General features: G+C 39.3%; 1 protein-coding gene across 1 annotated transcript; it reads right to left on the reverse strand.

Moving 5' to 3' along the window:
- Positions 1–29,405: 29,405 nt before the first annotated feature.
- MTPAP (mitochondrial poly(A) polymerase) lies at positions 29,406–57,452 on the reverse strand. The gene is made up of 9 exons (XM_052650970.1): positions 57,299–57,452; positions 52,629–52,801; positions 51,875–52,108; positions 50,017–50,241; positions 42,543–42,754; positions 39,719–39,945; positions 33,146–33,238; positions 32,992–33,065; positions 29,406–30,449 (listed from the first exon to the last, which is right to left on the reverse strand). The coding sequence occupies exons 1-9, from the start codon at positions 57,450–57,452 to the stop codon at positions 30,090–30,092; spliced, it is 1,752 nt and encodes a 583-aa protein (XP_052506930.1). The 3' UTR covers positions 29,406–30,089.
- Positions 57,453–72,089: the final 14,637 nt, after the last annotated feature.

Below are 72,089 nucleotides of genomic sequence, written 5' to 3' on the forward strand. Positions count from 1 at the left end.
GAGAGTTGGACTGTGAAGAAAGCTGAGCACCGAAGAATTGATGCTTTTGAACTGTGGTATTGGAGAAGACTCTTGAGAGTCCCTTGGACTGTAAGAGATCCAACCAGTCCATCCTAAAGGAGATCAGTCCTGGGTGTTCATTGGAAGGACTGATGTTGAAGTGGAAACTCCAATATTTTGGCCACCTGATACGGAGAGCTGACTCATTTGAAAAGACCCTGATGCTGGGAAAGATTGAGGGCAGGAGGAGAAGGGGACAACAGAGGATGAGACGGCTAGACGGCATCACCGACTCAACGGACATGGGTTTGGGGGGACTCCGGGAGTTGGTGATGGACACGGAGGCCTGGTGTGCTGAGGTTCATGAGGTTGCAAAGAGTCAGACATGACTGAGCGACTGAACTGAACATAATAAAAGTAGGATTTAAAATCCATGAGAGGGGCTTCCTTGGCAGCTCAGTGGTAAGGAATCTGCCTACCAATGCATATTAAACACAGGTTCAATTCCTGGTCTGGGAAGATCCCACAAGCTGTGGAGCAACTAAGTCCACGGCACGAACCACAACTATGGAAGCCCATGTGCCCCAGAGTCCGTGCTCCACAACGAGAAGCCACTGAAATGAGAAGCCTGTGCACCACAACTAAAGAGCAGCTCCCACTCACCTCAACTAGAGAAAGCCCGCGTGCAGTGACAAAGACCCAGTGCAGTCATAAATAAATAAATAAAATTATAAAAAAACAACATTCAGGAGAGAAAGATGTATGATTTGATAAATTGCGTTGGGAATATTAGGTAACCATCAAAAAATAATGGACACCTATTTCACATATCCAGATATCCAATATTTTTGTTGGCAACCTAATTATCCCAACACAATTCATCGAATAATATATCTTTCTCTCAGGGATTTTATTCTTTTTATAGAATTTTATATTTCACATACTGGGGCTTCCCTGGTGGCTCAGTGGTAAAGAATCCACCTGCCAAAGCAGGAGATGCAGGTTTAATTTCTGGGTTGGGAAGATCCCCTGGAGAACGAAATGGCAACCCACTCTAGTATTCTTGCCTGTGAAATCTTATGGACAGAGAAGCCTGGTGGGCTACAGTCCATGGGGTCTCAAAAAGAGTCTGACATGACTTAGCAAATAAAGAACAACAATTTCACATATCATGGTAGGATGAATTCTAGTTACATCTAATACTTACAAGCATTGTTAACTGCAAAAATTATGAGATAATTTTTTAAATAAACCTAAAAAAAGCCTCTTGATGAAAGTGAAAGAGGAGAGTGAAAAAGTTGGCTTAAAGCTCAACATTCAGGAAACTAAGATCATGGCATCTGGTCCTATCACTTCATGGGAAATAGATGGGGAAACAGCGGAAACAGTGTCAGACTTTATTTTTTGGGGCTCCAAAATCACTGCAGGTGGTGACTGCAGCCATGAAATTAAAAGATGCTTACTCCTTGGAAGAAAAGTTATGACCAACCTAGATAGCATATTCAAAAGCAGAGACATTACTTTGCCGACTAAGGTCCGCCTAGTCAAGGCTATGGTTTTTCCTGTGGTCATGTATGGATGTGAGAGTTGGACTGTGAAGAAGGCTGAGTGCCGAAGAATTGATGCGTTTGAACTATGGTGTTGGAGAAGATTCTTGAGAGTCCCTTGGACTGCAAGGAGATCCAACCAGTCCATTCTGAAGGAGATCAACCCTGGGGTTTCTTTGGAAGGAATGATGCTAAAGCTGAAGGTCCAGTACTTTGGAAACGTCACGCAAAGAGTTGACTCATTGGAAAAGACTCTGATGCTGGGAGGGATTGGGGGCAGGAGGAGAAGGGGACGACCAAGGATGAGATGGCTGGATGGCATCACGGACTTGATGGACGTGAGTCTGAGTGAACTCCGGGAGATGGTGATGGACAGGGAGGCCTGGCGTGCTGCGATTCATGGGGTCGCAAAGAGTCAGACACAACTGAGCGACTGAACTGAACTGAAAAAGGAAAAGGCTTCCTTAACTCTAAACAAAAAATTGATATACTTTTAGCATGTAAACAAAACATTTTCTACATGGCAAAAATCACAGTAGCAAAGTCAAGAGACAAATGGCAAGTTAGAGAAAAACACAACCACTTCATGGTTGAGGAGCCAATCTCTCTAATAAATAAAATGTACTTACAAAACAATAAAAAGACAATAAAATTTTTTATGAAGTAAATAGTTTGCAGAATAGGAAATTCAAAAAACTTTAAAAGCTACTCAACCTTATTCATTAATAAAACTTTAAAAGCTGCTCAGTCTTATTCATAATAAAGTAAATGCAAAGTAAAACCATGATGCCATTTAGTGGGCAAGCAGGATGTTAGTTCCCTGACAAGGGATCAATCCATGCCCCCTGTAAACTTGGCAGTCTTAACCACTGGACAACCAGGGAAGTCCTGAAATGACCCTATTTTTGAACTGATATGAGTAAAGATTACAAAAATTTGAAAAATGATACACTCTTGGTGAGGGTATAAAGTAACAGGTGCTCTCATATATTGGGGGAGAGGGTAGTTTGGAAGTTTTCTTAAAGTACAAATGTGTGAAACCTTTGACCCAGAAACACCACTTCTAGGAATTTATCTTACAGATACATTAATAAACAAATTATATTATTAGCAACATTGTTTGTAGTTGCAAAAGACTGGGGGAAAAATCCTGAAAAATTTTAGAATATAGATTAGAATTTACAAATTCTAATAAAATTCTGAAAGATTTTAGAATATAGATTGGTTAAACAAATTCTAATTTATCCATTTGATGGAAATTTATGCAGCATAAAAATGGATGAGAAAACACTTGCTATCTGATATAGAATAATAAGATATAATAACAAATGGAAGCAGGGGGGCAAAAAGTGAAAAAGAAAATATATGCAAATACTTTTGTATAAGTATAAAAGATGTTTGGGAAGATATGGAAGAAATGTGTAAAGTTGGGTGCCAATGACAAGAAAACCTGGGTGGCACGGGGCAGGGTAAGAGGAAGACTTTTCATTGTGTTTCATGGTATATCCTTTCATAGACTTTGAATTTTGAACTAGGTGAAAGTTTTACCTCCAAAAAGGGCATATCTTCAAACTCATTTCATGGGGAGGGTTAAAGGCAATAAATGATCTATATAAACTCCACAGCACATAGTAGGTGGTTCCTGAAGAAAGAGTCAGTCTTGCTGTCTGGGATGGGACCTGTGTCTTGCCACTGTGGCCGGTCTCAACACCACTGCTGCACTTCTCCCAGGAAGAGTCCTTCAGGCATTCAAGGAAGCCTCTGACTGGCCGTCCCCATGATTCTTTCAATATGTTTGAATCCTAAATGAAACATGACTTTGGCTCAAACTCTGAGTCCCAGCTATATATATTTTTAAAAGACAGAAAATTGAAACCCTACTCTCATGGAGTTCATGCAAGGAAGGTTGAAGAGGGACACTGCCTTTGCAAGATGATCTTTAAGGCTTGGAGAAAAAAAAAAGCAAAAACAGAATAGAATAACCTAGACTCTGAGAGGCACTGCAGATCGTGCAGGCGGAATTTGTGGCGTGCACACAAGGATTTGTTTACTGGACGAGTGATGACAGCATTGCCCCATTATTTTCAGGTGGAAACAATTCTAAAGCTTAACTGGGTGTTCTGAGCATCCAGTTGTCAGAAGCACACTCTTTTGTGAGGCATTCCCTTTATGCCGGCATTTTACACGACTGGTGGGGAGACAAGCAAGCCCGACTGTATTCTAGACTTAGGGTTTCTACAGACTGACCTAGGCCTGTAAACTCTGTATAACTAGTCCCAGATGAGATAAGTACCAGAAATGGAGAGTGAGAGCATAGAATAGTGTATCTGCTGAATCCAAGACTTTAAAATTAAGCTTGCATTTTACATTTCACTTTCTATTTCATTTTTATTTTTTCCAGTAATTCTTTTTTGTTTTTTAATTTTACTTTACAAAAATGTCAGTCCAAAATAGATTGGAAATTAAAAAACCCAAAAGCACTGGTCCTACACCAGTGCTAGTCTGAGATGCACTGTTTTGGTCTACATTTTCTTCCAGCAAGAATGACTATAAAGTTCCAGTAGAAACTGTGGTGTCCTACATGGCAGCCACTGACTACCACACATGGCTATTAAATGTGGCTTGTCTAAATCATGAGGTGCTGTCAGGGTAAAGCACAGACTGAATTTCAAGTCCTGGTGCAAAAAAAAGGTCAATGTTTTAATAGTGATTAAGTGTTGAAATGACTGTTTTATGACATATTGGGCTAACCAAAATATATTACTAAGATTAATTGAATAGTTTTCTTTTTACATTTGAATGTGGCTTCTAGAAAATTTAAATTACATGTGCGGCATATCTGTGGCTCACGTTACACTTTTTCTGCATAGATCTGAGCGCTGCTGTAGACTTTTCCTGTTCCCTCTGAACCAGTTTTGTGGTATCCAGTCTTTCCACTACAAATTCAGCTCAAATATCACCTCTTCAGTTGAATCTCATGAATCATGATTATAAATAAAGCTGCTTTTTATGTGAATCTTTATGGATTCACATAAGGATTTTTGTGAATAATATTGACTGATCTTGAAACATTGAATCAAACCTGTATTCCAAGGACAAACCCCACTTTAGTCATACTGTCTTTTTTCTTGAGTGATTTTACATCTCTGTTCATAAAATATGTTGGTCTGTAGTTTTCTTTACTTGTAATAACTTTGGTTTCAGTATCAGATTAATGCTGATTTTACAAAATGAATGGGGAATGTTCTGGAATAGGATGCATAGAAGTGGTATTATTTCTTAAATGTTTGAAAGAATTCACCAGCTAAGCTATTTTGACCTGGAATTTTCTTTGTCCTCTGGTTTTCAACAGCTTGGATAGGAAATCTCTTGGGGGCTGTGTGTGTTTTGGTTTTATCCTGCGTGATATTCTCTGAGTTTCTTGATCTGGTATTTGTGTCTATCATTAATCTTACAAAATTCTCCACCAAGTATTTCTTCTACCCTAGTCTTTCTCTTCTTCTTGGGTTCCAATTATACATAGTTACACTATTTGTTATGGTCCCATAGCTCTTGAATGCTTATATTTTCTACTCTTTTGCTTTAGTTTGAATAATTTCTTTTCTTTTTTCATTGAAGTATAGTTGATTTACAATATTATATTAGTTTCAGGTGTATGGCACAGTGACTTAGAATTTTTTGCAGATTATACTCCATTATAGGCATTACAAGATAATGGCTATAGTTTGGATACTTTCTATCAACCTGCTTTCAAGTTCACTAATTCTTCCCCTAGCTGCGTAAGTCTACTGATGAGACCACTGAGTTTCTTCTTGACCTCGGTTACTGTTTTCTTTTTTTTTACCTTTAGCACTTTCACTTTATTCTTTTTTTATTGTGTCCATCTCTGTTGAAACTGTCTATCTGATCTTGCATGGTGCTAACCTTTTCCTATGAACCATTAACATATTTATCAACTATGGTTACTTTATTAGTCTGATTTCAACACCTGTGCCATATGTAAATCTTGTCTGTCGTTTGCTTTTTTTTTACTCTCAGTGTGCTGTTTTCCTCGCTTTTTCATAGGTCTTGTAGTTTTTTTCTAGTGTTAAGTCAGTAGTGACTCAGTTAAGCTGTTTTTATGTCTGGAGTCCTTTAGTATGGGGTTTTAAGTCAATAAGGTTGAGCTGGTTTTAGGGTTCATTATGCACCAGTCTTCAAATTCTTTTATAAATACTTGCTTTCTGGAGTAGGGCTCAGAAGATTTCTCTCAGTATCTGCTCCTCCTTCAGCTTAAGTTTATCTGTTTGTGCTGTGTGTGCATGCTAAGTCGCTTTAGTCAGGTCTGACTCTGTGTGATTCTATGGACTGCAGCCTGCCAGGCCTTCTGTCCATGGCATTCTCCAGGCAAGAACACTGGAGTGGGCTGCCATACCCTTCTCCAGGTGATCGTCCCAACTCAGGGACTGAACCTGTGTCTCTTACGTCTACCTGCACTGGCAGGAGGGCTCTTCACCACTAGAACCGTCTGAGAAGCCCAGACCCTGTACCTCTTGATTCACGCTCTCACAATTCTTGCGGCAGTATTTCACTGTTACTTGTGGCCTGACACAGTCGTGTGGCAGAGGTCAAAGAGGAAGCACTCTCTGTCGTTCTGATTAAGCATCAGTCTTGAGCTGGCACCATGCCCCCAAGTCTACGGATGGGTCCTCAGTGCTGCCTCTGTCCCCACAGTTTGGCGTCTGTATGTATTGCTGTCCTTCCTCAGGGCGACAGCTCTTTTCCTTTTGCTTTCTTCAGCTGCAATGGGGTTTCCTCAGTGCCTGAAGAGTGACCATTTGTTACCCTTTCCTCTGCAGTAGAGGGTTTTTAAGGGGGAAAGGATCTGGGTAGGATTTCATACCTTTCCCACATTTTAGCTGCTATTCTCCTTCTTTAGGCCGGCACAACGAGAGACCCTTTCTCAGAATTTTCATGTATTATTTCTGCAAACACCTAGTGAGGACTGGGAAGAAAAGTATACACCTGGATGCAATTTCCCTTTGCATCTGTAGTCTCCATAGCCTCCAAATTCTATCACAAATCCAACTTGGCTCGTATTAATTTTCTAACAAACCTAGCTAAATTCTTCCCATGATATTCGTGTGCATCTTACCCAGATAAGCTCACATCTTGTCTCTGACTGCATGTGATCACTTCTCCTTAGATTTGGGGGCTAGCTGGTAGCACTTCAACCGCTGTTCTCTAATGAGTTCAAGAAAATTGTGAACTTGAACATTCCTTAAGTTTCTTATTGTTGTAATGATGAGAGTGATGATCGTTAAGCCTGATACAGTGGAAGCCGGTCATAGATTAAGTATATATTTAGCCTTAGTCAGTTCAGTCGCTCAGTCGTGTCCGACTCTTTGCGACCCCATGAATTGCAGCATGCCAGGGCTCCCTATCCATCACCAACTCCCAGAGTTCACTCAAACTCACATCCATCGAGTTGGTGAGGTCATCCAGCCATCTCATCTTCTGTCGTCCCCTTCTCCTCCTGCCCCCAATCCCTCCCAGCATCAGAGTCTTTTCCAATGAGTCAACTCTTCGCAGGAGGTGGCCAAAGTACTCAGCTTTAGCATCGTTCCTTCCAAAGAACACCCAGGACTGATCTCCTTTAGAATGGACTAGTTGGATCTCCTTGCAGTCCAAGGGACTCTCAAGAGTTTTCTCCAGCACCACAGTTCAAAAGCATCAATTCTTTGGTGCTCAGCTTTCTTCACAGTCCAACTCTCACATCCATACATGGCCACTGGAAAAACCATAGCCTTGACTAGATGGACCTTTGCTGACAAAGTAATGTCTCTGCTTTTCAATATGCTATCTAGGTTGGTCATAACTTTTCTTCCAAGGAGTAAGCGTCTTTTAATTTCATGGCTGCAATCACCATCTGCAGTGATTTTGGAGCCCCAAAAAGTAAAGTCTGACACTGTTTCCCCATCTATTTCCCATGAAGTGATGGGACCAGATGCCATGATCTTAGTTTCCTGAATGTTGAGCTTTAAGCCAATTTTTTCCCTCTCCTCTTTCACTTTCATCAAGAGGCTTTTTAGTTCCTCTTCACTTTCTGCCATTAGGGTGGTGTCATCTGCATATTTGAGGTTATTGATATTTCTCCTGGCAATCTTGATTCCAGCTTGTGCTTCTTCCAGCCCAGCGTTTCTCATGATGTACTCTGCATATAAGTTAAATAAGCAGGGTGACAATATACAGCCTTGACATACTCCTTTTCCTATTTGGAACCAGTCTGTTGTTCTACGTCCAGTTCTAACTGTTGCTTCCTGACCTGCATATAGGTTTCTCAAGAGGCAGATCAGGTGGTCTGGTATTCCCATCTCTTTCAGAATTTTCCACAGTTTATTGTGATCCACACAGTCAAAGGCTTTGGCATAGTCAATAAAGCAGAAATAGACATTTTTCTGGAACTCTCTTGCTTTTTTGATGATCCAGTGGATGTTGACAATTTGATCTCTGGTTCCTCTCCTTTTCTAAAACCAGCTTGAACATCTGGAAGTTCACGGTTCACGTATTGCTGAAGCCTGGCTTGGAGAATTTTGAATTACTTTACTAACGTGTGAGATGAGTGCAATTGTGTGGTAGTTTGAGCATTCTTTGGCATTGCCTTTCTTTGGGATTGGAATGAAAACTGACCTTTTCCAGTCCTGTGGCCACTGCTGAGTTTTCCAAATTTGCTGGCATATTGAGTGCAGCACTTTCACAGCATCATCTTTCAGGATTTGAAACAGCTCCACTGGAATTCCATCACCTCCACTAGCTTTGTTCATAGTGATGCTTTCTAAGGCCCACTTGACTTCACATTTCAGGATGCCTGGCTCTAAGTGAGTGATCACACCATCGTAATTATCTTGGTCGTGAAGATCTTTTTTGTATAGTTCTTCCATGTATTCTTGCCACCTCTTCTTAATATCTTCTGCTTCTGTTAGGTCCAGACCATTTCCATCCTTTATCGAGCCCATCTTTGCATGAAATGTTCCCTTGGTATCTCTAATTTTCTTCAAGAGATCTCTAGTCTTTCCCATTCTGTTCTTTTCCTCTATTTCTTTGCATTGATCGCTGAGGAAGGCTTTCTTATCTCTTCTTGCTATTCTTTGGAACTCTGCATTCAGATGCTTATATCTTTCCTTTTCTCCTTTGCTTTTCGCCTCTCTTCTTTTCACAGCTATTTGTAAGGCCTCTCCAGACAGCCATTTTGCTTTTTCGCATTTCTTTTCCATGGGGATGGTCTTGATCCCCGTCTCCTGTACAATGTCACGAACCTCATTCCATAGTTCATCAGGCACTCTATCCATCAGATCTAGTCCCTTAAATCTATTTCTCACTTCCACTGTATAATCATAAGGGATTTGATTTAGGTCATACCTGAATGGTCTAGTGGTTTTCCCTACTTTCTTCAATTTAAGTCTGAATTTGGCAATAAGGAGCTCATGACCTGAGCCACAGTCAGCTCCCGGTCTTGTTTTTGTTGACTGTATAGAGCTTCTCCATCTTTGGCTGCAAAGAATATAATCAATCTGATTTCAGTGTTGACCATCTGGTGATGTCTACTGCTAAACAGATTCCCCAAATGGCCACAGTGCACCACTTTACAGTCAAACCAACAAGGTATGAGAATTTTAGCTGCTCTACCTCCTTGTAAACACTGGTAATGTTGATCTTGTCTCTATAAATTTACCTACTTTAAATACCTCATATAAGTGGAATCATACAATATTTCATTTTTTTGTGTCTGGTTTATATCAGCTTCCCTTGTAACTCAGTTGGTAAAGAATCTGCCTGCAGTGCAGGAGACCCCCCGGGTTCGATCCGTGAGTTGGGAAGATCCCCTGGAGAAGGAAATGGCAACCCACTCCAGTATCCTTGCTGGAAAATCTCATGGACAGAGGAGCCTTGTGGGCTGTAGTCCATGGGGTTGCAAAGAGTCGGGCATGACTGAGCGACTAACCCTTACTTATATCACTCAGCATAATGTTTTTAAAGGTTTATTCATTGCGTGTGTGTGTGCTGCGTTGCTTCAGTCATGTTCAACTTTTTGTGATCTCATGGACTGTAGCTTTCCAGGCTCCTGTGTCCATAGGATTCTCCAGGAAGGAATACTGGAGTGGGTTGCCATTTCCTTCTCTGAATCCATGTTGTAGCACAGACGAGAGTTTCCTTCCTTTTTAAAGCTGAAGAATATTTCATTGCTTTTATAAAGCATATTTGACTTATTTAACTATTCAAGGACACCTGGATTGTTTCTACCTTGTTACTATTGTGAATAATGCTTCTATGAACATTGGCATATAAGTATCAGTTTCAGTCTCTGCTTTCAATTCTTTTGAGTATCCTCCAAGGAAAGGTGCTAATCATATGGCATGGTATGATCACTCTAGGTGTACTTTTAGAGGAACCACTAAATGTTTTCCATAGGGCTGCTCTTTTTTACCTTCCCACCAACACTGTACCACGGTTCCAGTTTTCCCACTTTTTACCAATGTGGGTTATCTTCCAGTGTTTCAATACAATAGCCATTGTAATGAGGATTTGAAGTGATACCTTACTGTGGTTTTGATTTGCATTTCCCTAATGACTAATGATGTTTGAACATCTTTTTTTTGTACCTATTGGCCATTTGTATAGAAATATGTATTCAAATATTTAACTTATTAACTGGGTTGCCTCTGTTGTTGTTGAGTTGTAGGGATTTATATATTCTGCATATTCTTTATCAGATCTGTGGCTGGTAAATATTTTCTCATGTTTCATGAGTTGCCTTTTCACTCTAATGATACTGCCCTATGATGCATAAAAGGCTTTAAAAAAAATTTTTTATGAAGTCCGATTCGTCTATTGTTTAATGTTTCTCTTTTTTTGATTATTGTTTTGGTGTTTTTTCCGAGATTAGCAAATCCAATATTATGGAGCTTTTCTTCTGTTTTCTTCCAAAGTTTTATAATTGCAGTCTTAAATTTAGGTTTTTATTCATTTTGAGTTAATTTTTATATATGGTAAGGGTTCAACCTCATTCTTTTGCTTGTGATTATCCAGTTTTCCTTTTTGCTGAAAAGACTGTCCCTTTACTGTTCATTAGCCTTGGGACTTTTGTCAAAAACAAATTGATAATATATGTGAGGATTTATTTTCAGACTCTCTGTTTTATTCCATTGATGTACACATCTGTCTTTATGCCACTGTTTGGATTGCTGTAGCTTTGTAATGTTTTTGAAATAGGGAAGTGTGAGTTCTCCAATTTTGTCCTTTTTAAAAATGTCTTGTTTACTTAGGGACCCATGAGATTTCCTATATCAAAGACCTAAGTCTCAGTGACAATATTTGGAGATAGGGTCTTTAGGGAGGTTAAATTAAGGTTAAATGAAGTAATGAGGGTGGGACTGTAATCTGATATTTATGACTGTTTGTTTTCTTTTTCTTAGCTGCACTGATGCTGATACGGGATCTTAGTTCCTTGACAGGGGGTCAAACCCAGGCCCTCAGCAGTGGAAGCACAGACTCCTAAATCACTGGACTGCCAGGGAATTCCCAGGACTGTTTTCTTAAAAGAAGAGGAAGAAACACCAAAGAGCTTTTTTCACAACTAGTTAAGGAACGAGCTCTCCCCAGAGACCAGCCCTGATGACATCCTGGCCCTGGACTTCAGAACTACGAGAAAGTAAGTTTCTGTTGCCTAAGCCACCTGGTCTGCGGTGTTTTGCCACGGCAGCCCTCGCACACGGCTACCTCTACCAACTACTGTGTATACATGGAGAGCGGGAAATTAAGCACAGTCAGTGGTGACGGCAGCTGGGGCACTCGTAATGGGGATGGTGGACAGTGGACAAGTCTGGGCTACGTTCTGGAGAGCAGCCCACAGGACAGGCTGATAGGATGGAATGTGAGGATACGGCAATCAAAGGAATTAAATTCCAGATATACTGTAGGTAAATAAAACAGGCCAACTTTTCATTTTCAGTCTGGACTTCAAAAATCACTGAAAAACAGAAATAAGCTTGAAGATGACACAGAAGCTATTTTCAGATGGAAAGAACAGTGCAGTTGTATAAGCACTATCATTTTATGCTGTGACGCCATGTATGTTTCAATAAAACAGGATCCTGAAGTCTGAGGAAACTGAGGCAAAGGCATCTGAAGGAGGCGAAAGCCACTTCCTCCAAATCCCAAAACAAGGCCTCATCTAGGCTCCCCCAACACAGTAACCTACAACTTCTTCCCTCAATGGAGGAAGAACATACATTATGACAATATTGCTCTTAACTCACTTGGGCACCTATGAGAATATTATCATTTTAATGAGGTACTGGAAATTTCTGCGAAGCCACTACTTTAGAGCCAAACTGTAGCCTTCATTTTGCTTTCACATTTTCAGAAAACACCAGTCCTTTTCAGAGTAAGACTTTCAGTCCACAGCAGCAGCAGCAGCGTAATCTGCTTTAGTAGTAGAGAAAAACAGAAGTAATTAGTTTTTAATACAGATTTTTTTCTTATTACCAAAGGTTTGCTTTTTTTTTCTTTTTTGGTCATGTTGAACATTAAAAAAACTAAGATCATGGCATCTGGTCCCATTACTTCATGGCAAATAGAAGGGGAAAAAGTGAAGCGATGACAGATTTTCTCTTCTTGGGCTCCAAAATCACTGCAGATGGTGACTGCAGCCATGAAATTAGAAGACACTTGCTTCTTGGAAAGAAGGCTATGACAAACCTAGACAGCATATTAAAAAGCAAAGACACCTCTTTGCTGACACAGGTTCATATAGTCAAAGCTATGGCTTTTCCAGTAGTCATGTACGGATATGAGAGCTGGACCATAAAGAAAGCCAAGCACCGAGGAATTGATGCTTTCAAATTGTGGTGCTGGAGAAGACTCTTGGGAGACCCTTGGACTGAAAGGAGAACTAACCAGTCAGTCCTAAAGGAAATCAACCCTGAATATTCATTACAGAGACTAACGCTGAAGCTGAAGTTCCAATACTCTGGCCACCTGATGTGAAGAGCCGACTCATTAGAAAAGACCCTGATGCTAGGAAAGACTGAAGGCAAAAGAAGAAGGAGCTGAAATGAACTTGGGCAAACTCTGGGAGATAGTGAGGATCAGGGAGGCCTGGCATGCTGTAGTCCATGGGGCTGCAAAGAGTCGGATGCAATTTAGCAACTGAACAACAATGTGATGCTACACAACCAACTTCCCAGAGCCTTCTGTAGCTGATGGGCCTTCTCTGCCTAGAATATGTGTTCTTTTGAGTACAGTTCCTCCTGGATATGAGGAATAAGAAGACAGGAGAGTACCAAGGTTGGGGGCACAGATGTGCACAGATGCTCTTAAATGAAGCAAACTGCTGTTATTCTGTTATATGCCTGATTTGGCTCAAATTTTATTCACTTATTCATGTCCCATACTAAAACCACCCAATCAAAACTGGAATAGTAGCTTTAATTTATTCAACAATGACATTATGATTCTGATCTATTGACCAACATCCAGTCTTACTGTCAGCCACAATGTTAAGCTGTCAAAAAGCACAAAATATTTACCACTACTTTGCTGCATGGAAATGGTATGTGGCAGTTTTTATTAGCAAAATTACTATTAAATTCATTTCTAAAATTTTTCTTATCCAAGATTATGTAGTATTTTTCTTAGTCACAGCTATAAACTCCTTGAAAGTTAATATTTATGTCAAGAAATAAAAATCATAATGAATATTCTATCAAAAATGAATTATGACTTATTCATACATTTTAGGATCAAGTATTATTGCTGTATGTTTGAAGCATTATTTTTTCTGGCATTATATCTGGAGTACATATAACCTTGTTATTCATCACTTGTTAACTACATATTAAAACAATACCCATCACTATTCTTTTTTTTTTTTTCATATCAATGTGAGTCATGAAACTTCTACTTTTCCTTCAACACTTAAGTAAGACTAAGTTCTTTCATTTAAATGAGCGGAGTGTTCAAATCTAAAGCAGTTTTCAGAGGAAGAAACCAACCACAGATACAGACTCACAAAATTATTTTCATTAAACCTAAGAAAAGATATAACTATCCAAATTTAGAAGTTTCCAACTATCTAAATTAGTGTTTTTAAGATCAAAAGGCATTATTTTTAAAAGAAAACACAGAACCACATTTCCAGTTGCTCTGTTTCCAGATCAGTAATAAGACGCCTGTTCAAGCTTTCTTTCTTTACCCCTGTTACTGCTGTAATTAATATAAGTCCATAATGACCTAATGCATACAATTGTTTTCCTGAGACACAAGAAATAGCTTACTGGCAACAGACACTTGTCAACACATTCGAAATTGATTTAGTTCCTCTTACTCTTAGGGGGAAGAAAAACCAAAAGATTAAGATCAATATAAAGAACTTTTTTTATAGTAGGTTTAAAAAAAGTACAGTGCTTTTTTCAATTAATATATTTGTCATCATTAAAATGATTTTTAAAAGTCCAAAGGAGTACCTTTTTAATGGATAATTATAAGGTTATCAAAATAAATCTAGTTTATAGAGTGATGAAAAGCCAAAGTTTATTAATAAAATTCAAGCTTTTTAAAGGGTTAAAAAAGTATAACCCTAATCATTATATGACTTCTATTAATCAATACTGTCTCTGCTTCCAGAGAGTAATAAACTAGATTTACTATCCCACTTAAGACAACTAAAATGTCTATGACAAAACAGTTTTCATGACTTTGGACATAAAGGAAAAAGAAATGAACCATGAGAGAGGGTTTTCCCAGCTCACTGCCTTGAGTTTCCCTGATGCAGCCATGGGGAGTCAAGAAGATGGAGACCCAGGTACCACAGGTTGCAAAGCAGAACACCAGAGAAAAGAGAGAGGCACAGACGGCATAGAGTTGGCCCTTGTTTTTCAGTCCTTTCTGCCTCTTTGCCTTTTAATTGAAGAGTTCAATCTACTTTCATTTAAAGCAATTGCTGGTAAAGCAATTTCATTTCTGCCATTTATTTTTTTTCTATGTCCTATTTTTTGGTTCCTCAATTCCTCTATTACTGTCTAGTGTTTATTTGTTCTAGGGTACTATTATGATTATCTAATAGTACAGATATTTTTTACTAGATATTTTTTACTGTATATTTTTTACTTACTAGTGGTTATCCTATGGATTAAAATTTGCATCTTAGAACTGTAACAATCTACTTTGAATACCAATTTACCTTCAATAATGCACAAAATCTCTGCTATTACTCAACTTTGTTTCTCCTTCCTATTGTAACGGTCACTAATTATATCTTTGTACACCGTGTCCATTACATGGATTTATTTAACTTATATACAGAGTACATTATGAGAAATACTGGGCTGGAGGAAGCACAAGCTGAAATCAAGATTGCCGGGAGAAATATCAATAACCTCAAATATGCAGATAACACCATCCTTATGGCAGAAAGTGAAGAACTAGAGCCTCTTGATGAAAGTGAAAGAGGAGAGTGAAAAAGTTGGCTTAAAGCTCAACATTAAGGAAACTAAGATCATGGCATCTGGTCCCATCACTTCATGGCATATAGATGCGGAAACAGTGGCTGACTTTATTTTTTGGGGTTCCAAAATCACTGCAGATGGTGACTGCAGCCATGAAATTAAAAGAGGCTTACTCCTTTGAAGGAAAGTTATGATCAACCTAGACAGCATATTAAAAAGCAGAGACATTACTTTGTCAACAGAGGTCCATCTAGTCAAGGCTATGGTTTTTCCAGTAGTCATGGATGGATGTGCAAGTTGGACTATAAAGAAAGCTGAGCGCGAAGGAATGGATGCTTTTGAACTGTGGTGTTGGAGAAGACTTGAGAGTCCCTTGGACTGAAAGGAGATCCAACCAGTCCATTCTAAAGGAGATTGGTCCTGGATGTTCACTGGAAGGACTGATGTTGAAGCAGAAACTCCAATACTTTGGCCACCTGATGTGAGAGCTGACTCATTTGAAAAGACCCTGATGCTGGGAAAGATTGAGGGCAGGAGGAGAAGGGGACGACAGAGGATGAGATGATTGGATGGCATCACTGATACAATGGACATTGGTTTGGGTAGACTCCGGCAGTTGGTGATGGACAGGGAGGCCTGGCGTGCTGTGGTTCGTGGGGCTGCAGAGTCGTACATAACTGAGTGACTGAACTGAACTGAACTGACACTGTGTGTCCGTTACATAGATTTATAACCAATTTTATGCATTTGTTGCTTAAATCATATATAAAAGAAAAATTACCAAAAAATACAGTAATAACAGTTAACCTCATTCTTGTACTTTATTTTGTCATATGGCTTGAAGTTGTATCTAACGCTCTTCATGGAAGTCTGAAAGTTCCCATTAGCATCTCTTGTCAGGCAGGTCTCCAGGTGACTGGCTGCCTCAGCTTTTGTTCATCTAGGAAAATCCTATTGCTCCTTCATCTCTGAAGGACAGTTCTGCCAGATACAGTATTATTTATTAATTTTGGCTGCACTGGGTCTTTGTTGCTGTGCATGGGCTTTCTCTAGTTGCAGTGAGAGGGGACTGTTCTCTAGCTGTGGTACATGGACTTCTCATCGCAGTGACCTTTGCTGTAGAGAACAGGCTCTAGGCACATGGGCTTCAGCAGTTACAGCACATGCGCTCAGCAGTTGTGGCGCAGCCTCAGTAGTTGGGGCCTAACAGCTTAGTTGCTCCACAGCAATGTGGGATCCTCCTGGAACAAGGATGGAACCCGTGTCCCTTGCACTAGTAGGCGGATTCTTATCCACTGGGTCACCAGGAAAGTCCCAGCTACAGCATTCTTGTTTGATAGGACTTTTCCTTCCAGCACTTTCAATGTATTATCCACTCTCTGGCATCCATGACTTTTGATAAGAAATTGGCTCTTAATTGTAGGTCTTGTACTTATTTCATATCAGAAAAAAGAACTGTATTGGAACCAATGTACTATAAGAAACGCGACCAAATCAAACATCCAGTGCTTTGAAGCACAGATAACAAATTCGATAATCATAACAAATGCCACTAAACTGATACACTAAAACTAGTATTTCAAAATTTTCCTAAATGTGTGATTGGGTATGCTTTTGATGGTCTTGGAAAACAAATACTCCACATTTCCCAGTGTAATGAACTTTTATTTTTAAAGCGAAACAGATTTCATTGCACAGAATTTAAAACAGACGGTAGCTTATGTAACTAAATCTAATGGCCTAAAATATTTTCTCCTAAATCATGCTGCACATATTTTATTAATCTATGAATAAAATTTATTCCAGGACGGTACTGCACATTATTTAATCATACTCAAGGCTTTCTTCATGCAGATCAAATATAGCTAATATTGCTTAGAAAATGGGAACCACAGAGGGCTTAAGAATTAAGAAACGTTTTAAACCGCATTTCAATTCAAATACCACTTAATGCAATTTTTACTGAAGCATCAAGGAGAAGTTTGAAGAACTGGCTTTGTTCAGAGCAATCAAGATAAAAACATCAAATAATTTCAGTTTTTAAAATGGCATTATGAAATATTTAGAGACTTGAATTAAGGTTTCTGGCAATATAGCAGAGCTAGAATACATGTAGCAAATTATCAACATAAGCTGAAAACTAACAAAATAAGGATGGCTATTTTTAATTGCTATATATCTATTACCTAAACAAATATAAGCTGATAATTTAGCAGAAATCTATAAATATGAAAGTTAAATATTAGAAAAGAAACAGAAGTATTTCACTGATGCAAAAATGCACTAAAATTTTGTGTTCATAAATAAGATACCTAATAACATACGCCTAAAATTGAAAAGAGAACTCTCTTATAAATCATAATATTTCCAAGGAGCATTTTGGCCTAAAATGCTTTCATTCTTGGTCTCAACCCAGATAAATATTTTGGAAAACTGGAAGAAAAATTGTATTTCATGGTTGTTTGAGGTATCTGAATATGGCTGGAAAAAGAAGATATTTTCCCCATTCTCATTTGGGCGCTTTGCCACTCATTCACACATGGCATAAATTTAAATTCTGAACTGGCATGGACAAAATCCTCTGTGAGGATATCACAATTCAGAAATAAAAGCTGGCAATTTCTGACTTCTGAAGCAGAGCACAAACAACATCTGTAATACCTGTTTCCTCAGTGGTGAACTAGGCTTTCAATCTGGCCAGGCATCTGCACGACTCAAGGCTTGTTGGCAAATGAGACATGTGAAAGCCCCTTACAAGGAAGTAAACTGTATGAACAGTATACATCATCCCTATAAAGCTAAAAATGTTTATACATACATATAGGACCAGAAGCTGGAGTCAAAAGAACTCAGTGGCTTCCAGTAATGGCAGCCTGAGTGGTACATACCAGTTCTCACTGAAAACGGCTCTGCAGCTGGGCAAGACAAATGGCAGCAGCTTGAAAGCATCCAAATGCTAACAAGGCAGTGAAAGCCTAAGGACCATGGCCATGCAAATCTACAGAGGTGAGCCTACCACATGGGACTGCTTTCCCCATGGAGACATCTGCCGACAAGGTGATCAGAGCTGAGCAGGACTTTCAGAAGGATGGCTGGAAAAGGGAACAAGAACTGGAGCTCAGGGCCGCCCAAGAAGAAGGGCCCTGCTGAGCGCTCCTGGCTTTGGGTGATGCTAGAATATGGAACTGAACCTAACTTCAAATCTCAAGCCCTTTCTGGATCACGGAGATCCAGGATCCTAAGTGCCCCCACCCACCTTCCAGAAACAACGATAAACCCATTCTGAAAGAAGATCAACAGTGCCCTCCCTCATCTGTTTTCCACACACAAAACACCACCAGTCAGGCAGCCTAGGAGGGAGTCAGCACCACGAGTCACAGAGCAGACCAGGTAACTGAGTCATCAGGCAGACTTCATAGGAAAATCGAAGAGGAGACTAAGAATTCTGACAGAAAATCAGAAAAAATAATTTGAAATTCCAGAACTGGGGGGAAAAAAACTCAATTGGAATTCAGAATTGAATGAATGGGTTTAAAAGATTAGACACAGCTAAAGAAAAAAGTTGATGAGCCATAATATAGGTTAGAAACACGCAGAATGAAGACATGAAAGATAGAAAAAAAAGATTGAAAGTTTTCTGAAACTGATAAAAAATATTTTTACATCATTTAGTAATGCTGAACAACTACACAGCTTAGAATCATATGCGCCAACAAAATCAGCACTGTTCATGTTTGAGAAAACTCCCTATGACAGACAATCCCATATCTCCAATAAATCACAAGAGAAAAAGAAAAATGAAGCAGAAACCTAAGAATTAAAGACTTTGGAAACAAGTCAACCAATCACTGAGAAGGGATTGTAACTGGATCCTGATTAAAATATTCTTGGGAAAAAAGACAGCTGTGATATCCATAAAGACAATTGGAAACTTCAACTCTAAGTGGGTATGAAGATATGAGAGATTTATTGTTTTTGTTTGTTCTACTTAGGTTTGATAATAAAGTTACCTTTTGGTGGTAACTGATAAAATGACAGAATGACTGAAATAGGCTTAAAATAATACCCATTGGGTAAATAAATGGGGTTATACATTAAAGCAAATTTGCCGTGAGTTAATTACTGAAACAGATGACGGATTTATGCAAAAAAGGTCCATCTAGTCAAGGCTATGGTTTTTCCAGTAGTCATGGATGGATGTGAGAATTGGACTATAAAGAAAGCTAAGCACAGAAGAATTGATGCTTTTGAACTGTGGTATTGGAGAAGACTCTTGAGAGTCCCTTGGACTGCAAGGAGATCCAACCAGTCCATCCTAAAGATCAGTCCTGGGTGTTCATTGGAGGGACTGATGTTGAAGCTGAAACTCCAATACTTTGGCCACCTGATGTGGAGAGCTGACTCATTTGAAAAGACCCTGATGCTGGGAAAGATTGAGGGCAGGAGGAGAAGGGGACGACAGAGGACGAGATGGTTGGATGGCATCACTGATACAATGGACATGGGTTTGGGTGGACTCTGGGAATTGGTGATGGACAGGGAGGCCTGGTGTGCTGCGGTTCATGGGGTCGCAAAGTCAGACACGATTGAGCGACTGAACTGAACTGATTATACTTTTCAGTTTATTTCTGTGTTCAAAATTCTCCATAATAATAAAGTTTTACATAATTATCAGTAAGCTTGACCATCTTTATTACTTGTCCATTTCAATTGCTTCTGTATCTTTTCCTTTGCCTATTACTTAAACATCTGTGGAGCTTATTATTAGAAAAAATAGCCCTTTTCTACAGTATCAGAATTTTGTTTACAGCTGTCATGTGGCATGGATTCTCATTTTAAAGTAGTCAAATTTATCAATATATTCTTTTATAAATTCATGTCATATTTGAAAAGGCACCCCTTTCTACTTGAAGTTCATAATATTCATCCAGGATCTGTGTAGTACTTTATGGTTTCACTTCTCCCCTTTCACATTTGAATTCTGACCCACTTGGAATTTATTTGGGTATAAGAGTGAGACTGGGACCAAATTGTTTTTTTTTTCCTCCCAGTAGCTACCAATTGTCCCTGGCAGCTCAGATGGTAAAGAATCTGCAATGCAGGAGATGCAGGTTTGATCCCTGGGTGAGGAAGATCCCTTGGAGAAGGGAATGGCTACCCACTCCAGTATATTCTTGCCTGGAGAATTCCATGGACAGAGGAGCCTGGTGGGCTACAAGTCCATGGGGTTGCAAACACTCCGATACGACTGAAGTGATTAAGCACACACCAGTTGTCCCAACAGGATTTACTGAATACTCCATCTTTCTATTGACCTGAAATGTTGACCTTTATCATACCACTATAAATCCCCACATATATCTTGAATATATTTCTGGACTGTTCTATTGGTTTGTCTATCTCAAACCAGAAATACTCTGTTTGAATTATGTTACTTCATATTTTCATGTCATTTGTCAAAATAAAAAAAAATTATTTCTTTTAGTGACTTTTGTATATCCTTACTCATACACTTTCAATGACTTCTAAGTTTCTTTTAAATATCCTTATGGAATTTTAATTGACTGCATCATCATTAACCGATATGTAGGCAAAACTGTTACCCTTATATTAAGCCTTTCTATCCAAGAACAAAAATCATTTTTCTAGGAATTCAAACCTTTCATCTCTAGGTATATCTCAATTTTGAGTGTCTGGCACAGAGCAATCATGGGTAAATGTTTACTGAATGAATAACTCCATTATACCAGTATTCTGGGATTAAGTGTCACAAGCAGAGAAGTTTGAAAACTTTAAAATCAGTGGAGTTTATAACACCTATCCTACTCAAACTCTTCCAGAAAATTGCAGAGGAAGGTAAACTTCCAAACTCATTCTATGAGGCCACCATCACCCTAATACCAAAACCTGACAAAGATGCCACAAAAAGAGAAAACTACAGGCCAATATCACTGATGAACATAGATGCAAAAATGCTTAACAAAATCCTAGCAATCAGAATCCAACAACACATTAAAAAGATCATACACCATGACCAAGTGGGCTTTATCCCAGGGATGCAAGGATTCTTCAATATCTGCAAGTCAATCAATGTAATACACCACATTAACAAATTGAAAAATAAAAAACATATGATTATCTCAATAGATGCAGAGAAAGCCTTTGACAAAATTCGACATCCATTTGTGATAAAAAAAACTCTCCAGAAAGCAGGAATAGAAGGAACATACCTCAACATAATAAAAGCTATATATGACAAACCCACAGCAAACATTATCCTCAATGGTGAAAAATTGAAAGCATTTCCCCTAAAGTCAGGAACAAGACAAGGGTACCCACTTTCACCATTACTATTCAACATGGTTTTGGAAGTTTTGGCCACAGCAATCAGAGCAGAAAAAGAAACAAAAGGAATCCAAATTGGAAAAGAAGTAAAACTCTCACTGTTTGCAGATGACATGATCCTCTACATAGAAAACCCTAAAGATTTCTCCAGAAAATTACTAGAGCTAATCAATGAATATAGTAAAGTTGCAGGATATAAAATCAACACACAGAAATCCCTTGCATTCCTGTACACTAATAATGAGAAAATAGAAAGAGAAATTAAGGAAACAATTCCATTCACCATTGCAACGAAAAGAATAAAATACTTAGGAATATATCTACCTAAAGAACTAAAGGCCTATATATAGAAAACTATAAAACACTGGTGAAAGAAATCAAAGAGGACACTAATAGATGGAGAAATATACCATGTTCATGGATCGGAAGAATTAATATAGTGAAAATGAGTATACTACCCAAAACAATTTATAGATTCAGTGCAATCCCAATCAAGCTACCAACAGTATTTTTCACAGAGCTAGAACAAGTAATTTCACAATTTGTATGGAAATACAAAAAACCTCGAATAGCCAAAGCAATCTTGAGAAAGAAGAATGGAACAGGAGGAATCAACCTGCCTGACTTCAGGCTCTACTACAAAGCCACAGTCATCAAGACAGTATGGTACTGGCACAAAGACAGAAATATAGATCAATGGAACAAAATAGAAAGCCCAGAGATAAATCCACACACATGTGGACACTTTATCTTTGACAAAGGAGGCAAGAATACACAATGGATTAAAGACAATCTCTTTAACAAGTGGTGCTGGGAAAACTGGTCAACCACTTGTAAAAGAATGAAACTAGAACACTTTCTAACACCATACACAAAAATCAACTCAAAACCGATTAAAGATCTAACCGTAAGACCAGAAACTATAAAACTCCTAGAGGACAACATAGGCAAAACACTCTCCGACATACATCACAGCAGGATCCTCTATGACCCACCTCCAAGAATATTGGAAATAAAACCAAAAATAAACAAATGGGACTTAATTAAACTTAAAAGCTTCTGCACAACAAAGCAAACTATAAGCAAGGTGAAAAGACAGCCTTCAGAATGGGAGAAAATAATAGCAAATGAAGCAACTGACAAACAACTAATCTCAAAAATATACAAGCAACTCCTGCAGCTCAATTCCAGAAAAATAAACGACCCAATCAAAAAATGGGCCGAAGAACTAAATAGACTTTTTTCCAAAGAAGACATACAGATGGCTAACAAACACATGAAAAGATGCTCAACATCACTCATCATCAGAGAAATGCAAATCAAAACCATAATGAGGTACCATTTCACATCAGTCAGAATGGCTGCGATCCAAAAGTCTACAAGCAATAAATGCTGGAGAGGGTGTAGAGAAAAGGGAACCCTCTTACACTGTTGGTGGGAATGCAAACTAGTACAGCCACTATAGAGAACAGTGTGGAGATTCCTTAAAAAAACTGGAAATAGAACTACCTTATGACCCAGCAATCTCACTGCTGGGCATACACACCAAGGAAACCAGAACTGAAAGAGACACATGTACCCCCATGTTCATCGCAGCACTGTTTATAATAGCCAGGACATGGAAGCAACCTAGATGTCCACTGGCAGATGAATGGATAAGAAAGCCATGGTACATATACACAATGGAGTATTACTCAGTCATTAAAAATACATTTGAATCAGTTCTAATGAGGTGGATGAAACTGGAGCCTATTATACAGAGAGAAGTAAGCCAGAAAGAAAAACACCAACATAGTATACTAATGCATATATATGGAATTTAGAAAGATGGTAACGATAATCCTGTATGCGAGACAGCAAAAGAGTCACAGATGTCTAGAACAGTCTTTTGGACTCTGTGGGAGAGCGGGAGGGTGGGATGATTTGGGAGAATGGCATTGAAACATGCATGATATCATATAAGAAAACGAATTGCCAGTCCAGGTTCAATGCAGAATACAGGATGCTTGGGGCTGGAGCACTAGGATGACCCAGAGGGACGGGATGGGGAGGGAGGTAGGAGTGGGGTTCAGGATTGGGAACACGTGTACACTTGTGGCAGATTCATGTTGATGTATGGCAAAACCAATACAATATTGTAAAGTAATTAGCCTCCAATTAAAATAAATAAATTAAAAAAGAAATCAGTGGAGTTTATAAAGAGAATATATTCTGAGGTTACAGAAGAAGCCAGTGCTTTTTACTAATTAGAATTTTCAACCAGTATCTATTTTGTATACCTCATAGATAGAATGACCTTAAAGCTCTGTAAAATTCCAAGGTAACTTTAGAGTTACAATAAATAAACACATATAACTTAATATTAACTTACTGTAAAATGGACTTTCTGGCCTCCTATTCCTTTGAAAACTGACAGCTGTTTACATGGGTACACAAAAGAAGGAAAACATCGGGTTGGGAAACTAGCTAGTAGATCATTAAATTAGAAGAGAGGTTATGACATAAACTAAGCGGATCATAACAGAAATAAAGTTAATAAAACAAAGTGCAAAAAAAGAAAGGGTCCAAAGGATCTGAGTTTGAGCTATGGTGGTAGAGAACAATGGTACCAACAACAGAAATAAGAAAATAATGAAGCTAGCCAATTTTAAGGAAGAAAATAATTTTAATTTAAAACAGGTCAAATTGGAGGTAAAGCACAAAGTCCAGCACACCAACCACGATAAAGTTTTAGAGGGGGGACTAAAATAATGATCTGATAGTCCTGTAGCCAGAAGTGAGCACGAAACTCTGGAAATCAGTGACATATGGAAAAAATATATTTCTTCAAACCCATCTTATCACTTAATAACAGGTAAGTGAAGTGCCACTGCTCATTGTTATTTTCAGTCATCACTTCTTTAGCAAAGAAACCAAACTATAAAAATATTTTGATCAAATAAAAATATAAAATATGCAAGAAATGTTGTAAGTCTCTTTTTAAAAATTCAGTGATATAAAGCTGAAGGAGACCACTCAGTCCTGGTAACCAAGCTTTATAACCAGTAATGCCAAGAAATGAAGCAGGGAAACTTCAAAGATGCTTACTGTAGGCTTAACCAGAGAACCTGGGGAAAGGGAACATTTTCACATAAATCATACACAAACAACCCTTCTAAAATCACCAAATTAACTGCTAAAAAAGAAAAGCAAGGGGAAACTTGTGCCAGTTTTATACTGATATGTGTACCTGTAAGTAAGTAAGTAAAGTCGCTAGTCGTGTCCGACTCTTTGCGACCCCATGGACTGTAGCCTACCAGGCTCCTCCCTCCATGGGATTCTCCAGGCAAGAGTACTGGAGTGGGTTGCCATTTCCTTCTCCAGGGGATCTTCCCAACCCAGGGATCGAACCCGGGTCTCCCGCATTCCAGGCAGACACTTTAACCTCTGAGCCACCAGTAGAACTGTAATACACATTTTGAAAGTCTCTCAGTAGTGTCTGACTCTTTGCGATCCCATGGACCATACAGTCCATGGAATTCTCCAGGCCAGAATACTGGAGTGGGTAGCCTTTCCCCTTCTCCAGGGGATCTTCCCAACTCAGGGATTGAACCCAGGTCTCCTGCATCGCGGGTGGATTATTTACCAGCTGAGTCACAAGGGAAGCCCAAGAATACTGGAGTGTAGTCTATCCCTTCTCCAGGGGATCTTCCTGACCCAGGAATTGAACCAAGATCTCCTGCATTGCAGGCGGATTCTTTACCAATTGAGCTATGAGGAAAGCCCTTTAGCCTTTCCCTTCCCCAGGGGATCATCCCAACCCAGGGATCAAACCACGTCTCCTGCATTGCAAGGTGGATTCTTTACATATGTTACATGGAATGAAAAAAAAAATCAGTTTTTAAATTTAGAAATTCATTGTAAGGCATCAGCCAGCTTTATAATCTATCTTTTACTCAGTTTTTGAGATAAAAAGATGATATTAATGTTATTTCATACACTCTCCAAGTCCATGTGTAAGTTAAGTGAAGAGTAATTAAAATCCTCATCATTAAGCTACATTAACCTAAGCCAAGTAACTGAACTGTGCAATAGGATGTTTCAAAATGGATGACTTCCACTGTACCTGACACGTTAATGAATTCTGGTGGCACAGAATATAACACTGGCTTAATTTGTAATCTTTCATTAATTTGCTCCATTTTATTTCACAGCATCCATTACAGCAAGTTTTCACTGTGTCATACTTCAAAACACACCCAGAAAAGATAATTTACAACTTGTATTTTTCATTTAGACTTGGTCTATTCCAAATTAAGTATTTTACCATACTACATATTCTTCACGGTGTAACGATTACTGTTTCAGGTCCCATCTTTCCAATACTCTTTTAAAAATATCTTGGCACCGTATCCTAAAAGATTAGAAATTTTGCTGTAGAAAAAAAAAGTTTAAATGTATTCATCTACTGTCTTTAGTCTAGTTTTGACTCCACTGAGTACTTAAAGATGAGGGAATACACATACACACAGATAACATAAGGGATCACATTTAAAATATAGTGTATTTTAAAAATAATTTGTGTTGATTTATATATCCTGTGTCATAGATATTTCAGTTTAAAGATTCCATCTAAAATAGACATTTTCTGGGAGTTGCTCCATGGGAATTCCAGAGGAACACTGTAATGTTTATACTCATTGGAGTATGTATCCACAAGTAATTGAGCTCAGCATGGAAACTAAAATAAGCCTTTCAAGTATTTAAAATAAATTTTCCAACATCATCCTAAGGTGAAAAGTGATTTCTGGTCATGTTTTCATTCCTTCCCAAGTATATACTGCAAAGAATTTCTCATTAGTAAGGCTTTACATAAAATCATATGTCATGACCTGATGATATTTCCTGGTGATAGCTTTAAACCACTTAGTCTTAACTTTCTTGTGAAATACTCTTGCTATGTGTATGAGAGTCAGCTTCTGGACCTGTGTGAAAAATTTAACAACCAAATTTTATCTAACTTAATAACGGGACCTCAGGTACTCAAATTTGCTAAGAAAAAAGGAGCGGCACTTGAGAACTATACTTATTAACAGATTAATCACCTAAAAAAGCAACTGATTAATGTTTATTTCTCTCATACACAAAAACCTTCAATGCTTTACCACTGAAAATATACTCAACTTTCTAACTTGCCACAGGCTGTCCTTCACAATCTCGCTAAACCTTGACTCTGAGCATCACAGCAAAAACTCTACCCCACCTGTCTGGACTGCCCCTTCTCCAAACATACTTTCATCTCCCTGACACCTATTCACACTGTCTTCTGCTCCCAGAACGATAATCCTGATGCCCCTCCTCTGGTCGACAGAGATTATGGTCCCTTCAAAGCCTACCCTGTCCTACTTGATGAAACCTTCTCTGATCGTCTCTGGCAGTAAAGATTTCTTCCCTGCTACAGTATTTTGAATATTCCACTCCTACAGTGTTTCCTGAAGGGGCTGAACTGAGAGCAAAGACAAGCTACTCACCACCTAACACCAACCTCTGGAGGGTGGACAAGAGAGTTGCTGCCTGGACCAGCCGCGGCTGCTTGGCGGCTCGTCTGCTGGTTTTGCAGCAGGTGTTCACTGTGCAGGTGTTAACTCATACATGTAAATGTTGCATTTTCCTACTGTTGGCAGCAGCAGGCTGTAGGGAAGTGAATAGAGCTGTACTTCTAAGGCCAAGGAATTTCTAGGAAACTGAGGTGACTTAAGAGTCTAATTCTGTTCTCAGCCTAGAGCAAAACAAAGAGGTAACCACTAAACGAGAGCAGGAAGAAAGTCCAACTTCAAATGTCTTATTCTCTCTTCTCTATGATGACTGGAGGTTGTGAGGGAGACAGATCATATGTTGTTTTCCTAGACTGCTTGGTCAATTCTCTAATTTCCTAAAAATGGGTAATAACTCAGGAATCAGACTAGTGGGCTATAAAATCAGGAATGATGTACACTGAAAGCAATGTGATCCAGGTAAGCTCCTATCAAATTACTTTCACATAGAGAATAAAACCCACTGTTCATGAGAGCTAGTGACTAAAAGCCTCATAACAGCTAGAAAAGAAAAACTTTATAAAAAAATTTCTTTACCGTTCGTTATTACTGCAATTAGTTTAAGAAATGACAATGACAAATAACTACTGATTATTCCTAAGATTATTAAAAACTATTTTTTAAAAATTTGGAAAGTGATGCAATGAACTTATTAGCATCAATGGTAGCTCAAATAACAAAGAATATGCCTGCAATGCGGGAGACCTGGGTTTGATCCCTGGGTTGGGAAGATTCCCTGGAGAACAGAATGGCAACCCACTCCAGTATTCTTGCCTGGAGAATCCCATGGACGAGGAACCTGACAGGCTACAATCCATGGGGTCACAAAGGGTTAGACACAACTAAACGACTAACACACACACAATGAACTTAGGAGAAAACACAAAGTTGTTTGTAGTCCTTATGCTATTTACTAGAATGAAAACTTCATGTAAAAGACTGATGTAGATTAAAACTCATCCCATAAGTAAACCTCATTCTGAAAAGTAAAACAGACCTAGGGCATCAAAGTTATTCTATAAATTATAAAAACAAAAAGAAATGCTAACACATATATACATTAATGCTTTATGTGCTTTAAATGACCATTTTAGACTTAACACCAACCTAAAAAAGAAAAATGTCCAATTAAATATTTATGAATGCAAAAAAAAAATCTTTTCATTTAAAAACTCTTGAATATTTATGCTTTTTAAACCTCTTTCTAACTTTCAGCACACATTTCCAGTCCAACATAACTAACCTAATTAAAAAAACAAACACAAAATTCCCTGGCAGTCCAGTGGTTAGGACACAGTGCTTTCACTGCTGGGGCCCAGGTTCCATCCCTGGTTGGGGAACTAAGATCCCAGAAGCTGTGCTGCATGCAGCCAAAAAAAAAAAAGGAAAGAAAAACAGCTTTTAGTTTAAGGACTCCACTTGTAGAGAACACTGACGCCTGCCTGTTGGTTTCAGATGTGAAAGTGAACCGCCTAGCCACATGGGCACAGAACTTACCTGCTTCACGACAGTTCTATTAGTGAGCTTCCCATAAGACCTCAAGCAGGGCTCATAGTTTCTGACCTAAAATTTAGATGGGAAACTATTTTGAAAACCAGTACAATCTCTTAAATCCGAGTTCTGAGTAGCATGAATAATGACTATCTACCACCAACATTACAAATAGGGTATTACATGCCAGGCCTGCCTGTGGCCCTGCACTTTCCTGTGGGCCTAGCTAATCTCCACAGCCACTGCAAGGGAGGCGCTGCCATCACCCCCATTTTACAGACGAGACCCAAAGAGACAGTGATTCACCACGAAGTCAGTCTGGCTCAAGTTTGTGTTTTCCGACACTATACTATTGGCTTCATAAACTGACAGTCACTCTATAGGGACTATAAAGGAAATTATACTTCAATACTCGGAGAAGGCAATGGCACCCCACTCCAGTACTCTTGCCTGGAAAATCCCACGGACGGAGGAGCCTGGTGGGCTGCAGTCCATGGGGTCGCTAAGAGTCCGACACAACTGAGCGACTTCACTTTCACTTTTCGCTTTCATGCACTGGAGAAGGAAATGGCAACCCACTCCAGTGTTCTTGCCTGGAGAATGCCAGGGACGGGGGAGCCTGGTGGGCTGCCGTCTATGGGGTCGCACAGAGTTGGACACGACTGAAGTGACTTTAGCAGCAGCAGCATACTTCAATACTATCTATTTCCTACAGGGAGAAAGGAATTTTGAAACGAGATTGAAGGAATATTGGAATATCACATACTAGTAGAAAAAGGATTTTATTTTTGAAGACAGAAAAACTAATTAATATTTTTAAATACAGAGTACCAATATTTTTATATAGTTTAGAATATCTAGAATGTACTAACTGAAATATCTATATTCATCTCTTTCAAAAATATGAACGTTTTTGGAAATCCATACCAATCTGTTTATATTTATATGTGAAAGAATACTTGGAAGAATACAAAACTAAAGAGTACTATCAAATTTCTCAACTTTATTGTATTCATTGCCTATGTATATACATACCTAGGGAGAAGGCAATGGCACCCCACTCCAGTACTCTTGCCTGGAAAATCCCATGGATAGAGGAGCCTGGTAGGCTGCAGTCCATGGGGTCACTAAGAGTCGGGCACAACTTCACTTTCACTTTTCACTTTTATGCATTGGAGAAGGAAATGGCAACCCACTCCAGTATTCTTGCCTGGAGAATCCCAGGGACAGAGGAGCCTGGTGGGCTGCCATCTATGGGGTCGCACAGAGTCGGACATGACTGAAGCGACGCAGCAGCAGCATACATACCTAGAAGTCCCTTTAAATGATATACACCCAGAGACTGATGCGGATATCAACAATGGTTTGATTCTAAGACTGATTTTCCCCACCTGCTTTGTATATTTTATCTGAAGTACATTCTAATCTTCTTTCACCTGTTCCTATGGCTAGCATTTTCATATGGTGCCACTGCTTTCAGACTGAACATATCGCAGAATCTCAGACCAATTTAAAGGGCCCAACAGGAAGATCATGAGAAGAGAGACACTGGATGGAAGTATGACCTGCCAGGGCTTCACACAGTTCTTCCAGGCAGTCAGCGACCAGCTTACAGGATAAAACCAGTTCTGAAAACAAATGAGCAGCCATCATGCCTGAGTGCTAATTGCTCTTCTTCCATTAGTGGCTGTGGAATTTTCTGCACCGCTACTTTTTATGGAATCCAGCAAGTTTTTAATTCTTTCACTTGCAAGCTTCTTTTTCTTCTTGGAAAGAGACACATTATTTGTTACAGAAGGTAGCAGCAGGGCTGCCAACCCCCAAGGCTGATTACTTGATGGCGAAGGGCGGTCTTTACCTTCTTGATGTAAAACCCAGGCACTTTCTCTGGCCAGATCCACAAATTTTTGCAGTTGGCTTTGACTTACATTTTTGCTAATGTTGAGAGAAGTTTCAAAAGGATTCTGAATGTGCAGAGGAGAAGATTCTGGTTTGTTCTGTTCCCTTCCCTGTAGATCATTACCGGGAAGAAAAAGATGTTATGAATATATTAAGGGCTCAGATATAAAAACTGTTTGGTTTAATAAAATGTCAAAAACACATAAAACACCAGCACTAACTTTATAGGGTAAAGAATCTCTGCCCCAAGGGAGCTCGGTATGTATGCATGTTACGTGTTAGTGTATATACGTGTGTGTACTTCTGACTGGCTTTTTCCACTGTAGTTTTATGAGTGCTCTTTAGAGAAAAATAAATTAGGTTTATGAGCTATGGATGATGATGTCACTGCTCCAATGAGAGGTATCTGGACTAAGTCAACCAATAAAAGTATTTTTAAAATAACATAACATTTATCTAACAGAATAGAACTGGGAAGGAAAAAAAATATGGAAAAGAAAAATGGCATAAGATAGTTATTTTGGCGACTTCCTAAAAACATACCTATTACACACAAAATAGAAGCACACAAAATTAGAAGCCTTAAATTAAATATAATAATTAATGTTTCACAAGTATGAAATGAGGAAGGTAGAGAAGGAACAAAGGATTATTCATATTTAAAAATATTAAAAGCTTCCTATTTACATTCCTAAAGATTCAACTTAAATAAGGCTCTGCCAGGTGAGAAATCTCATAAAATTAAAAACAAAAGCTAGAGCTGACTCATGAACATCAGTGATCCACTCATCTATATAATCTTTTCCTCTTTCAAATGATATCACATACATAAATACTACAAAACCAAGTCAGGAGTCTCCAGCGTGGGCAGCCGCTGTGAACCCCCTAATGCCTCTCAAGCCACTGTCCAGCAGGGGCGCTGCCCTACCACTGTCTCTGAGCCCTGAGCAGTGTGGGCATATAAAGGGGAAGCCATTTCCCGTGTTCTAGGACCTTTTCCTTCTCGACTACATTCCAGAGCTCTGTGTCTCTTACCCTCTCTATCCCACACTTTTTCTCTATTTTTTTCCTTTTTCAAACAAAGTCTCCATGAACAGGATAAGGGTCAGGGAAGGATGAAAAAAGGAGAGTTGAAAAAACAACAAAAAAGAATATCTGAGTATGTGTTTTACGAAGCCAGTCTTACACGGGCTGTAACTAAATATCCACACGCTAAACAGAATAAACCCAGAGGCCATCTCACGTATCCCCAACTTGTAAACAGATTCTGCTTGGAGTTTGCTCTGATGGTTCTTCTTTTACGGAAAATGCCATTCCGCCTAATCAGATGAACCAAAATCATAAATTCACTTGCCTAAGTAAATTAAACCCTTAAGGGCTCAAATTGAGGGAATTACTAAAACTTAACTTATATGCAGAGTACATCATGAGAAACGCTGGGCTGGAAGAAGCACAAGCTGGAATCAAGATTGCTGGGAGAAATATCAATAATGTCAGATAGGCAGATGACACCACCCTTATGGCAGAAAGTGAAGAGGAACTCAAAAGCCTCTTGATGAAAGTGAAAGAGGAGAGTGAAAAAGTTGGCTTAAAGCTCAACATTCAGAAAATGAAGATCATGGCATCTGGTCCCATCACTTCATGGGAAATAGATGGGGAAACAGTGGAAAGTGTCAGATTTTATTTTGGGGGGCTCCAAAATCACTGCAGATGGTGACTGAAGCCATGAAATTAAAAGACGCTTACTCCTTGGAAGCAAAGTTATGAGCAACCTAGACAGCATATTAAAAAGCAGAGACATTACTTTGCCAACAAAGGTCTGTCTAGTCAAGGCTATGGTTTTTCCAGTGGTCATGTATGGATGTGAGAGTTGGACTTGAAGAAAGCTGAGTGCCGAAGAATTGATGCTTTTGAACTGTGGTACTGAAGAAGACTCTTGAGAGTCCCTTGGACTGCAAGGAGATCCAACCAGTCCATTCTAAAGGAGATTAGCCCTGGGTGTTCTTTGGAAGGAATGATACTAAAGCTAAAACTCCAGTACTTTGGCCACCTCATGCGAAGAGTTGAGTCATTGGAAAAGACTCTGATGCTGGGAGGGACTGGGGGCAGGAGGAGAAGGGGACGACAGAGGATGAGATGGCTGGACAGCATCACGGACTCGATGGATGTGAGTCTGAGTGAACTCCGGGAGTTGGTGATGGACAGGGAGGCCTGGCGTGCTGCGATTCATGGGGTCGCAAAGAGTCAGACACGACTGAGCGACTGAACTGAACTGAACTGATCTTTGGGACTAGGTATTCCATTTCTTCCACAGAAATTCAGTCTGGTTTATAAAAGTGTATATAAAATTATGCTTTCTAAAAAACTTTTTAGAATATATTCCATATTTTGAAGGATACAGTCTTAGTAGTAGGTGATGACAGAGATATCATGGCAAACTGACAAAGACAGATGCTGAAAAAAAACTGGTCTACTAGATGATATCTTGGCCCAAGTCATGTAGCTCCACTAGGTGTCAATTTTTTATTACTCTCTATCATCAAGAGTTGACATGCAACGACATTTGTTAGAATGCTTTGAAAACTACACTCATTAAATATTAGTACAGTAGAAAACCATATACCTAATCATCAAATATTAAATAGTACTTACCTGTCGAATATTTATGGAATTTTTATTGAATGCAAAATTTCCAAAATACTCAAAAAATTCTTTCAACAGTAATTCTGTAAGAAAATAAAACAAGAAAGATAATAAGAAAGTCTATTTCAGTCCAAAAAGGAACAAAGAAAAGGAAAACACCTACCTAGTGTTTCTGTGTTTCCTGAAGGTTTAATTCTATTCAAGTCACGAACAAATGTACAGTTGTGGCCTTCTATTATACACTTATCTTCTGCATCTTAAATAAACAGAAATGGAAAATATTTCACATTCTATTTCAAAGATATTCCCTACTTCAGAAATTTATAATCACACAAAGCAAAGCTATAGATTAACATGTCCTATTATTGGTCAGGGTTTTTTATATATAGTATAAATAGTAGGATTAAAACTCCATTAAAAAGGATTTGCGAGCAATTATACTACAGTAAAAACCTTACATGAACTTCGGTGAACAGACTGTCCATCAATGCTCAATGATTCGTAATCTATCCTCTGAGGTCATCAGTTTTCTAGTAATAAATGAAAATGTAGACTTTTCCCATCTTTCACCCACTTAAATCCTGGTACTGTCTTTGATCAAGTATATTTAATTTAGATCTCCATTTTCAGTCTTATTACCCTTTTGTGCATTTACTTTCAATAACTCATCCAAGACACATACAAACTGAATGTTCTAAGAGTTCTGAAAAACTTCTGGTAATTTCTAAGAGGCAGGCCTCTGCAGTGACTGGGATTCAGTAAGACTCATTTAATGGCACAGTGGACTCACACAATTCACCTTTCCTAACAGTATTTACATCTTTAGATGTAATCATTTCCCTAGTTATGGATAAATATACAGCCACCATGAAATCCTTCATCCATTCTAATCCACCTTCCACTGTACAAATGCAGGCAAACAAACTCCCACTCTTAGAAGTCTAATCAACCGCCACTAAAAGGGCTTTCTCTTTTCCTAGCTGTAAGGGGGCGCCCAGCCTTTTGTCCTGTGCTCCATCAGCAAGCACCTGACCACACCATGGCTGCATTCATGCTATCCACTCCCTGACCCCAGTCTGGGACTAGAGAGACCACTGTCCAGTCCAAGGCAGTGATGACCTTCCCTCTTCCCACTGGCCAGTCCACAACAACAGTGTCCGGCATACAGCAGGCACATAACCAAGAATCTGAATGTTAGCTGATATTTGACTTTGAATGATTATCTACAATAGCCAGAGAGAAATTCATAAAACAAGGTTTCTTCAAACTACTGCCTCCCTTTTTTTGGTGTGGTTTTGGTTATTTTTTAACCAACCTGGTTACTGACCTAAGTACTCAAAAATCATTCCAGATTCTAACATTGATTCTAAATTCTGAAAATGTTACTCATTTTTTAACAGCAAATTTTATGTGCACTGTTATACAACTGAAGAATTTATATACAGGTGCATTTAGATTTATTTTTCCTGGGACCTGGGCACATGCCTTATTATTTCAAATTATCAGCAGGCCAGTCATATATATTGATGCTCTTTTAGCTGCTGTGTCTTATTTTTCTTTTTTCCAGGAATATATTTACAATAGAAAAGTAAATCCACATTAAAGTATATCTATATTAAAGTACTGAATATTTCTAGGAATGTACAGTGATAAAAAACAGACTGTGTCTACAACTGTTGGTCTTCACCAGAAAAAGTTTTTAACAGAAAGTAGTAAAACTTGAAGGAAAAAAAACGATCCCCTGATTTAAGACAGGGCCAGTTTTGTTTTCTCAAAACCCCTAAGGCATTCAAACCCAGGAAACAACTCAGCTGTTAAGTCTTCTCCCTTTTTACTCTCGCTCCTGTTTTTCTGCTATTAAACTAATATACAAATAAGAGTCATTAAAATTAAAAATTCAGTTCCTCAGTCACACTACCCATATTTCTAATGCCTGATGGCCACAGGTAACAAGTGGCTGCCCAATGGACAATGTGATGACAGGAAGCTCCACTGAACCATGATGCCATAGAGAAATCATTCTCAGCCTCTTCAAATATAAGACACCCTCTTGTATGTGTGCGTGCTCAGTCGCTCAGTCGTGTCCAACTCTTTGCGGTCCCATGGACTGTAGCCCACCACGCTCCTCTGTCCGTGGGATTTCCCAGGCAAGAATACTGGAGAGGGCTTCCCTTTCCTACTCTAGGGGATCTCCCCAAATCAGGGATATCTCCTGCACTGGCAGGTGGATTCCTTATTGCTGAGCCACCTGGGAAGCTCCTATGACACCCTATTTGTCTCTGTTCATTTCTACGGAAATTACTTACTTCTTAAAAGTATTGTATGAAACACTGGCGATCTACAGACAAGGTCAAGTCCTATTACCCCTCCTACCAGGCCACACATGCCAGTGACACTCAGCCGCTCTGGGTGGCACCTACATGCTGCTTCAGAGCACATGCTCTGGGGTAAAGGTGGTGATATAAACTCAGCATCTACCTTTACCCCAAAGCACTACGGAAATGAGAGTAAAATGACATAAAATCTTAAAGATGGAGAACAGGAAAGACAAGAGCAACCAAAATTTTTACGCTGAAAAACTGATGGACAAGCAGCAATGACTGAAAGAGATCTGAGAACACTGGGTCCTAAACCAGCAGTAAAGAAAGCCAAGAAACCAGATGTTCAGGCAGAGCCCCCAGCAGCTTGGCAGCTGAAGTGCCAGATCTGATCAGGAGGGCCCAGCCTGGATGCCTGATGCTTAGAGCAGCGAGCCCCTGAGGTCTCTTCCTGACAGAAAATGTCGGGTTTACCCTGGAGACAGTACAAGAAAGAATCTCTATACTGGGAGATGCAAGACACGTTTGAGGGTGGGAAAACTGTTCTAAACACAACAAATGGTGTAATAAACGTCAAAGTTTCAGCATGTTAGAAGCCAGGCCTTCTCTTCCAGAAAAAAAGACTGAAAGAGCATGTTCTAACATAGGAAACTTAGATGATGCAAAAAAAATTTTACCCAAGTGCCTGGAACTCAATGAATTGTCACTGGGTCATGAAGAATGAGCAACTAAAGCTCTCTTCTATGTTGGGGTCTCTGCATCAAACTTGCTGAAAGTGCCACCCAGTCATTTCTTCTTGAAACCTTTAATTCATCATAGGAAAGAATAACAGGCATCCTAAACAAAAGAACTCTAATCAAATGACTGATTATAAGAGGAAGATGCTGGATTAAAAGCATTAAGCACAGAAGTAAATATTACAAAGGGACCATAGCCAAAACAAGACAGAAAACGCAAGAAGACAAAAGAGACACATGGGGAAAGCGGTAGAGACTGTAAGAGAACATGAAGAAACAAAATTTCAAGAATAACCAAACTATGAAAGCTGCCATCGTGCTCAGTACAAACAGCCTTCAACTTTAAAATGTTCATCCAATCATCTGAATCTATTTACTGAACTCCTCTAAGCCAGGAGTGGAAAATGCAGAGACAAAGCAGACAGCCTGACCTAGAAACGCTTGGTCAAGGCAGCCAGATCAAAGAACAACAATCTAATTGTTGTCACAATACAGGTGTGTTCCAGGTGCTTGGAAGGCAACAGGGCACCACCTCCGAGAAGGAAGGGAGGAGAGAGGAAGCCAGGAAAGACCTAAGAAGTCAGATTCTGGACTGGGTTTGTCTTTTCTCTTCCCTGGCTTGATCGGGATGAGATTCTCCAGGTAAAAAGAGAAGGCAGGAGAAGAAGCCACTGCAGGCGAAGGCACAAGATGTGCAGGAGTGCAGAGGCTCTAGGGTCAGGGAGGAGCATGGAGAACTGCAGCTCCTGAGCTGCACACAGAAGAGAAGGTACAAGAAGAGGAGGAAGACAAAGATCATGAGGGACCCTAAACGCAAAGTTAGAAGGTCTGGACTTCAACTTCCAGATTTCAAACAGTGGTTGACAAAGTCCTAGAAGTGCTGACAAGTGTTCCACAAACTGACACTGCCTTCTACTAATAAATTAGCAGGCAATCAAGCAAGCTTGCTCTCTTACTTTCTTCTTTTTGAAACAATACAAATTGATAGGCTCTATCTGAATATCAAACGAGAGACACAGTTCAGAAGAAAATGACGGTAACAAGACTCAAGCCTCTCAGCTGATGAACCACAGAGTTCCCACGATGGTGATGATTTCACAGTTTAACATTGTTTTTATTCTTAGCCATATTCTGTTGAAGATACATTGGTCTGGGACCCCTGGTTAAAATCAGAAAGTATAAAAAGCATGGATTCTAAGGAATACATCAATGAGTTAGGGAAAAAAAATTTAGATACATTCTTTTCAAAATTATCTTTACCACATCCTTCATACACACATTTACCTATGAAAAAGTATTTCACAGCAAGTTCAAGATTCCACTAGAAGTTAAAAAATCAATGATCAAAAAGTAGCAACAACTTTATCAAGTTCACTTTTACATTTATTATCAATTCACACCTATAATTTGCTATGTGGAAAAAAGCAACTGAAATGGCCTGATTTCTCTGACCATGTTTAAGAATGAGCATGAAAAATGTTAAACTACCAATTTGGTATTTTTAAGTAGAAAATAAAAGAATTCCCATCAAAGGAATGTTTTGATGCCATAGAATGTGATTAAATTTGTACTTGGCTTAAAATAGATTTGGAATAAAAACTCAAAATGTCATTTTAAATTTGTTCACAAATTATATTTTCTCTAAAACAATTAGTGGAAATTTAAAAAGATAATAGGAAAATTACTGAAAGGATTTCAAGAGAGTGAATACTACAATTAGATGTGAATTTCTGAAAATCACTGTTAGTTAAGAACAGAGCAGTGGGAAGGGAGAAGCGGTGCAAATGTCCCCAGGCAGAGATGTGAAGGGCCTGACACCGGCAGGGGTGGGAGAGAACCACCAAGGTGTGATGGTGTGCCACTAACACAAATCTGCTTCAAAGCAGCCTCCTTTTTTCAGTTTCTATTCTTTCTTCGCTTCTGAACTCCAAAATCCATGATACTTCCCCAAACAGTTTCTAGGAAAGTAGTCTTAAGCATCAGTGCACACAGCAGGACTGAACAGGAAGTGCTCTTTCCAGGCGGCTAACAGGTGAGATCTACCCAGGTTTTCTGTTTGTTACTAGATTTAAGCATTGCCTGAGAACATCGTCTGTATAAACCACTGCACCAAAAACCACACCTGACACATAGTTTGCAGCCAACAGATCCAAAGTGAATGAATGACACCGAATGAGGAGATGAACACAGGCATGAACCTCAAAGGTGAGATACAGGCCCATTGCTCTACCTCCCTCTAAACTTCCTACTTTCCATAACCTACCACATGGAGACTTTTAAAGCTTACTTTCAAGTGGTACCAACACTTACAAGCAATTACTTCTAATCTGAATAAGAAAAGTGGCATGGAAGTGAACTTAAAAGAATTTATAGAGAAGAAAAGGCATGTTCCAGGATGAAAAACAAATATCACAAAAAAAGGAGCTAAGAGGAAATGTTATGAACGTGTCATTGGCTGAAATGTGGGAATACATGAAGAGAAAGAGTGGGAGAAAAGGCTGGAAAAATGGCTACCGGTGAAAATCCTATATAATACAAAGCTAAGCCAACTGCTTGAGGTTTATTTCATAGGGAATAAAATCCTTTTAAAATCCCTTTAAAGAGGGTCACTTTAGGAGTGAACTTTATAAGAATTATCTGGCAGCAATACATGGGAGGGGCAGAAAATGGAGCGCATATACATTTTCTGAGTAAATCCCTGAATTATTTTCCTTTCATAATTTAAGACTGTAATACCTTAGTATCCCCCCCAGCAGCCTATCAAATTTTCAATTTATTTAAAACACAAATTAAATAGTATACTAATTCTAAAACCATTTACCTAAGATTGCCTATAAACTTTCAACAACAACAACAAAAAAAAATTTAGGACCTTGAAACACCATGAAATGGTTTTTGGCATTTCTAAGAGAAATCTGGAAATAGCTTCAAACTTGGAAAGCCATTTGTAAGCTGGGCTCCAATCAGAAGCTGCATCTGGGATATATTTTTCTCCAAGGTCATTCCAAACTTGGTCAAGCCAGGAGAGGCTCCAACTGGCTCAGGAGATGGTAAACAATGTTGCCAACTGACACAGTAAGACAGAGCTCTTGAAAAATTTTAAAGGCCTCCGCTTCACAAATCATCAGCTCTCATGACCCCTGGTGGACATTAAGAAAATTAACAGCTTTTAGATTTTATTAATAGTCAGGACCATGAAATAGTCAGTCATGAAAATACATGACCCTTAAACAAACTGAGTGCCCAAGAACTGATGCTTTCAAACTGTGGTGCTAGAGAAGACTTTTGAGAGTCCCTTGGACAGCAAGGAGATTAATCCTAATGGAAGTCAACCCTGAATATTCATTGGAAGGACTGATGCTGAAGCTCCAATACTTTGGCCACTTGATGCAAAGAGCCGACTCATTGGAAAAGACTCTGGTGCTGGGAAAGACTGAAGCCAGGAGGAGAAGGGGGTGACAGGATGAGATGGTTGGATGGCATCACCGACTCAATGGACATGAGTTTGAGCGAACTCCAGTACATAGTGAAGGACGGGGAGGCCTGGCATGCTGCAGTCCATGGGGTTGCAAAGAGTTACCTGACTAAGTGAACAATAAACAAACACACACACATGGCTTTGATAACACATGGTAATGCTATCCATTCAAACAGAGAGAAAACAGATGCTTTGAGTCTCACCTGCAAGGGTTTTTAGGTAGTCTAGTGTTGGAAGAATAGGAGGTGACCTCCTCTGGAGAAAAAAGATGACCATCATGGTGAGGGAGAAATTTGTAATCCAAGCACCAGGAATACTACTTGTTAACGAATGTGCTCGAGCCCAGCATCGGACACTGAACACCAAGGCTCTAACCCGCGAGTCCAGGGCACCATACATGTAAAGCAGTTCAGAACTTTTCAACGCAATCCTTCGAAAGAGAAAAATAACAGAAACTTTCAACCCCCCAAATTATGATCCCAGAGTAGAACAAAACACAAACCTGGGCATATATCTAACTGTCTTACTCTATCTAAACATATTCAGAACAACAAGAGCAGATCATCAAATGCATTATGTATTTGCAATATAACATTTAATATTAATGATAACCTTTCATTACCATTAAAACATTCTTCTAAATGCTGACAACCACAATGCAGTTATCACACTTAAAAATTTTAAATCAAAGTTCCTAAACATGACGTAATAAGTAAAATAATACCTAAGTGCTGTTTATTAACTATCAATAAAGACACAGGCAGGTCTGTAATTATAGGAGCTTCATACTTTAGTTGCACACATAGATTTCTTTTTTGAGTCATCATTTTCTGTTTTGAGTCATCATTAATTCCTGTGTTTATCTGTTGCACCCACAGCTTTTCTAGTGTTTTAAGGGGCACTGAAGAGACATGCAGAGAAGATACAGACAGAATGAACAAAGTCAGAATCAGAATCTATTTGGGCTATAGGCATGCCAATCCAGTGGTTCTGCAGGTTAATTAAAACTGTGCTGCATGATTATTTCTGATCTTTGTATCAGACGAAGCTGGAAGGAAAATGAAGTCATATGTAGGATTTGCACTCACCACAGGAAGAAAAATATGACAAAGATTTCCTGATAACTGAATTTCAAAAACAATTTGATCTTGTTATGGATTGATTATAGGTGCCCTAACCTTATACTTTATCACCCAAATCAGGACACTTCAGAATGGGAAAGGGAGATTATCTAGTCCTTTGACAGACAAGGGAAATATTATACTTATTTTACCAAGAAAGTATAAGTCTTTTAAATTCAGCCAAAATTACTTAAGTGTACTATTTATAAAAAACACAACTCAGGAAGATTAAATATGTATTAAGAAATCAGTCTTCAGAGTCTATTTTCTAAGTCTTCTAGTCATGTTATAATGCAGAGTTATAAGAAATATTTTTAAATTAAGTTCCTAATGATCAAGACATGTCTCGTAATTTCTCAAAGACCCAAGAGAGGGCACATGTTATTTCACAGTATCAACTCCAAACTGCCTACTAAGTACCATCATGGGTGGCACTTCCTGAGTTTAAGGAAAGGAGAGGAAATGGCAAATTAGAAATTCATGGTGATTAAATGTTTTAGCTATGTAAATGAAGCTAAATTAAGCTGAAAAATAAGTAGCACACAGTACAAGGTATCTGATATAAAGAAACATGCAAGTATAAAAAGTCTGATGCATATTAAATAAATTTTTTAAAACTACAGCAACAAGACAATGAAAGTAACATTATTACCAAGATAAAAGTCATTTTATTCGACTTACATACTATAAAGAAAATATAGTAATGATAGAAAGTATAGTATGTATTTTTATTTATTTTCACTAAATGAGCCACTTGAGAGAAATTCAGAAGTATTTAGCACTGACTTGTTAGTGAACACTTGAGTTTATTCAAAACTGCTCCAGACTGGATTTTCTGAATCTATTTTTAGTTATGATTATTGAACTAACAGATAGTATAGGGAGACAAAACGCACGCAATGAGTTTGCTGCTGCCGCCAAGCCGCTTCAGTCGTGTCCGACTCTGTGCGACCCCACAGACGGCAGCCCACCAGGATCCCCCTCACTGGGATTCTCCAGGCAAGAACACTGGAGTGGGTTGCCATTTCCTTCTCCAATGCAATGAGTATACTAGAGTGTAAAGAAACAAACGCCTCAACTGCAGAGTTTTCTCTACTGAGAACCAAAAAAAGTTGTCAGAGCATAAAAGAACTCATCATTCTCATTACTCTCACTTTTCTTTAAGCAAACAGGTTGATAATAAAATGAAAACATGCTGAAGAAAACTATGCAGTCTTATTAGGCTGCTCAGTCCACCATTTGCTTGACACAAAGTTGACTATGCTAAACCGCTTAAGTCGTGTCCAACTCTGTGCGACCCCATAGACGGCAGCCCACCAGGCTCCCTGGTCCCTGGGATTCTCCAGGCAAGAACACTGGAGTGGGTTGCCATTTCCTTCTCCAATGCAAGAAAGTGAAAAGTGAAAGTGAAGTCACTGAGTCATGTCCAACTCTCAGTGACCCCATGGACTGCAGCCCACCAGGCTCCTCCATCCATGGGATTTTCCAGGCAAGAGTACTGGAGTGGGGTGCCATAAATTTGACTATATCTGGAGGCAATTCCAAGGACAAACTCAAGATGCCACTTTACTTTCTAAGTAAACTAGAAGGCTAGATACCCAGGAATTTTTGAGTTGTTATCAGGCTATATAAGTAGGAACAATGAAACACAGTTCTCAGAAGATGTTTGTTAGGTATGTTAACATTTTAACATAGTATCTTAACATTTTATTAAGAACACCAAAAAAAAAGAAAAACCCAATAGATATTATATAGTATAAGAGAAAGTACTTCCTACTTTTCAAGTTTTCACTTTTTAAAAAAATTACTAGTAAAGCATATCTGAGAGTCAAAAATCACTGTTTCTGCACAAGAAAAACTATGCTAATCCTTTGTAACATTCATTTAAGACGGTAAGAGACCATACCTATTGTTAGCAGTCAGATCACACTGAAATCCGGAGGCCTGGTGTGAGAACCTGACAAGCGGGCAGCGGGCATTCAGGATCCTCTGGACTCCCACGCAGCCTGGGCCAAACTGGTCTAGGCACTCTCCTATCACAGACAGGATCTTCTGAGTTGCAACTCTTTCTGAAGGAACGTTTTTCACTTGAAATTCCATCAGAAAATTTCCTGAGGTCTAAATAAAAAAACAGTAGCAAATAGCTTTTTATAAAAAGGAACTTCTGAAACTTTTCTAAAAGGATGCTCTAAGTCATTTCTGGTCAAAACACACATACACAAAACAAAAAATTAATAACCATACAGACACAAAAAATTCTCCATGCAATCACAGCCAAAAGCAGACCCAAAATCCTCAACTGTCAAAATGAAAAGACAATTGACAGACTAGGAGAAAATATTTGCAAACAGTGTGACTGGACAAGGGCCAATATATACAAATGGCTCACACAACTCAGTGACAGAAACAAAAACCAAAGGAAAAAAAAAGACCCAATCAAAAAATGTGTATAAGACCTAAACAGACATTTCTCCAAAGACACACAGATGGCCAATAGTCATATGAAAAGATGCTCAACATCACTAATTACTAGAGAAACGTAAATCAAAGCTAAAATTAGGTGGGAGGGAGGTTCAAGAGGGAGGGGACATATGTATATCCATGGCTGATTCATGTTGATGTATGGCAGAAACCAACACAATATTGTAAAGCAATTATCCTTCAATTAAAAATAAATTAAAAAACAATTAAATATCACCTCACACCAGTCAGAACAGCCATCATTAAAAAGTCTACAAATAATAAATGCTGGAGAGGGTGAAGAGAAAAGGGAACCCTCCTACACTCTTCATGGAAAAGCAAATTGGTGAAGCCACTATGGAAAACAGTATAGAGGTTCCTTTAAAAAACAAAAATAGAGCTACCATATGATCCAAAACTCCATCTCTTGAGCATTTATCTGGAGAAAAATCTGAAAAGAGATGCACCCCAGTGCTCATGGCAGCACTGTTTACAACAGACGAGACATAGCAGCAACCTAATGTCCACTGACAGATGGATAAAGATGATGTGATATATACTCACACACACACTAGAATACTACTCAGCCATAAAAAAGAATGAAATAGTGCTATTTACACAACGTCAATGGACCAAAGATTACCATGAAGTCAGAAGGAGAAAGACAAATATATGATACCACTTACATGTAGAATTAAAAATATGATACAAGTAAACTTATCTATAAAACAAAAACAGACTCATAGACATAGAAAACAAACTTATGGTTACCAAAGGGTATGGGGAAAGGGAAAGGATAAATTAGGAGTTTAGAACTAGCAGATACAAACTGCTATATATAAAATGAACAACAAGGTCCTACTGTATAGCACAGATAACTATATTAAATATCCTGTGATAACCATAATGGAAAAGAATATGCAAAAGAATAGACACAATATATGTATAATGGAATCACTTTGCTGTACACCAGAAATGAACATGACATTGTAAATCAACTTATACTTCAATAAAAACATTAAAAAAAAATCTTCAGTTGTCTTTTGATTCTCTAGAGTATAAAATACTAACTTGAAAGATCACTGGCTTTTTATAATTGACTTATGTAATATTACACGTAGAACCACAGACTCTGTGAACATATACATGCCCTTTCCAAGTCAGCCTTTCCATTTTCATAAGATCTGCAAACCCACAGTAGTTATAACAGGAAATACACGCATGAGAACAGCAGATCAACAGAAGGAAACAGACAATATAACTAGATGTAACTATAGGCATTTAATAGTTAATAAAATGAACTCTGCAAATTACTGCAGAAATGCTATTCAAAGAATGAGTCAAGTGGCCATCAAAAAAAGAAACTAGACTATTCCAAAACCAAAGTAAATTCACCACGGAGCAAAGACTTCAATAAAAAAGGTTTTAATCAATAAAATACCAGAATACAATGGGAGAATGTTTATACAATCATAGAGTAAAAGATTCTCTAAGCATGACACAAAATTCCAGAACACACAAAAGAATATGAATGAATAAAAATGAAAACCATCTTAAGGCCAAGCATATTTATTACTAGATAGAAGACAAATGAAGATAATAATACATGTCATATAAAGGAATAATGTCCCTAATTTATGAAGGTTTGCACAGAGCCCAATTCTACAAATGGTCAAAAACATTTGAATAAGAAATTAACAGAAGAAATAAAACTGAGCAAGAAACATAGTAAAAGATGTCCTTGTTTTCCAGAAACTAAGAGGAAATTAAAATAGCAATGAGGTTTTTTTGATTATCAGTCTGGCAAAAACAAAAAGGCTGACAGGACCAGCTTTGGAGGGTGAGGAGAAACACATCCATCCTGACAACAGGAGTGTAAACTGAGACATACTTTTGGGACAACTTCAATACTGAAATAGCAAAACTTTGAATATGTAAGATTTTGATGAGTTACTAAAATCCTAGGAAATCACCCCAAAGGAATGCTAATACAAATGAGCAGATTTACAAGCTGTTCACTCACTGCAGCACTATTTGTGTGGTAGATACCTGCTAAAAGCTCTATCTAGCTTAAAGCCCTCTACCCTCAACCCACCCCTCTTCAAGAACTCATTCCTCCTGAAAGGATCAAGGCCCTGACAATGCATGTGGGCCAGACAGGGTTGCTGACGAAAGCACCGTGGAGGCTCCCCCTCACCGCCCAGTGTTTCCACCAGGAACTGCAACTGAGGGTCAGAGGCTACCAGGTGGCTGAAATAGAACTCAGAAACTTTGGGGTAGGCACATGCTACACCACCTGGATGAAAATGTAAAGAAAATCGAAGTGGGGAGGGGAAAGGAGAGTGAAGGGGAGGAAGATATTAAACAAAGCAAAACCTGGAGAGAAACAGACCCTTTGTGGATTGTTGATCATTTATACTTGAGTTCTAGTCTTATCCTAGGACTCACCCACACTCCTGACTCCTGAGTTCTAGGATGCTTCCTCTGCTTCTTCTGTTTGTTTAAGCTGCTCTGGGTTGGTTTCTGTTATGCACAACCAAAGAATACTACCTACTACAGTTGGCAATAAAGCAGGAAAAAAGATACTGGTCCCTAACTAACAAAAAAGGACTGGTTATGAAATAAATTATGGTACACTGAAGCGACTTAGCAGCAGCAGCATGGTACATTCATTCAATAGAATATTCTGCAGCCATTTTTTAAAAGGATACAGTAGATTGAAGCTAAGACATATATATAGATTTAGTTATAATCTTTTCCTAACTGTCCTTAACTCAGGCTGAAGAATAAAACAAGTCCGGAGAATTACAAACCAAAGTGGGGTACCGAGACACACAGAGCACCAAGAGGAAGGAGAGGTTCATGACAGCATACAGCAACCAAGGAAGCTGCTTTATGGAGGATGAATTTAAAAGTAGTCCTGCTTTTTGTTGTTGTTACTTTATTTTTATTTATTTAAAAATTAAAATTTAAAAATGCTCCTGTTCTTCATTATATTTCTAAGAAGTTTCTATTAGCAAAGCTATTATAATCTTAAATAAGCACGTATTTCGGAATATAAATATATAACAACACTGCTTAAGTTAAACCTACATACAAAATTATGTCAAATTGCTTAGTGAGACTGGAGCACTGTCTTTTAAAATACTCTTTTTCTAAATAGCTCTCCAGTTCAGAAATCTAACATCCAACTAAGTTTGCAACTCCTTCCTCTGCTTCCAACAGAAAAAAAAACTGTTTCTTACTGTCTACCAATCCTCTCAAACATTCTATGAACTGGTTCTACAGCAGCAATCCAGTTTTACAGCTAGGAAAATCAAGGCATAGAGAAGGTAAATAACTTACCCATTGTCACACAGCTCTAAGTAGAAGAATGATTAATCTGCACTGTGGCTCCTGAGCCCAAGCTTTCACCATCACAACATATTGTTAGCCATGTTAATTATTTAATATAAAAATAGCCTAATGTAACTTAAGCGTCCCCGCCAGGAATTTAATACAACTTCAAGTATTGAAAGCATGTTAGTCTTAGTAAGACTAATCCGTTTCACTGGGATGTGTTTTATATTCCTTGGCCAGTTTTGACTCTGTAATTATACACCGAGCAGATAGGCACTGTGTGGGATGAGCAAATGAACAGACGTGGTCCTTGTTCTGCCCACGCTTATGATACAGTGAGAGACACAGATCAACCACTAACTAAATGTAGCCCAGGAGGAATCTGGAGACAGAAAGATGAGCAAGACGCTGCAAAAAAGGAGTGATTAATTTTGACTGGAGCAGAGAAAAAAAAATCAAGTGTGGTTTTAAGAAGATGGAATCAGAACTAGGCCTTGCAAGCTGCTTAGTAATGGCAGTCAGGAATGGAAGGAAACAGCACTCCTCACTGAACTGTTTAGTTGTTATCCACATCATAAAAGTGCCTTGCTGCTGTTAGGTAATTAAGTGATGTGACTGAAAGCCTGGTGTGTGAAGATACAGAATGACAAATTATCACTAAAATGAATTACGAAACAGATCATTTCAATTCTATGTTAAAAAGAACAGTTCTAAGTTTGTGGATGATCCAATCTGTGTTTTAAGGTAACTTCAACAGAACCTGAGGGCTAGAATACCAAGGCATGAGGCGAGGAATACGTGGAAAGCAAGATGTTGTTATAATCATTTAACTGACAATTTATAAGGGACCCTGTGACTGCAGCTTTGAGGATCATTTATAAATGAAGAGGCAGGCCTAAAAGATTAGCTTAGATTTCTTTGCTTAGGTGATAGCAAGTATCAGGAAAGCTAAAATGCCACTAATTAACATGTCACACATAAATAAGAACTTTCATAAAAACTTAAGAATATTAACAAGGAGATGAAGATAAACTTTTGTTTTCAAAATGTTAAGTTTGAAGTTTCAACTAGACAGTCACACAGAGAAGATTATTAGTTTGAAATACATAAGAAAGAAAAGTCATATAAACCTAAGACTGTACAAAAATGCAGAAGTTTTTCCAAATCAAAGTTGTAATTAAATTAAAGCCCCTCTTATATTGTTTGGGATGATACCGGACACACTGATTAACTTTACTCTGTCAGACATGCATGTTAATAAACCATAAATGGGATATCAAAGCTCTAAACTGTAAATGGAAAGAAAGTAAGGGATGAAAGGGCAGAATAAAGAAAGAATTCAACAGGAGGAAGAAAGGAAGGAAAACCAAAGGAAAGGCATAGAAAATAGGAAATAAAAAATTAAACAGTAGAAATAAAATCAAATTTTACCAGTAATAATAAATAAAAAGACTCAAAGATTGGAGTAAAAGCATAAAATTCAGTGATTTGCTATTTATACCCAAAATATAACAACATATGTTGCTGAGAGAAATATCAACAATCTCAGAAAGAGCCTCTTGATGAAGATAAAAGACTGAAAAAGCTGACTTAAAACTCAACATTTCAAAAACTAAGATCATGGCATCCTGTCCCATCACTTGATGGCAAATAGATGGGGGAAAAGTGGAAACAGTGATGGATTTTCTTTTCTCGAGCTCCAAAATCACTGCAGACTATGACTGCTGCTGCTGCTAAGTCACTTCAGTCGTGTCCGACTCTGTGTGACCCCACAGATGGCAGCCCACCAGGGTCCCCCGTCCCTGGGATTCTCCAGGCAAGAACACTGGAGTGGGTTGCCATTTCCTTCTCCAGTGCATGAAAGTGAAAAGTGAAAGGGAAGTCGCTCAGTCGTGTCCGACTCTTAGCGACCCCATGGAGCCTACTAGGAGCCTACTAGGCTCCTCCGTCCATGAGATTTTCTAGGCAAGAGTACTCGAGTGGGGTGCCATCGCCTTCTCCGACTATGACTGCAGCCATGAAATTAAAACATGCTTGCTCCTTGGAAGGAAAGCTATGACAAACCTAGACAGCATATTAAAAGCAGAGACACCACTTTGCTGTCGAAGGTCCATCTAGTCAAAGCTATGGTTTTTCCAGTAGTCATATACGGATTTGAGAGTTGGACCATAAAGAAGACAGCACCAAAGAACTGATGCTTCTGAACTGTGGTGTTGGAAAAGACTCTTGAGAGTCCCTTGGACACCAAGATCATCAAATCAGTCAATCCTAAAGGAAATCAACTCTGAAAATTCATTAGAAGGACTGACGCCGAAGTTGAAGCTCCAATACTTTGGCCATCTGACGCGAAGAGCTTCAGTTCAGTTCAGTTCAGTCGCTCAGTTGTGTCTAACTCTTTGCGACTCCATGGACTGCAGCACGCCAGGTTTTCCTATCCACCACCAGCTCCCGAAGCCTACTCAAACTCACGTTCATCAAGTCAGTGATGCCATCCAATCATCTCATCCTCTGTCGTCCCCTTCTCCTCCCTCATTCAATCTTTCCCAGCATCAGGGTCTTTTCAGATGAGTCAGTTCCTCACATCAGGTGGCTGAAGTATTGGAGCTTCAGCTTCAGCATCATTCCTTCCAATGAATATTCAGGACTGATTTCCTTTAGGATGGACTGGTTGGATCTCCTTGCAGTCCAAGGGACTCTCAAGAGTCTTCTCCAACACCACAGTTCAAAAGCATCAATTCTTCGGCGCTCAGCTTTCTTTATAGTCCAACTCTCACATCCATACATGACTACTGGAAAAACCATAGCTTCTCACTGGAAAAGACCCTGATGCTGGGAAAGACTGAGAGCAGGAGGAGAAGGGGCAACAGAGGATGGACAGTTGGATGGCATCACTGACTCAATGGACTTGGGTGTGAGCAAGCTCCAGGAGAGAGTGAAGGACAGGGAAGCCTGGCACACTGCAGTCCATGGGGTCTCGAAGAGTCAGACATGACTTAGCAACTGAACAAAAATGTGAAAGCTGAAAATAGTGATACAGAAGAAGGTTTCTGAGACAGATAACAAGTGGCCATCTTAATAAACAAAAAAGAATTCAAAGAAAAGGCATTTACAGAGATGATAGACATAACAATGATAAATGAACAACCCGATAAAAAGGTATAATAATCATACACTTCTTTGAATACAATAAAAATCAGGAGAATTCTGAGAAACAAATGGAAGCAAATAACATGAGATGTAAAAAGTATTTCAGTAACTAGGTTATGCAGACAAAATGATTAGTTAATATACACATAATCTGAAAAACACAGTAAGTAACCTTGGTCTACCCCAAAAATTTCTCAACCCCCAAAAGGAACAAACATTTTATTACATGTTTAAGATAGTCACAAAAAATGACCACATATTAGACCAATGCAAAGAAGATTTTACAATTCCAAAGAAGCGGTATCAAACAGACTTTACTCTGTAACCACACTGCCTCTTAAGCTTAGAAATCAAGTTATAATTTTATTAAGTCCAAAGATTTCCTTTATTTCTTCTAATAATTTTAACTTTGTGATTTAAAGAAATGCAGTTACCTTTTGAGCAGTAAATTTTCCAATTTCATCTAGATCCAAAAACATGTCCAAATCACATCCTAGTTTCCCAAAACTATTCACTGAGGAGCCAAAGGGTCTGACTGCACAGTCCGGAAAGTACGCAGCCGCTACATCTTCAATGAGAGAGCAGGTGAGATATCGGAGCCTGGTGTTCTCCTCTGTGAGCTGGAATTCCCTCAAGAGAGTGTGCAGCTGATCATCTACCTAGCTGGCCAAAACAAAAGAACAAAATACAGAAAATGTTCAGGTCATGTTGCATAATGGTCATTTTATTTCAGATATTTGATGGCTTAGGAGACCGACTTTAAAAATACACAATCTTTTTACATTGAGCCTTATTACAAATGCCCTTTAAAAAGTACTGAGGAATGAGGAACGAGGAAGGATACCAGCAAAATAAAAGATGGCTAGAATTAAAACTATGACTGTTCTTAGGCACTGAGTATAAAGTATTGTTTCAGGAAAATGAAAACAGTAAAGTGCTCTAGTAGAGGAGACAGAAATAACCACAAAGCTGGACATTTAAAGGAAGTTGCAGGGGAGAGGAGAGCCAATGTTAAAGGCAAGAAACACTAGAAAGCAGCAAAGTTTCAGGAATGAAGGCCCACGATCCCCTAGTTCCTTAGAACAACAGTCCTGTGTGTTCCCTAGGAGACTAGTGTTAAAATGATCATACCATGAAGGTGCACGCTGGAGCTTAAACATTCATATTTAAAAGAAAAACCACAGCCTTAAAGGCCCACAAAGTAGAAGACATATAAAAGGTTAGAAGTTTTAAAAATTAGAAAAATACCCCCAAATAGTATATTTTGATAAAACCATAGAGAGATTCTTGAAAAGAACTACCTAAATCTTTGACTAGTCTGTAAGAAAAACCAAAACTAATATAAACATCATGGCATCTGGTCCCATAGCTTCATGGCAAATAAAAGGGGGAACAATGGAAACAGTGACAGACTTTATTTTCTTGGGCTCCAAAATCACTGCAGATGGTGACTGCAGCCATGAAATTAAAAGACATTTTCTTCTTGGAAAAAAGGCTATGACCAACCTAGACAGCATATTAAAAAGCAGAGACATTATTTGGCCAACAAAGGTCTGCATAGTTACACCTACAGTTTTTCTAGTAGTCATGTACAGATATGAGAGTTGGACCATAAAGAAGGCTGAGCGCCGAAGAACTGATGCTTTTGAACTGTGGTGTTAGAGAAGACTCTTGAGAGTCCCTTGGACAATAAGAAGATCCAACCAGTCAATCCTAAAGGAAATCAGTCCTGAATACTCATTGGAAGGACTGAGGCTGAAGCTGAAGCGCACATGATGCGAAGAGTCAACTCATTGGAAAAGACCCTGATGCTGGGAAAGACTGAAGGCAAGAGGAGAAGGGGGTGACAGAGGATGAGATGGTTGTATCACCAACTCAATGGACATGAGTTTGAGCAAACTCTGGGAGATGGTCAAGGACAGGGAAACCTGGCATGCTACAGTCCATGGGGTCGCAAAGAGTCAGATACAACTGAGTGACTGACCAACAACTACAAAGATTATTAGAGCAGAAAAAAAAGAGATAAAACCAGAAATAAGATATTTTAGTTTACAAAAAGAATGTCATATACAATTATATGTCTGACAAGAGAGAAAAAACTAGAATCCAAAGGCCCCAAACTTTGGAAGAATGTGATTACTTCTTATGATCACAAATGGTGCATCTTTTATTTTCACTAGGTTAGTATGCTCTGTAATTTGAATATTTAATAATATTTAATAAAAACTTAAAATGTACAAAACAAGTCAAATACACATATATCAAGTTGGGGAAGTATACCTAAAAACTTACACTTTCTGCACAACAAAGTAACTGATAAAGCTTCTTGCTTGAAGGAGAAGACTGGTTACTACATTGAATACTTGACAGTTCAGAAGTCTGGTTTACTGAATTTCTCAATTTTAAATTGAAATAACGTGACTTGAATGGAATTGCAGCCTCAGGGCCCAGGCTTGGAGTCCGGGTTATATTCTGCAACGAAGTTACACTTTCCTTCTGACAAAATTCTACAACAGCATAAAGACCCTAGATCAAAAACAAGAATAGAACACATTCCTAAATAGTATTAATATTTTTAAACTAATAGTGTTTTAGTTCATATTTCAAAGCAATTATCACAACATGAAGAACGTTCATTACTAAAATCTACAACGGTATGCACACAAGCAATGGTTTTAAACCATTATAAGCAGATCAATAAAAGGAACACTATAAAATGGTATGAGTTAAGTGAAGCAGAAAATAATGCTGACACAGAAAATTAAAAAGTTAAAAAAGACCTCCCACTGGCTCCAATGCCTAAGATAATGGAATGATTTAAAGTAGTCAAATTATTATTCAGCTATAATTCTGCTTATAATTCTGTAATACTCCTATAAGGACTTCTCATATTAAAAAAAAAACCTCATTAAAGAAATTTAGATTAAAAAAAGCTGTAGGATATCAACAGAAAATATAACTTCACCATGTTGCAAAGGCAAGAGAGCAAAAAATAACTAAGAATATATATATGACTGTTAAGTCAGACTGTTTCTCAAATACTTACAAAACTTTCATAGAAGAAGTGGGTGTTAATAGGTCCGTGCTGGGATAAGAACTTGAGAAACTTCTTCTCATTGATTTTGTTTGGGCAGTGGATCAAGACAGTCCGCTGGGCCTGCTCTCGTCTCTCGTTTTGCACCTCAGAGAATCTCTTTTTTGGAGTCCTGTCTTCAGAGCCTATGAATGAGACAAAGACATTACCAACACGTAAAATTTAAAGCATCTCTTGATAAGGTTTATAAAGACTGTACACTTGACTACAGTCAACTTTATCCTAACCTCATCTTATTTCTTCTCCTCCTTTATCAAGGTGAAGTTGTGCTCCTCTCAATCTTTCTATTACCATTCCCTTGTGATTACCATTAAGCTGTCCACTGTTTTGATTGACTATATTCAATGAATAGCGCTAAAAAGGGAGTGTTTCATAAAATTTTCAAAGTAAAACCAATTTTATAAATACACACGTAAGAAGTCTATACAAGCTGTAACATTTCAAAGTCTAAAAGAAATACAAGCCTAAGTGCAATGAAAAAAAGGTGCCAAAGTCCCCTTTATAAAATAATCTTTTTAAGAAAGCCTTATTCTTTGACTTCTTGCTGTGTTCCCAGTCCGGTCTAAGCCCCATGGCCTGAGTATGAAGCGCCCAGCACCTTGGCCCCTTCTCACCCACGTTAACTTTCACTACCACCTCCTCCTCCTCCACACTGCGCACCTACAGTGCTCTTCACACGACACCATCACACACACTATGAACTTTCACAGCCTCTTCTCTCTGGCTGCAATGCCCACCTTCTCATTTTCTGTCTCACAAACTCCCATTCATCCTGCAAATTGCGCTCAGGTCTGTGGAGACTTCTGACTCTTCTTGGCAGAACTGCCTCCACTCTGTAATACCTCACTTCAACATCTCTGGAAGAATGTCAGTCACAGTGTTGTATTTACTTTAACAACACAGAAGAGAACCTGTCTTCCATCCTTGGGTCAAGGATGACCTCAGTCTACTGACAGCCTTTCCACCTGGTCCCTATTTCCTTCTTTTTTTAATGGTCCAAGTTTTTCTATCCACTTTTCCAGTTGTAATTACCACCTCGATCTTCTTGCTGCTGATATTTACTGAGTCTACACTGATGTTCAACTGCTAATTGTAAAAGTAAAATCAAACTGCAAAATTTCATAGAGTAAATGTATAAATCCTCCTCCAGTTCTAATACCCAAGTATTAAGTGTGATACTTTTCCAGACATTTTCAAGGCATATATAAACATATCCATCTGTACCTCTCCAGAGATAAACATTTTTCACACAACTGAAATTACTGAAAATGTACTGTACATTCTGTTCTGTAATATGCTTTTAAATATTTAATACACTGTCATATCTTTTCATATCAGTAGATATATATTTACCTCATTTAAAAAATAATTGCATAAGTATTCTTGGATATTTATGGTAATTTAATTAATCCTCTATGATAAATATTTAGATGGTTTACCTTTATCACTATCACAAGCAACACTGCAGTATCATCAGTATACAATGTTTTTGTACTTATATGCAAGTATTTGCCTGCAGTTGGACTACTGAGGAGGAACAGACACTGAATTTGAGAAGGAGATCGAGAAGTCTGTTGAATGATGGAGAAACATGCTTGAGAAGACAGGAGGTAAGGGGGGAAGGCAGAGTCTACAGGACTAACAGCTCTGGCCTTGAACAACAGAAGGTACGAATGATGTAGACAGAACAAAGTCATGAAAGAGGGGTCAGAAAGTTCAGGTAATGTAAGTTCATTACCTTGTAAAAAGGCTTGTCAAATGTACAGAGAACACAAAGTGGGAAGGAAAAAGTAGTAAGTGCTAATATTTTAAGACAGATTCAAATTTTCAGTGGTTGTGATAACAATCTGATAAGCAAAAACGCAGAGAATATTGTCCTTCATTTAGAATCAAAAACAACATAAACACACAGGCACATAACGGGGGGTGGGGGTTGGGTGGGAGGAGGGGAGGGATCAGCTAGCAGTAGATAGATAAAAGAACAAAAGTGTGATCTGATGAAAGTTCAATATAAGCCAGGAGAATGTATTAACTTCTGGGGTGAGAATGGGGAGAAGATCGATATAAATATAAAATCCAAGTTCAAGGGGTACCATCACTTTTTCACTATTCACTGGTCAGGTCACACGTAGAGTACACGCTCTGCTCCAGACATTAGGGATCTGAAGGATGCTGATTAACCAGAAAGAATCTGGAAAGAAGTAATAAAAGGTCTAAAACTCTGGTAGGGAAGCACTGCAAACAAAGAGGGGATTTACAACCTGGAACAAAAACCAGCGAGAACCCAACAGCTGCCCTTCCCCTGGTGCAGCACTTCCCAGTTTTCACAAAAACACTCTCTTCTGAATCTCATAATAACCTTTTGAGATAGACAGGGTAAGTATCATTAATGATGAAAAAACAAATCAAACATGTAACAAGCTGGGTAGCCTCTTAAAGAGCTCAGCTGCTCCTTGGTTGCCTGACACATGTCCCCTGTTCTGGTAACACACAACCCTGTCTGTGAGGTTGTAGGGGGTGGCTGTCAATAGCTATCTTCCCATACATGCGCCCATGCCCCACTACGCAGGCCAGGACTCTTAAATGATTTGAAACGGCTCCTCTTGGTCCGGTAGGTGAGGGTGGCGGTGTGGGGTGGGGTGATGATCAAAAACTCTTTCTTAGATCTTTCAAATTCAGGCAAAAGACTATTCTCCCACTGGACAAAGTTGCAAGCTACTACTAGCGGCCATTCCTCCCCACCTCACCATTAACAAGCTATAGAAGAAGAACCTGAGATAAGGAGGCCGCCACAAGAACAGCAGAGGAAATAACTCACTCTCATCACATCAATCCAGGTGACCTTAAAGCAGTCATGTCTCCTTCTGGAGTTTGGTTACATGGTTGGTGGATCCTCCCTTTAATTTGAGTTAGTTTCTGCCATTTGCACCCAGAGTCCTGAACAATACAAATTCTTGTTCTTAAATCAGGGTTCTTTCCATTTCTCACATGAAAGCTATGTCAAAACTAAGACCAACAGGGAAATGGGAAATTAGTAGCTTTAGCTCATTATAAATATTTTCTAGCCATCCAAGCCTCATCAAAAATGAACTAACTGATTTATGAAACAGGGGGTTCCTTGTTATTAGAAAATGTTACTAGCAAAGCTTTGGCAATGAGTTCTCGCACTGAGTGAATAACTCAACTGGGTATTTCTCAATTTTCTTCTAATTATAAAATTATCTAGAATAATCATCTACTTCTCTTTAAAAATAGAAAAGCAATTCAAATGAGGATTTTGTTACTTGTTATGCTTCACAAGAATCTCTAAATATTTAGCCAGTTATATTACCCTAATGATACAAAATGAAACACATTTCCTAAGGAAAACAAAAAAGTTCTACTAAATGAAGCATTGGTATCAGAAGGGTTTATTCTTACCTTTGCTACTGAATACCTGAATAAGCTTGAACCACTTACTCTCCACCTAGACTAACTTGTTTCTATATCTATAAAATGGACTAATAATAATTCCTTCCAAACTGAGTTCACATAGTTCTGTATCTCAAAGAGCATATGAAAATACTCTAAAATTAAGCCACTACAGTCATGTTAAATTATAATAGCTTCTTTGGCAGAAGTCTTACTCAAATTTTCAGTCACTTAAAGAGATTCTAACAGAAGCAGTTTCTACTACACACAATCCAATCAGCATTTCAATGAACTGTCATATGAAGCAATATTTCCCACTCACTGTCAATGAGTCTCTCAAACAGTCTGATGAGGACAGCAACCCTATCATTTATTTTAGGGAAAAACACTTTCCTGGTTTAGCATGTTTTAGAGTTGTTCCCAGAAATAATTTCCTATCTTAAAGTTCCAGCTCCAAGAAATGGTGTTTAACAGCGGGACTCGAGGTATAAATTAACTCAGCTGCAAACCACTCAGCACCTTGGGCCTCCGTCTAAATCTCTAAAATGGAAACAATGATACATCTCCTGCCAGATTGCTTTAAGAATTGTAAACAACGTATACGCATCTCTTAGGTTTCAAGAGGGGTAGCTGGACTTCTGAACACACCAACATATAAACTTAAAACTCCTGCCTGTTCCAGCCCCTGCAGATCTGCTATCAGGCTGATTTTGTTCAAAATGGTCAGAAGAATAAAGCAAAAGGCAGTAACTTCAGAGGCAGAGCCTCCACTGGAGGACCAGGGATCCCAGTTACTCATTCATCAAGGCTTCGCTCGGCCTCCATCAGCAACTTGTGAGCATCAAAATGTTACATTTGTGAGCTAGGAAGCTACCGAAAAAGGAACTGTGGAATCCCTACCATTACTGGCAACAATGTTTCGCCAAACTGTCAAACAGTGGCAAATTGTTCCTGGCCTGCAAACGAGCCTTGAACGACTTCATTGCTGGACACGGAGTCCCCGAAGGCAGAAATGTCACAAACCCCGCTACGACCACCAGCCACGGCGGCGGCTCTAGATTCCCCGAGCGCGGTCAGAAGAGGTCGGGACACCTCTCCGATGGCCAAAGGCTCCCCGGCCGCTTCCACAGGTCAAGCGCCCGCCCGCGACTCCAGACTCTTCCTCCTGCCCTGGCCCGAGGCGGATCGCGGCTACAGCCCGGGCACCACACCTGTCTCCGCACTCCCCGAGGACTGCTCTTCCCTCCTGAGGTCTGCGGCCACCGTTCCTGGGCAACTGAGAAGCCTGCGAAGAGGGCGCTGGACTTGGCTTCTCTGAACGCGCAGGGACAAACGGGTCAACAGCCCCACGCCGCAAGCCGCCATTGTCAAAGCGGCAGAAGCACGAACGAAGGGGCGCCGGGCTTCCGCGCATGCGCGCTGAGGCGAAAAGGATGGGAAGCCTAGAGGGTCAAACTAAGCAAAGGCCGTTTCCCTTAGATAATAAGATGCGGCTTGAATAAGGATACCTGAGCTTTCTGACATGTTTTAAATATTTCCACTCTCCCACGATTCTCTGAAAGAAGACCCTCAAGAGAACGAGCAGGCGACTTACTCTTTCACACTGAAAACAGAACCAGAGACGGGGGCATGAGGAAGGGGCGCTGACTTGGGAATCTTAAGAATATAATAAACTCAACACTTTTTCTTTACCAAACTCTAAGCCCTTGACGTGTGTTGACTTTTTAAATTCTTACAACAGCCCTGTGACGTAGGAACTCTTACTATGCCCATTTATTTATGGGGAAGTTAAGGCTTAGAGAAGTTAAGTAACATTCCTAAAGTTCTACAGCCAGACTGGGATAGAAATAGAAGTTAAACCTAGGTTTAATAGGGTTTCCCTTCCTCCCTCCCTCTCGCGCTCCCTCCCTGTCATTTTTTGGTAATATTTTTATTGCGATTTAATTCATATACTACAAAATACACCCCTTTAGGTTCATCATTCAGTGATTTTTAGTATATTCACGAAACATCAATCACCGTTATTTTTAGAAACACTTTCATTACCTCCAAAAGAAACCTTGTCCCCCTGTCAGCTACCACCCCTAACCACCACACTCCCCCCAGCACTAAATAACCACTTATCTACTCTGTGTGTCTATGGAATTGCCTTTCTGGACATTTCATATACATGGAATCATATGAGGTGTTTTTTTTTTTTTTGTCACTAGCTTCTTTCACTGGATACAGTCATTTCAAGGTTGAGCCATGTTGTAGCATCTATCCGCACCTTATTTCTTTCTGTGGCAGAATAATATTCCATTGTGTGACTATGCCGCAAGTGGTTATCCAGTCATCACTTCATGGGCCTTTGGGTTGTCTCCACCTTTTTGTTACTATAAATAATGCTGCTATGAATTTTCATGTACAAGTTTTTGTGTGAGCATATGTTTTCACTTCTCTTGGATACATACCTAGGAGTAGAATTGATGGGTCATATGTTTAACTTTTTGAGGAACTGCAGGCTATTTTCCATAGCTGCTGAATCATATTCATTCTCACGACTAGTTTATGAGTGTTCCCGTTTCTCTACATTCTTGTCAATACTCCTTATCTGTTTTATTTATGTATTTATTCCATTCTATTTTTGTTCAATAGAATTCTAATTATAAAACATTTTTAGACTAAGTATGTCCACACATTAATTTAGCCATTTAAAAATTAAATGTAGAATTCTTGAAGGATAGTGGATAGTGTTTTATTTCTTAAACTGTGTGGTGGGGCCACAGTTGTTCACTGGATCAGAATTCTTCTTACCATACACATGTTTATAAATGTTATTTTGTATCTACTCAATATTTAATACAAAGTTACATTCATGTCATTGAGTATTTTCTTGTAAATGACTGCTCTTTTGGAAAGTCCAGCACATGTACATTTTGGTCAATAAGTTGGTGATTCTGGTTAGCTGAGGTCAGTTCATTCAGGTTTCTCTATGTCTATCAATAATTTACCCCACATTGCTAAGGAATAGGTAGATGGGGGAGGGAAGGAATGGGAGGTTGGGACAGACAGATTCGAACTATTATATATAGAATGGATAAGCAACAAGGTCCCATTGTATGGCACAGGGAACCATATTCAATTCCTGTGGTTATTATAGTGAAAAAGAATATGAAAAAAGAATATATATATATAACTGAATCATTTTGTTGAAATTGAAAACCAGCAGAAATTAACACAACATTGTAACTCAATTATATGTCAATTTAAAAAAGTTACTCCCATAGATTCTCCCAAACATGGGTAAAAAGAGCCAAACTTTGAAGTATTACGAATTTTTGTTACAGATGGCAGCCTTAATTTATTGACTTACAGGGTTTAGCTTCTATTGTGGATTGAATCGTGCCTATCCCATCTAAAGTTATCCTAACCCCCAGGAACTCAGAATGTGACCTTATTTAGAGATAGGGTTATTATAGATGTAATCAGTTAAGATAAGGTCATAGTGAAGCCGGGGCAGGGAGTATAACTGGTGTCCTTATAAGAAGGCAGCCAGGTGAAGCCAGACACACAGGAAGCATGACGAGTGATGACAAGGTGGAGACTGGAGAGATGTAGCCAAAAGATGGCTGGCAAGCCACAGAGTTCTCCTACAGGCTTCAGAGAGAACACAAGCTTGCTAACACCTTGACTTTGGATTTCTAGCCTTCAGAATGGTGAGACAATAAATTTCTATTATTTTAAACCACCTAAATGGTGCTATCCGGAGAAGGCAATGGCACCCCACTCCAGTACTCTTGCCTGGAAAATCCCATGGACAGAGGAGCCTGGTGGGCTGCAGTCCATGGGGTCGCTACTAGTCGGACACGACTGAGCGACTTCACTTTCACTTTTCACTTTCATGCATTGGAGAAGGAAATGGCAACCCACTCCAGTGTTCTTGCCTGGAGAATCCCAGGGACGGGGGAGCCTGGTGGGCCACCGTCTACGGGGTCGCACAGAGTTGGACCCGACTGAAGCGACTTAGCAGTAGCAGCAGCAGCAAATGGTGCTATGTTGAGGAGGGAAATTAGGGGCTGAGGGGCATAGAAATCAGACACTTTTAGCATTTAGCATTTTTTAAATTAATTCATGAGTTTGGTTGCCTCGGGTCTTAGTTGTGCCACATGGGATCTCCGTTGCATCATGAGATTCTTCTGTTAATAGGGTACCGACTCTTAGTTGCTTTGAGACATGTGGGATTCTAGTTCCCCGACCAGGGATTGAACCTCCATCCCCTGCATTGCAAAGTGGATTCTTAACCACTGGACTCCCAAGGAAGTCCCAGCATTTAGTATTTTTTTTAAACAAACAGGTATTATTTTTATCATTAAAAAGAAAAAGAAATCCTTTGCAAATAGAAAGCCAATAGAAAAAGAGTAAAGAAATTATTAAATCGTGTCTACATTTCATATGCCACACAATGCTTTTTACATGTTAAGCTTGTCTTTGATAAAATGTGAAAGTGTGTGATTTAAGCCTCCAGAGGGCATATATTCAGTGGTGCTCATGTAATTATTAACTCCACACTCTCACTCTAACAAGTATTCCAATTCAGAGGATAAATTATCTGGCTACCTTACTAATGGCCTTTCAGTTCATGGTTTCCTGTTCAAGTCATCAAGAAGGATTTTCATGTTCAAAGCTGAGTATGTCGACTGAGAGCAGCTCAGCAACCAGAAGTGCAAAAGAAAGCTTTACTAGCAGAGAAAAGCAAACTTACAACCACCGGGATCTCGAAAGGCATGAGCTATCACAGTCTTACAATTTCTGAGAAATTATGTTTTTTATCTATAAAATCATGAAAGTGTTGCATTCTCTACAATATTTATATTTTTCTGCAATAGAAAAATATTTTTCTCACTGCTGCTGCTGCTGCTAAGTTGTGTGCTAAATTACAGTCAGCCTTCTATGTCCATGGGTTCTACATCTGCAGATTCAGCCAACCTCAGAAGGAAAACATTTGAAAAATAAAATTCCTGAAAATTCTAAAAAACCAAACTTGAATTTTCCCCACGAAGGCAACTATAACATTTGCTTTGTATTAAGTACTATAAGAAATCTACACATGATTTAAAGCACAGTTGACTTGAACAACACGGGTTTAAACTGTATGAATCTACCTACATGTAAATTTTTTTCAATAGCTATATTGGAACATTTTCTGGAGATTTGTGACAATTTCAAAAAACTTACAGATGAAACTCATAGCCTAGCCTGGAAATACATATAACAAAAAAGGTTATGCTATGAATGCATAAAATATATTCAGATATTAGTGTATGAGAATTTGCATGTCAATGAAGGAGAAGCTAAAGATGCATGTTTGATCTCTGGGCCAGGAAGATTCCCTGAAGAAGGAATGGCAACCCACTCTAGTATTCTGGCCTGTAAAATCTCATGGATGGGAGAGCCTGGTGGGGTACAGTCCATGGGGTTGCAAAGAGTAGGACACGACTGAGTAACTGAGCACGCATTCACAGTGTATCCTTACATAGGCATAAGATGAGTGATATTAACTACAAAATTAATAATGGGTTACTTTCCTTGTTGTTTTACAGCTTTGCTTTCAAAGAATTTCATTACTGTATAGTATTCTTCTTGTAATTGGGGAAGCTGTGTATCAGCTATCATCATAGGTAAGTGGGTTTTTTTAAGAAAATGTAGCAATGCTTCCAATACAGTATTATGAATATGACTAACACTCTATGCCATAAAATTTTATAATGATTCATTCATTTTGTACATGAACTGTGGAGCAATCTTACCCATGACACAAGGCAACCATAAAGTTATCAATGCATGATTTGTTATAGCTATAAATAAACTAATTTCCTTTTCACATTATCTTTTCATTTTTGATGGCTAGTGTTAGTAATATGTATGACATCTACCATGTTTTATACCATCTAAGACAATATTGACATAGGTACTGACAAAATGACTCATAAACAGATGATGTATGGATAAATATAATACAGTACCTGTATTTTCCTTATGACTTCCTTAATAACATTTTCTTTCCTCTAGCTTGTTTTATTGTAAGAATATACTGTATAAGGGTGGAAGAGGATGAGATGGTTAAATAGCATCGCCACCTCAATGGACAGGAACTTGAGCAACCTCCAGGAGACAATGGAGGACAGGGAAGCCTGGCATGCTACAATCCACAAGGTCGCAAAAAGTCAGACACAATTTAGTGACTGAACAACAACATACAGTATAATATATAAAACATACAAAATATGTGTTAATTGACTATCTATGCTATTGGTAAAGCTTCTGGTCAACAGTATGCTTTAGTAGTCAAGTTTTGGAGGAGTTCAAAGTTACCTGTGGATTTCCCACTGCATGGGGGTCAGCACCCCAACCCCCTACTTATGGGAGGATTTGTGTCTGTTATATGCAAATACTATGCCATTTTATATAACAGACTTGAGCATCCGTGGATTTTGGAGTCTGCAGGGATCCTGGAACCAATGCCCCAAGGTTACTGAGAGAGGTTGTAGTTTACTTTCCCTCTCAAATCATCTTTGAGGAAAATCAGCAATCCACAATTCTCATCCCCAATTGCCAGAGATTCCTGCCCTCCCATCTGTGAGGCCCAGGGGTGACACTGGAGACTGAAGCTCCTTTATCAAATGCTTCAGTATTCCATCAAAGGTGCAACTGCAAGCTTTCACTGCCTTTTTGGCATCACAGCATTGAATCAGGAGAGACCCTGGTGGAAAAACGCTGAGTCTACAAAATGGTCCACCTCACCCAGCTTTTCACCTCTCAGCAGCAAGGAAAGCTCATAAACCCCTTTGACTTGCTTCAGACCAGCCCAGGTAGGAAGATTTACTTCTCTATCAGCAAACAGAAATTTATACTAACTTATACTAATTTCACCCATCCATTCATTCATTGTTTAAGACCAAAGAGCCAACCTCATAGCTGTTTCTCAAAGCTCTGCCTAGCACTTTGTATGAGGACAGCCCCTGGCTGTAATCTGAGATCAGGCAAAAGGATCAGGAGGTGTGAGAAAAGCACTGGCCTGGTGAGTCAGGAAGCTGGATTCTGGTCCTGCCTCTTCCAGAAACCTGCTATGAGTGTCCTCAGGAGAGAAACTCAAATTCTTCTATCATTTCCGCCTTGACAGACTTTATTTTCTTGGGCTCCAAAATCACTGCAGACAGTGACTGCAGCCATAAAATTAAAAGATGCTTCCTTGAAAGAAAAGCTATAAAAAACTTAGCATATTAAAAAGCAGAGACATCACCTTGCCTACAGAGGTCCATCCAGTCAAAGTTATGGTCTTTCCAGTAATCATGTGTGGATGTGAGAGTTGAACCATAAAGAAGGCTGAGTGCCAAAGAATTGATGCTTTCGAACTGTGATGCTAGAGAAGACCCTTGAGAGTTCCTTGGACTGCAAGGAGATCAGTCAATCTTAAAGGAAATCAACCCTGAATATTAATTGGAAGGACTGATGCTGAAGCTGAAGCTCCAGTACTTTGGCCACCTTATGTGAAGAGCCAACTCACAGGAAAAGACCCTAATGATGAGAAAGACTGAAGGCAGGAGGAGGGGGCGATAGAGGATGAGATGGTTGGGTGGCATCAAGGGATCTTCTCTCTTGTCACAACTCCAAGACTTAGAATTCAGTTAAGACATATTCCCTTAAAATTCTGAGCCAGTACTACATGGTGCTATAATGTTTATATCAAGAGTAAACTGTGTTTCTGCTCTCAGGGAGTCTACCTTCTGCTGAGGTGATCAGACTAGTTGATAGGTTAAGTAGCATCTAGTGGCAAATGCTGGAAGGGAAAGCAAGCATGAAGCAGATGTTCCCCAAAAGACATGGTGTGTTGTGAGGGAGGGGTGGGCCACAGGAATAGACAAGCATGGTACATGAACACTCTTTCTCTCTCAAGACTGTGAGCAGCTTGCTGTTATAAGAATGGTAACTCAATCATCCTTGTTCCTCTAGCACTAAGAACATAATAGGTTCACAATTCATCGAATTATGAACCGAAATTTTAAAACACTTGTGCTAACACAGGACATCTGCTCATAAACTGGCATATTGCTTTCCATTTCCATTCGGTGTAATTGTCACTTTCTTCCATTGGCTCCCTTACAGAAATTTCATTATAATTTTATATGTCTGAAGACAAAGAATTTGTTAATCTTCTACCAATCTGGAATTAAGATAATTTGGACAGAGATGAGACTAAAGTTACCTTTCCATTGTTTATGAAACCGGACTTTGCAATGAAAATTAAATGTCAACTATGTGTGAATTTCTTTGAACCAGTTGAATTTTAGAAATGTTCTTCAGATAGTTTATCTATACTTCTCAGAAATTTAAATCCATATAATCTTTGATCCAGCAATTCTACTTCTAGAAATGTACAGTAGAGACATACTTGCTCTTAGTGGAAGAGGTAACAAATGACCTAAATGAAAGAGGAGGCTCTTTATCTACTGATCTGGAATGATCTTCAAGATACATTGCTAATTCAATATCCTGTAATAAACCTTAATGGAAAAGAATATGAAAAAGAAGATATCTCTGTGTGTGGAACTGAGTCATTTTGCTATATATCAGAAACTAACACAGCATTGTAAATCAACTGTACTTCAATTTGAAAAAAATTTAAAGAGAGATACATTATTAAAATTACAAGTGGAGCAACTAGTGGGTAGGACACAAAACACACGCATTTGCTGGTGTGTGTGCAGACTACCTCTGGAAGGATACACAGAAAATCTGGTAGCCTTGATCGATTTTGGAGATGAGACTGAAAGGCTGGAAGGCAAGTATGGAAGGCGGATTTTTTTTTTCCTTGTGTAGCTTTTGAACTTTTAAACATTTTCAAACATTATAACTCTAAATTTTATTTTAAAGATTCAAAACACTTCATTAAAAATATAAAATATCTCATATCTATAGCTTGCCTCTGAGGAGATTAATTGAAGATCTAATGGGGCTGTGGGGGGGTGGGGTGGAGGAGACAACTTACTTTCACTGTCTGCCTTTCACATCTTTACCTTTTGTTTTTAACCATGTGTATCTGGGGGGAGAAAGGAAGTATGTACCTTTAAGCATTTTAGATCTTCCGTATAACTTGGTATTTGAAGTTACTATATACATTCTTGGGTGGCTTCCCTGGTGGCTCAGAGGTTAAAACATCTGCCTGCAATGCAGGAGACCTGGGTTCGATTCCTAGGTCGGGAAGATCCCCTGGAGAAGGAAATGGCAACCCACTCCAGTATTCTTACCTGGAGAATCTCATGGACAGAGGACCCTGGTGGGCTAAATACTACACTGAAAAAAATCTTATAAAGTTTTAAAATTACATATTCTAAATTTATTCCAATTCAAACTGACCTTTCATATCCATATCTTTTGATGGTTTTGATGGTTTATGGCCATTTTTCAACTGTTACTTGAGGTTCTGTAGTTCTAGATGCTGTCTACTTAAAAAAGTAAAAGCTTCTTTTAAAAACATTCTCTTACTGACAATCCTACTTGCAAGGCAGCAAAGACATTCTGGACACAGCAGGGGGGAAGGGGAGGGTGGGATGATATGAGAGAATAGCACTGAAACATAATGTACGTTACCCTATCTAAAATAGATAGCCGGCGGGAATTTGCAGTATGATGCAGGGAACCCAAAGCCAGCGCTCTGTGACCACCTAGAGGGATGAGAAGGGGAGGGAGGTGGGAGGGGGGTTCAAGAGCAAGGGGACATGTGAGTACCTAATGCTGATTGATGTTGGTGCTTGGCAAAAAGCCATCACAATACTGTAATTTTAATCCTCCAATTAAAAAAAATTTAATTTATATTCTCTTTTAGTTAATCCTTTTGAATAGACTGTAGAGACCAGACAGTTAAGGTCGACATGATGTTCTGTGAAACACAATCGATGAAACATGAAAATCGATCACCTGACAAGCCAGTTGTTAAGTATATTCAATGTGCTCATTACATAAACTCCAGGCTGCATCAGAGGGCCTTTGCGGTAGTTACAGCCCAACGAAACCACTCACTAAAATCCAGTATCAGAATTTGTCAGGGTTTATCAGGGACACACATAACTGCCAAAGTGCTGTCTCATGGTTATATTGTGCAAGGAGATCCACTGATCCTTGGCAGTTTCTGTAGAAATGATGACTAACTCCACCGTTCACGTGTACCTATGAGGTCATCATCTGTCAACATTTAAAGTAATCGCTCAGGCTTTTCTTTTCAGGTCGGGAGCGCCCATTACCCCTTCCCTGAGTCTGTCTGTCAGGTCGTTCAAGAATCCCAGGAACATGCTTCTGCCAGGGGACAGTCTGGTCACGGGACACCACGAGAAATGAACACAGGAATCGCATCGTTTCTGGCAACGCAGGCCTTCTTTCTGCGGCTGCTGTTTCTAATATGGCCACACGGGGTCACTGTTGGACCCTGGTGATTCCACAGTGCTTCGAGGACGTGTCCGCGACGGGCCCCCGAAGTAGGATGTCTGCTGAGGGACGGTGAGTGGTTTAGTCCCCAAGTTGTGTTCGTGTCCGACTCTTGCGACCCCATGGACAGTAGCACGTCAGGCTCCTCTGTCCATGGGATTTTCCAGGCAAGAATACTGGCGTGGGTTGCCATTTCCGTCTCCAGGGGATCTTCCGGACCCAGGAATCGAACCTTGGTCTCCGGCAAATAAGCGGATTCCTGCTTGCTTCCTCCTTTGCAGACGGATTCGTTACCGACTGAGCTACGAGGGAAGCCCAGACTCAATGTCCCAAAAAAATAGCTTACCTTCACTGTGAGCTCACTATGGACCAGTACTGTACGCTGTCTACTTGTATCATTTTATTTAAACCTCGCAACATGCCTGTGTTAAAAAACAAAATGCCACGGAGTAAAACTGAAGATCTAATTGGTTTTATTCAGTGATTCGGAAGCAGGGCAGCACCTCACCTCGCATCTAAAAGGCACTCCAAGGGGTGGTACCAAATGGACGGTTTCTATGAGAGAAGGATGGGGCAAGGGAACTATTAGTAAAAAGAAAGGAAAAGATTATTTGAGGCCCAGACACTTTTGGAGTGGGAGGGGGAAGGGAGTTTATCACACAGCTGGCCGCCTCCCCCTTTCGAGGTGGGGAGGGGAGTGGAAAGGGCCCATGTGACAGATGATGTCATTGGTGCTGAGCAGAAAATTCCAGGCTGGTTGATTAAGATTACATTTCTAGGGGAGGTTGAAACTGCAAATAAGAGAGCCATTAAGTCTAGGCCTGATATCCTTCTGGGATGTGCTGCCCTTGTGGGCCTGTGGTTTTTCTCTGTAACACCTGTGAATTTTATCATTATTCTCATTTGATCTATGCAAAAACCGAGAGGCAGAAAGGTTAAGTAGAATGACTAAGAATCCTTTGGCGAACCTAATCCAGATTTGACTGCCTTTCTTAACTCCAACCTTTAAATACCATTCTTGCTTTTTGACCTTGGTAATTGCACTTTCAGCAGTCTATCCTAATTAGAGGTGGACATGAAGTTTTACATATAAAAATATTTGATGCCATATATAATGGTAAGCCTCTTATCCTTCTCCATCAGAGGGCAGACAGACTGAAAACCACCATCACAGAAAACTAACCAATCTAATCATATGGACCGCAGCCTTGTCTAACTCAATGAAACTATGAGCCATGCCGTGTAGGGCCACCCAAGATGGACGGGTCATGGTGGAGAGTTCTGACAAAATGGGGTCTACTGGAGCAGGGGATGACAAACCACTTCAGTATTCCTGCCTTGAGAATCCCATGAACAATATGAAAAAGCAAAAAGATAGGACACTTGAACGATGAACTCCCCAGGTCAGTAGGTGCCCAATATGCTACTGGAGATCAGTGGAGAAATAACTCCAGAAAGAATGAAGAGATGGAGCCAAAGCAAAAACAACACCCAGTTGTAGATGTGACTGGTGATGGAAGTAAAGTCTGATGCTGTAAAGAGCAATACTGCATAGGAACCTGGAATGTTAGGTCCACGAATCAAGGCAAATTGGAAGTGATCAAACAGGAGATGACAAGAATGAGCGTCAACATTTTAGGAATCAGTGAACTAAAATGGACTGGAATGGGTGAATTTAACTCAGATGACCATTATATCTACTACTGTGGGCAGGAATCCCTTGGAAGAAATGGAGTAGCCATCATAGTCAACAAGAGTCTGGAATGCAGTACTTTGATGCAGTCTCAAAAACGACAGAGTGATCTCTGTTCGTTTCTAACGCAAACCATTCAATATCATGGTAATCCAAGTCTATGCCCCGACCAGTAACACTGAAGAAGCTGAAGTTGAACGGTTCTATGAAGACCTACAAGACCTTCTAGAATTAACACCCCAAAAAGATGTCCATTATAGGGGACTAGAATGCAAAAGAAGGAAATCAAGAAACACCTGGAGTAACAGGCAAATTTGGCCTTAGAGTACAAAATGAAGCAGGGCAAAGGCTAATAGAGTTCTGCCAAGAAAATGCACTGGTCATAGCAAACATTCTCTTCCAAAAACATAAGAGAGGACTCTACACATGGACATCACCAGATGGTCAACACCCAAAACAGATTGATTATATCCTTTGCAGCCAAAGATGGAGAAGCTCTATATAATCAGCAAAAAGAAGACCGGGAGCTGACTGTGGCTCAGATCATGAACTCCTTATTGTCAAATTCAGACTTAAATTGAAGAAAGTAGGGAAAACCACTAGACCATTCAGGTATGACTTAAATCGAAGTGAGATTTAGATTTAAACCAGTGGAAGTGAGAAATAGATTTAAGGGGTTAGATCTGATGGACAGAGTGCCTGATGAACTATGGACAGAGGTTCATGACATTGTACAGGAGACAGTGATCAAGACCATCCCCAAGAAAAAGAAATGCAAAAATGCAAAATGGCTGTCTGAGGAAGCCTTACAAATAGCTGTGAAAAGAAGAGAAGTGAAAAGCAAAGGAGAAAAGGAAAGATATACCTATTTGAATGCAGAGTTCCAAAGAATAGCAAGGAGAGATAAGAAAGCCTTTCTCAGTGGTCAGTGCAAAGAAACAGAGGAAAACAATAGAATGGGAAAGACCAGTGATCTCTTCAAGAAAATTAGAGATACCAAAGGAACATTTCAGGCAAAGATGGGCTCAATAAAGGACAGAAATGGTATGGACCTAACAGAAGCGAAGATATTAAGAAGAGGTGTCAAGAATACACAGAAGAACTGTACAAAAAAGATCTTCAAGACCCAGATAATCACGACGGTGTGATCGCTCACCTAGAGCCAGACATCCTGGAATGTGAAGTCAAGTGGGCCTTGGGAAGCATCCCTAAGAACAAAGCTAGTAGAAGTGATGGAATTCCAGTTGAGCTATTTCAAATCCTAAAAGATGATGCTGCAAAAGTGCTGCACTCAATATGCCAGCAAATTTGGAAAATTCAGCAGTGGCCTCAGGACTAGAAAAGGTCAATTTCCAATCCCAAAGAAAGGCAATGCCATAGAATGCTCAAACTACTGCACAACTGCACTCATCTCACTTGCTAGCAAAGTAATGCTCAAAATTCTCCAAGCCAGGCTTCAATGATACATGAACTGTGAACTTCCAGATGTTCAAGCTGATTTTAGAAAAGGCAGAGGAACCAGAGATCAAATTGCCAACATCTGCTGGATCATCGAAAAAGGAAGAGAGTTCCAGAAAAACATCTATTTCTGCTTTATTGACTATGCCAAAGCTTTTGACTGTGTGGATCACAATAAACTGTGGAAAATTCTGAAAGAGATGGGAATACCACAACCTGACCTGCCTCCTGAGAAATCTGTATGCAGGTCAGGAGGCAACAGTTAGAACTGGACATGGAACAACAGACTGGTTCCAAATAGGAAAAGGTGTACGTCAAGGCTATATATTGTCACCCTGCTTATTTAACTTATATGCAGAGTACATCATGAGAAACGCTGGGCTGGAGGAAGCACAAACTGGAATCAATATTGCAGGGATAAATATCAATAACCTCAGATATGCAGATGACACCACCCTTATGGCAGAAAGTGAAGAAGAACTAAAGAGCCTCTTGATGAAAGTGAAAGAGGAAAGTGAAAAAGTTGGCTTAAAGATCAACATTCAGAAAACAAAGATTATGGCATCTGGTCCCATCAGGTCAGTTCAGTTCAGTTCAGTTGCTCAGTCGTGTCCGACTCTCTGTGACCCCATGAATCGCAGCACGCCAGGCCTCCCTGTCCATCACCAACTCCCAGAGTTCACTCAGACTCATGTCCATCGAGTCAGTGATGCCATCCAGCCATCTCATCCTTGGTCATCCCCTTCTCCTCCTGCCCTCAATCCCTCCCAGCATCAGAGTCTTTTCCAATGAGTCAACTCTTTGCACGAGGTAGCCAAAGTACTGGAGTTTCAGCTTTAGCATCATTCCCTCCAAAGAAATCCCAGGGCTGATCTCCTTCAGAATGGACTGGTTGGATCTCCTTGCAGTCCAAGGGACTCTCAAGAGTCTTCTCCAACACCACAGTTCAAAAGCATCAATTCTTCTGGTCCCATCACTTCATGGCAAATAGATGAAGAAACATTGGAAAGAGTGGCAGACTTTATTTTTTTGGGCTCCAAAATCACTTCAGGTGGTGACTGCAGCCATGAAATAAAAAGATGCTTACTCCTTGGAAGAAAAGTTATGAGCAACCTAGACAGCATATTAAAAGGCAGAGACATTACTTTGCCAACAAAGGTTCGTCTAGTCAAGGCTATGGTTTTTCCAGCAGTCACATATGGATGTGAGAGTTGGACTATGAAAAAAGCTGAGCTCCAAAGAATTGATGCTTTTGAGCTGTGGTGTTGGAGAATACTCTTGAGAGTGCCTTGGACTGCAAGGAGATCCAACCAGTCCATCCTAAAGGAGATTGGTCATGGGTGTTCATTGGAAGGACTGATATTGAAGCTGAAACTCCAATACTTTGGCCACCTGATGCAAAGGGCTGACGCATTTGAAAAGACCCTTATGCTGGGAAAGATTGAAGGCAGGAGGAGAAGGGGATGACAGAAGATGAGATGGTTGGATGGCATCACTGACTCAAAGGATATGAGTTTGAGTAAGCTCCAGGAGTTGGTGATGCACATGAAGCCCTGGCGTGTTGCAGTCCATGGGGTCACAAAGAGTCGGACACGACTAAGCGACTGAGCTGAACTGAACTGACAACGGTAGAAGGGCTTCCCTCATACCTCAGTTGGTAAAGAATCTGCCTGAAATGCAGGAGACTCCAGTTCGATTCCTGGATTGGGAAGATCCCCTGGAGAAGAGGAAGGCTACCCACTCCAGTATTCTGGCGTGGAGAATTCCATGAATGGTTAGTCCATGGAGTCACAAAGAGTCGGACACAACTGAGTGACTTTCACTTCCTTTCTCTTCACTTCATAATGATAGAAATATTGGAGATGAGCTAAAGGGCCACCAAGGAGGGACTAGTTAATTTATAATCTACCCACAGGTAAGAGTACTAATAGATTGTATCTATTAAGTGATTAATTATTAGCGAGTCACGGTTCTAACCATTTTGTTTCTTAACTCAGTTAACCCTCACAAATGCTTAGGATATCCATATTATTATCATATTTCATCCAACAACAACAAAAGACATCATCATTATAGAACATTCCATTATTTTATACACCCTTAAGAAAAATACACCAGTTAATTTAGGACACAATGCTTTAAAAAAGAAAATCATTATCAGACATACTAAATTATGGGGAAAATGTCCATTTAGAATCGATAAAATAAGCTGTTATCATCCTTATTTAATGTGTGAGGAAGCTCAAGCATAGAGAGATTGAATAATCCATTGTTAGTCAGTCCCTAAGTCACGTCCAACTCTTTGCAACCCCATTGACTGCAGCATACCAGGCTTTCCTGTCCTTCACTGTCTCCCAGGGTTCACTCTAATTCATGCCCACTGAGTTGGT

The sequence above is a fragment of the Budorcas taxicolor genome, chromosome 13 (assembly GCF_023091745.1).
Source record: "Budorcas taxicolor isolate Tak-1 chromosome 13, Takin1.1, whole genome shotgun sequence".
Classification (NCBI taxonomy): domain Eukaryota; kingdom Metazoa; phylum Chordata; class Mammalia; order Artiodactyla; family Bovidae; genus Budorcas; species Budorcas taxicolor.

Coding starts and splice junctions, on each gene's coding strand:
- MTPAP (XM_052650970.1), bottom strand. CDS start 57,452: ATGGCGGCTTGCGGCGTGGGGCTGTTGACCCGTTTGTCCCTGCGCGTT. Junction 50,242..51,874: donor TACTTTGTTGTGCAGAAAGT/GTAAGTTTTTAG, acceptor TTGGCCAGCTAG/GTAGATGATCAGCTGCACAC. Junction 33,239..39,718: donor CTACCTAAAAACCCTTGCAG/GTGAGACTCAAA, acceptor TGTTTATTTAAG/ATGCAGAAGATAAGTGTATA.